Below are 58480 nucleotides of genomic sequence, written 5' to 3' on the forward strand. Positions count from 1 at the left end.
GGACACCACCTTGATTTTTCCTACTTATAGTTTCCAAGAGCATTACATTTAGCGATCAGGATGTTGGTACTTGTTCTCTATGCGAAAGTTAAGGGATAGATGAGAGTGCTTTCTTCAAAGGAAATTTAATTCATCTCTTTTCCCGTACATGAATGAAAGAGCTTTTTTCTCTGTTATTTGCAAGTATTCCATACTCTTGCAGACAGCTACAACGCTCAGTTGGGTTGAAGTTTTCTTTTTGTTTTTAAACAAAAGTGGATTTGATTTATAGGGATACAACAAGTTAAACTTGCATGCTGAGGATACACAAGGAATTTTCTTCATTTATTCTTGATCAAGCATCTATAAGAAGAGTACAGAGCACTGCAGCTTGTACTGTAAAGGACAGCTACTGGAAAGTTTGTTTTCCACCTGGGGTCTGGACTGATACCTTCCTTTCCATTTGGAGTTTGACATTCTCACCACTGATACAGCAAAAGTGTGTGGTTTTCAGAGACCCTCTGTGAGCTGAAGGAGATGGCCATCCTTGAAAAATCAGATGTATTTGTAGGTGGGAAGTGCACTGGGTATGCCAGTGTGGATGATGAGCCTCCTGGATGCTCATAACCTACTTATGACTGCTTATCTATTAATGAATAAGGCCTCAGGAAGTCAGGTTTAAAACAACAACAAAATTGATAGCTAGGAGAAATGAAAAAGAAAGTGAATTTTCAAAAGCACTTAGCATTGACTTCTAATGAATACATTGATTTCCAACACCATTTCCAGTTAAATAGCTCTGATATATGAAATAGGCCATAAATATAGAGAAGCTCTAAAACTAAGTCATAAGTACATCATACCCCAGTCTTTAGACCAAGGCTGGAGCATGTGAGTAAGTATTTGGAAAACCTTTTTTAGGATTCAGCTTGAGGCACTTCATGTTTTCTCACAATTTGGCAGCTGAGGGAGCCAGAAATGCTGGCTCTTTAAAGTTTGCAGACACATCAGAAAAATCCTGGTGTTCAAATAAAACTGCCAGAGAAGGCTGGCCATCCTAGATGGCAAAAAGCAGGAAGCTGGAAGGCAAAAATGGCAACATGCAGAAAACAAAGTCAGTAAGTAATGAAATAATTTTAAAAGGTCAATGGTGTAGGAAGCAGACATTGAAAGGGAGAAAGAAATCTAAATAAATGTAAATCCATTCAGTCCTGCCTCCTACAAGTCATTAAATATTTCCCAGCAGTGCTGTGCTAGCTGCTCTGTGTACCTGGGCTCCGAGGAGCATTTCTGCCTGCTCACACCACCGTGGGAAGGCAAATGGCCCTGAGCCAGGGATTTCCAAACAGCAGCATCTTGCCAGCCTCTCACAGTGCTGCCAACCACTGCTTTTTTGCCCCCAGCTAAACTAGAGTGGTGGTTTAGGCTGGTTTTTTTCCCCAGTGTCCCTTGGCTCTGAAATTAATCCCTTCGGGATTTGAAAGTGCCAAGATGCACTGACCTCTAGCTTCCACTCTCCGCTTGGGTTGTTTTTGTGGTGTGTTGCCAAGGTGATGCCTAGAAAGGCTCAGGATGGCCCAGAGCAAGGAGTTCAGGCTAATTTTAGGGAGGGGGGAATTGTATCAGTTGGATGGGTTTGTGTTTTCAGGGCATTAGCCTAATTTTAAACATTTAAGGTATCTGTTAGGCACCTGAACCATCAAGACTGGGCTAAAAGCACCTACCTAAGGCTACACCATTGCCAAGGGCAGATAGAAACAAAGGTTGTGGTGGGAGCTCACCATTCTTAGAGGCTGTGTGTGGGGACAGGGCATACAGGACACAGTGCAGGGGAGCCTGCTCCAAAATTCACCTCTGACAGCATCCACACTCCCAGTGTGGGGGGCTTTGGTGGCCAACTTACTCTTGCTTCCGTGGGTTTTTCTTTCATGCAGATACTGATGGGAGGGATGTTTAAAATTGTCAGAAAATGAATAAATTAATAAATATGTGACTTTTTCTGAAACAATTTTGTTCAGCATTTTCAGGCTTCACCTAACAGCTGGAAGAGGTAGTTTATCTCTTCTCCTTGATTTATGTATCTTTACTTCAGTAGCATGTGGAGGAGAACGAAATGTGGAGAAAACAGTGAACAGTGTACTGGTTTTTGCTGGGAGTTAGTTTCCTTCACAGTAGCTGGTGTGGGGCTGTGTTTTAGGTTAGTGCTGGAAGCAGTGTTGGTAGCACAGGAATGTTTTTGTTATTCCTGAGCAGAGCTTGAACAGAGTTCTATTTCCTGCTCTTCACCCCACGCCAGCAGCGAGGGGGCTGGGGGTGCACAAGGAGCTGGGAGGGGACACAGCTGGGACAGCTGACCCCAAGTGACCCAAGGGATATCCCATACCCAATGGTGTCACTGTTAGCACATAAAGTGAAGGAAAGAAGGAGTGGCAATGGGACATTTGGAGTGATGACATTTGTCTACCCAAGTAACCTTTACATGTGATGGATCCCTGCTTTCCTGGCCATGGCTGAACTTCCAGTGAGAAGTGGTGAATGAGTTCCTTGTTTTGCCTTCCTTGCATGAGCAGCTTTTGCTTTCCCTATTAAACTGTCTTTAGCACAACCCACAAATTCTCTCACTTTTACACATCCAACTCTCTCCCTGATCCCAACGTGGGTTTGCAGTGAGCGAGCAGCTGTGTGGGGCTTAGTTACCAGCTGGGGTTAAACCACAACAAAGACATGGGGGTTTTGGGGGGCCACACAGTAGAAGATGCTGATAATCAAGCTAGAGGATGATGTTGCTTTCTGCCTTCAAACTGTCCCCAGTATCTGCTCAGCTAGTTAGCCAGGTTTTTCTTTCAGGAAAAAAGTTCTGCTTTTGTGGCTGGGGCTGGACCACTTTCATGAAACATCTGCAAAAAACACACCATGCTCCTATGCAAAAATCTCCCAGGAAAATTGGGAAAAGAATAGATGTTTTCTATCCTTTCAGGCAAAGACTGAAATAAAAAATAATAAAGAAATAGCAGCAGCAGCTACACTGAACAGCTTTCCCTAGTCATCTTTATCTATTAGAGGAGCTCTGAGGGTGGTTGATCCCCCATGGGTGCTGTCGCTGTGTCAGATGCTCTGCTGGAGCAATATGCATATAGCATCCATATATGGATCCATATAGCATCCATATGTGCTTTGGAGGGCCACAGGACAGCCTCTAGGAGAGATCTGCGTGGGACAGAGAAAACGGGGCCAGGTAACAAGTCATGGTGTGAATTCAGCTGTTGCCCATGAAAAGTGTGGCTGAAAATCTAATTCTAGGTGCTGCTCTGCAACACTGGTAAAATATCTCTTCTTTTGATGAAAGCAAGCAGCCTCTCTGGGACGACAGAGGCCACCCCACACATTACAGATTTACCCAGACAAGGAGACCAGGTCAGCACCAGCACAGCAGGAGCAGCTATGGGGAAAGGAGCCCACACACCTCCTTGGCGGCCAAAGTAGCTTCTGGCAGGTTAATTGTTAGCCACGGTGTATACTCATGTTGGGCACACAGGGCCCCTCCTGCTATTTACCACCCTCGGCAAGCAAACACACCCTGCACCAAATCCATCCCCAGAGCGTGGAGCTGCACCAGAGTGGAGCAGGACCTGGCCATGGAAAGGTGTTTTTAAGAGGATGCTGAAGCTGAATGCAGCGTGTTAAAGAGGAAGAGCAGAGTCGGGGAGGCCAAAAGCCAGGGAAGGAGGCTGCAATTGCTCTGTTGAGGCCACGTCAGCGAGGCAGAGGAGCATAAACAGCCGGGAAGGAAAATGAAGGCAGAGCATTTAAAGGCGGTGTGCATTTCCGAGGCAGAGCGAGAGACATCTACCGGCTCCCGCATCGCCGCCGCCGGGGCTCCCTCCCACTAATTACGGCAAGGCTCCCTCTCCTTTCAGCTGACAGCCGGGGAGCGCAATTAGCGTCTAATAAAACCCCGAAAAGTCAGCAATGCAAAAGCGGGCTAAACAATAAACACCGGGGGCTGAGGCGGGGCGGCAGCGTGACGGCAGGGTAATGCCTTGGCTAAACGGTGCGCGCAGTGCCACTGTCACCGCCGCCAGCCCCGAGCGCGCCGCCAGCCCGCCGCAGACAGACAGCTCGAATTAATCCCAGGAGGCGAGCGTGACAGGCGAGCCAGGCAGACAATTAGAGTGAAGGAGGAAATTGGAAATGGCAAAGGTGTGAACATATGTCAAATTACAACTAAATGATAAATTACAATTCTGTCATTGAAATAAGCGGTAATTAAGAAAGATTTCAGCTAGCCCTCTTGGAGGGAAGAGAGGAGGAAGAGGAGCAAGCAGATTTTTCTTCTCCCCCCCCCTCTTTTTTTTTTTTTTTTAATAATATAGTTTGGGTGTGCTGGCTGTATTGTTTCCATCCATCGCATACATTGGGGCTGGTCCGTCCTCTTTCTTTCTGACTGCGTTCGTGTACTTAAAATATAATACCTTGCTTCCCCCTCCCCCCTCCCCATCCCCCTGCCTGGCAGAGTGATGGTGTCAGAAATGAGCAGGGAGCTGATAGCAACTGATAAAAACCCATATGGAGGGATTTAAAAAAAAAAAATCCACCCCGACCCTCCCCGGTCTGTTTAAGCCGCTGCACTCTAATTATTTTAAACAAGCCTGGCGCAGCACAGCTGACAATTAGGAAACCCTGCTTGCAGGCCCGGGGGATTCATGTGAGCTCTCATCATCATTGCCGGCTCCACGTCCTTCCCATTTTGGCACCGCGACGGATGAAGGCAGGCGGGGCTGCCTGCCCTTGCAGCCCGCTCTGCTGAGATTTGAGCCAGTCGGGGAATCGCGGCTTTGCAAGGCAGAATCCCAGCCCAATTCAGGGGCCGTGGTACCTGAGGTCCCTCTGGCCCCTGGGCACATCCACAGTGAATTTTTTTTCAGGAATGGGATTTCTCTGGTACACGACCGCTATTCCCCAGCCGCTGTTATCTGCAGAGAGCCTGTGCCAGTAGTTGACACTGCTTCTCCCCACAGAGGGAGAAAGCGTGCCCGGGTAATGATGAATGTTTAGCTTCATGGTAGCACATTTGTCATGCGAAATTAAAATAGTATTGTGTAAACAGCACCTTTCGGCTAAGGAGCTGGAAGTGCTGTGCAAATACAAATGGGGGTGGGGGGGGTTGGATATCACCTATATACATAGGTAGACTTTGTACCTCAGCAGGACCTGTTTCTACATAGAAGAGTTATAGCAGAAATTTATCAATTGGCAATAATTGTTTAAAATGCACTCAAGCCGGTTTAGCGTACAAATCAATATTAAATCTCTACAAAGCGATCGGCTCCCTTTGCGTTTCATTACATCTATTAGGTTTAATTAATCTGCAAATGGAGTGACATAAAGATTTTTTTTTAAAAAAAGCAAGACAGGCTAATTACAGGTCAAAGGGTGGTTTTTTTATGCACCTTTATCCTTCCTTATGCATATCTGTCCATTATACACAAACGGGTAAGGGATGGCCTATGGATACATTTGCACACTGACGAGCTGGTTTTCAAATGCAAGGTTTTGCACCAGACCTCCCCACTTAAACAGGAGAGGAGAAGGAATAAAATAATTGAAAGAGTTAAATGCTTCAGCGTGCTTTCCTGACAGTGAGGTTGGCACTAGTGACCATCATTGGGGGATAAATAATTTTCCAGCCACTGCAGCCAGAAAGTGAAGTTCAGATCCTGGAGAGCTTAATTAGGAAGCATGTTAAAAGTGAAAGGGTGAGAGTCATGTTAATTATGTGGGGTTCCTCTTGGAGCAAACCCAGGCAGCAACTGTGCTGTAAGGCTAACGGAGCATCATGTTGCTCCCTGCATTCATCAACCCACGTTACTGCTATGACACAATTGCTTATACAAAACCCATCCAAATGCAGTTGCAAATTGCAGGTGGAAGCTTGGGTTTGATTGTACTTGATTACTGTGACGTAACCGTATGTTTTTGGAGCAGCTCCATGCTCCAAGGAGTATTTCAGACACCAAGTGGGGTGTTACAAGAGCTCTCCTGTGCTGGCATGAATATGCAGCCTTAAGGCTTTGACCAGACTCTGTGGATTGTTGGGATTTTTTTCTACCGTTGAAAAGGTCTGTGAAATTGAAGTCTCTTGGTTATCACATGCAAGAGAACTTTTGATATGAGGGTCCCAAAGGCTTTATAGATTAGCAACCCAGTAAATTTTTCTGCTTTCTCCTCTTGATGAGGGCTTAAATCGTGTAAAAATCCTAATTGTGGGGTACATACACATAATGTCTACAATTCCTGTCTCGAAATTAATGATGATGATGATGATAATAATAATAAAGTTTCGCTTGAGTAATCCCTTAGTGATGATAATTAGGATAATGGTGAAACCTAAGCTGTGAAGACGTAGCTGCTGCTCTCTGAAGCCCTTCAGCTCCCCCACTTCAGCCCTCTGGAATCACCCCTGCCCTCAAGAAAACCTGAATTTCTGGAATACTCTGTGTCAGGATGACCTATTTCCAGACATTTGCCCCCAAACATGTGTGATCTGCCAGCAATTTTTCCTTTGGGAAGCCATCCAGCAGACTACCAGGAGAGAGCATAGACTAGTTTCCCAACAGGACCCCTCTCTGGGGTTCAAAGGGGTGCAGTTCCCCCTTACAGGTGTTTCCTTGTTCAGACAATCTTGTGCTCAGGCAGCAAGTGGAGAGTTTTGAACGTGGTGGTTTTTTCTATAGTGGTGGAGAAACCAATACCAGCACCTGTAATAGCCCTGGATGTGTGCTTGTCAAATCTCTGACAAATCTCTGCTAGTGACAAAGATCACAACTAAAAGTTTTTCCTACACACTCTTGATTCAGGAAAAAAAATAGGGTTTTTTTTCACTCCTCTGTGGACTTGTTCTCCCCCCCCCCCATCCTATTACTATTAGTTACTGCTCAAAAATTTTCATAAATCACAGTTTTCAGCTGTGATATTGGTCTATCAAAATCTGAGGTGCAATCAATAAAGTTTTACTAAGCAGTCCTTATAAATGATGTATTAGAGTAGTTCACAAAGGAGGTTTGAAATACCTCATATTTTCCATAATATTAAATGTAAAAGAAAACAGAGAAACCAGGGATATCAGCAGGGAAATGGTTGATTTGACTGGTGAGCAGTCCTGCTCTCTTGCTCTGTCTTTCTCCATCCACTCACCCCTGTACGACTGAAGCATAAGAAGGGCAGCCCGTATTTGTATTTCAAAAATACCACATGGAAACTGCCATACAGCTGATGCTATTTCCAATATTTTCACTTAGGTTATGTTTTACAGGATTCAAAATCCCAAATTCTGCTGAGAGACCTCAATCCACTGGGAATGCCTGAAGTAGGTATCCATGGACATTTCCACAAGAAACGAATTCTCCCAATGGGGTTCTGCCTTAACCCCACCAACATCTGACATTGTGTCACTGATCTTAAGATAAAAAAAATAAAAATGCAGCTCTACCTTTGCCTACCTTCTGTTTGATGTGGGAGAAAGAATAGCAAGCAGGAAGCTTATCCATGTACCAGCCTGGTAGACATATTAAAATGCTTCATCACCATCATCAGCTGTCATTAGCCACTCCAAGCACTGAGTTATGGCAGGGAAAGCAGAGATTATATGTGCAACAAGGGGGAAAACAGCATTTAAGGCCAGGAATATATTTGGCACTGACAGTACTCTGAAATCATTTGGCATGAGAATGTCACCCATTACATGGATGTGTCGAGTGTGTTGTTCAACACTTTTGCTGCTGTAGGTCTGTGACTGGCTGTGATTATCACACATGGAAAATGGATTTGCAGGAAAGATGGCCTGTGACAAATATTAGATAATCATTGACCATTTGAGGCAGTTCCTTGTAGATTCAAAGAAACAAAGATAAGAGCGACACACTAATAATTCAGGCTATTTTGAGAATCACTGAAGATATATTCCAAAATTAACTGCATATAAGGTAAAAAAGAAACTGCAGCAAGAGGCAGATGAGCTATGGCTTGCATTGTATTTTTCCCATGGTTTAAAAAGAAAAATAAATTCTCATTATTAATACTTTAGCTTTACAATCTGGGACACCATTACCAAAGATTTTCTACCCTGACAAGAGCCCAACATTACAGCCTTCAAGAATCTTCTATTAGACCACAGCTGGTTTTAGCATTTTAGAAAACCAAGTTTAGCTTCCATTTGAGATTAAAAGCATATAAAACTAGTAGTTTTACTCCTGCCATGCACATTAAATCATGTTCTAATAAAAAACAGCTGACTGCAATAAACAAAGTGGATTCGGACAACTACAACCTCCTTCATGCTGAGTTTATTTTAGAGATTGGAAACAGGCAGGAGCATATCAAGTTTGTAAATGTCAGGCTCTGCATATATGTTTGAATTCATGAAACTGACAGGCTAACCTGGAATATTGTTTTATGGATTAATTTCCTCCCTGTCCTTCCCCATCCCTGGGCACCTTCAGCAAACCTCCTGTGATAGCAGCCCCCTAACTTTTACTGTGTCTCTCCACTCAAACTGTTCTGGCTCTGAGTCAGATCGCTGTCTGCAGCAGCTGAAAATTGATTTATCTCCCCACCGGGGCTGCAGATGATGACCAAAACATCAGAGTAATTTCGGATTTGTGGTCATCTGTATAACCTGATTCCTTCCCCCCCACCTTGTTCTACAAGCCAAAGTTATGCTTCAGTCTGTATTCTTCCCACCAGTGTTCTTTGAACTTCATTTCATAACCATAATGCTATGGTAGCAAAAACATCTGAAATGGATACAGCAATTCACAGCAAATTAAAAAAGTATGTCCCAGAGTCTGTGCAAAAATTTATAGTCAGCAAATGAGTACAGAGAATAATAGACAAATCATAATCTTGATTCAGCAAATATTTGGCAGGTATTTTGACATGCCCCACAAGCCCAGAATAAAATAGAATGGAGAAAAAAGCTGAAGGAGGAGCTAAGAGAAGAGCTGTGGTGTTGGGGAGGAAGCAAGGGCATTTTGCACCATTTTTCCAAGAGGGAAGGCAGGTGCTGCAGACCAGCAGTGTCCTGCTGTGTGTCCATCACTGCAGTTCTTATCACCAACAGCATCTCCAGCCCTGCTCTCCCCTCACACCCCAAAGGGAGCTCTGCAGCCAAGCTTTGGGCCCAAAGCTGTTGCATGGGACCTGAGGACACCTCTAGGCATACCCATGTCCTTCCCTCAGGCTCCATTCAGAAATTACACTGGGACACAGAGATAGACACAGAGAGGGTAGCACAAGCCCTGCTGGCAGGCAAGAGTGGGACCTGAGCTTTGCCTTCAGGCACCCTGCTCTGCTCCAGCTGGGTCACCTCCACCAGGGAGACTGGCACGGACCTGCAGAGCATGGAGAAATTCCTGCTGGGACAGCTGCATCAGCGTCAGCTGGTGGGCAAAAGTGATGGGACATCCCGAGGGACCCCCCTCACTGTGGCTCCAAGCTCATTGCTCCAGCCCTGGGGACATGTTCCCAACGCCCCTGGAAGCCCTGAAGGGCTCCTGGTTTGGGTCCTTCAGGGCCACACACAGAGCCCAGCACATTGCCACAGCCTTTCCCTCCCTCGAGCCTGCAGGCACTGCACCAACACAGACACCAAGGGCTGATGAAAGCATCCAGAGTACCCGGCTCATCCATGACATTAGCACTTCTCAAACTCACAGGCAAAAGGGACTATCATTATCCTCTCTTAACGAGGCCCTTAATGATGATCCTGTTGCTCAGTGACTGGCGCATTACCAAGAGGTGCACATAACAACACACAGCCAGAGCTGCTTATGAATCCGTGACCTATTCTAACATACTTGCTGAGGACCTGACCCAAAATATTTATTCCCTCGTGGAAAACAGATACTTCAGGTCTCCTAATGGTCTCCAATGCTCCTGGCTGACCCAGTTTGGTGCGTGAGCTACACTCAGCCCTATTTCAGCACTGAACTAGTTCCATCAGAAATGGTTTCCTTTAAAACTGCTTCCACCAAATGACACACTATGAAAATGTTTAGGGTTTTTTTGAGAAAGAGAGAAAGAGAAAGCGAGTGGAACTAATCAGAAAATATATACTGGGCAAGCTGAAATGGGCATTATGTAACATCAATAGAGTTCCTAATTAATTCAGATTCATTCAGATTTTACAGCCCTTTTCAGAATCAACATTTTTGTTCAGACAGAGGGGAGGAAACTATAAGATAATGCAAAAATACATGTGACCACAGCTCCTGAGCATATTAATGAAGAGAAATGTAGAAAAGGCAGGATTTTTTCGGAAGAGCAGAATAGCATCTACAGTGATAGATGCAGGGTACAGCAAAATAGGTCAGTAAAAGGAAATATGTGTAATGAATTATATAAAGCTGTATCTATAAAAATGGATGTATTGATGAAAAGTGATTTCGAAATGAAGGCTCAGATACAAATCATTAGTCCCATGGCCAAGACTAATATGTATTCTGCGGTAATAAGCGATGTCATTACAAGTGAATAACAATGCTGTAATGGGCAAGGAGCCTTGCTGGGGGAGGGGACTGATTATCAAGCAGTTAGGAAACCTTTTCTCAATTGTACACGTAGCTTTGGTCGCCTCAGGTGCTGGCAGGGACAATTTCCAAAACGGGGTGGCAATGCTGAGGAAGACAAGGAGGAAATTCAAAATTTGGAGTGGTGATGGGGATGCCTCGGCAGGGACTCCATCAGGGCCTGGCCCACTGAAACCTCAGGGAGATGTTACTGCGTTGGGTGAGCTTGGGAAGCAAAACAAATCACCCTGCTCTTAGCTGGGCTACTCAAAAGGACTGCTGAGCACTTGAGGACAGAGCGAGTGGGCAAATCTCCAGCTGCATCCCCCTCTGCACTCCCCACAGCCTCACCCCTTGCGTGTGCTGCCAAAGCGTGGGCTGCCCACACCATCAGCCTCCCCTGCTTTTCTCACCTCTAATGCATGATTAGCAGCTGGGCATCACACACAGGCCCTCCCACTCCCCCTCTGCTCCATTTCCCAAGGTGCTGGCACCCTCCAGCCTGGACAGCATCGCCACCCAGGAGTGACAGAGCCCAGGGTGTGCTGTCCTGCTGAATCGGCGTCTGCGCAGCCACGGGGGGATGGATGTGCCGTGCTGAGCTGATACCAGCTGAGCAATATAATGCAGTGCCGTCAGGAGCATTACTCATAGCTGATGAACACATACCTTTCCCAGTGAAACACATACATTCCAGAAAGAAATGCATAAATCATTTGCTGAAGCACATTTATTATAGCGAAATGTGTACCTCAACTAATGAAACGCATAGATCATATAGTAAAATGATTATGCTCACATCTAGCAGGCTCAACCATTTATTTATTTTTAACCAACTTATTTTGGTTAGGAGGCTGAGCGTGGCCCTCCCCCTCCCAGGGATTAGCAGCCCAAACCCCATTTTTTCTTCCAAAGTGTATTTATTTTCCCATCATACAAACCCAGGTTTCCATCCCAAGCTCACTGAAAAATAAATTAGTGTGGAGCTCTCTCTTACAGGAGCTGAGCATCAGAGCTGAATACACTTTTGCTATTGAAGATGGATTTTACTACTGAGTATTAGTGGATAATATATCTGGTGTGCCTGCTAATTAAAAATTATGTCTATGTACTACAAAACATTTTAGGCATTCTCCCTTAAACATTAGTTTTGCTGCCCACCTGAGACACCTTCTGCATCCTTATTAGCATCTTCAGCCAGAAATAGGTTGAGCCAGTGCCCCTCCAGGGTCAGCCATAAACCAGCCATTCCCAGTACATAAATTCAGTTGGCTCCAGCTCGTGCTTGCCCTGAGGAATGAAACAGGTCAAACACTTTGTTTACGACTAAGGAATCCCCTGGTATACATGCACCACCCATAACCCCAGCTCTGCAGTGCTGGGAATGGATGTAAATCCCGGAGTCATGCTATAGGACTGACATCACTGACACACTGACCGACTGGGAAAAAAACTCCAACACCCTGACTCGTTCTGTTACACGGGATGCCAGCAGCAGCCAAAGGACAGCCAGACTCTCTCACAATGGCTGGCTTGATTACAACAAAGCTGTATTTTGAAAAAAATAAATGACGAGTTTCTATTTTAGAAATAGAACTGGCCTTTCCTCTGCTGAATTGTATCTGTTTGAGCAGCCAACCTAGGGGAGGGGGCAAAAAAGCAAATTGCTTTTTTGGAGACAGCAAGCAAGGGAAAATAGACCAATAAAAGCAAAAAGCGGCAGAAGATCAGGTATGAAATGACTGCACTCAATATCCTTTTCCCATTTCTTCCCCTGAACACCACTGGTTTCCAATTGTAGAGAATATTGATTTGAATTTTTTTTCATGCTAACTTTTAATTGCCTTGCTGCAGCTGCCAGGCAGTGCCTTGCTGATCCCATTTCCAGCCACCATCCCGAGCACCCCACCATCCCCAGCACCCCGCGCTCTCCATCAATAGGAAATCAAGCAGCTGCTCACAGAATAACTCTTCCTACTTTTCGCACTTAGCAGCAAAGCTTTTTCAGCTCGCTCGCATGTCACCAACCTTCCGAGCAGCTTCGCCGTCCAACTATCAGCCCAGCTGGAGACTTTTTATCTTCCTTACAAACTTATCTTTCGAACATGCTTTTTAATGTGTAATCGTTGTTTGCGTCGGCGGGGGAGACTTCCTCGGGGCTTATTGTGCTTAACTGGCCCTATTGTTGTGAGCCTTCCCGATAGAAGATGTTGTCGAAATACATGGAGGTCGGGCTGGATATTTGCGTTTCCATTTGATGGAGATAACAACATTTTCCTTAAGTTATATGAGTCCCATTTCATTATTCCATGAACCTCTCGGTGAACCTCGGGCTTCACTGTGTAATTTATGGTCCCTGATACAACCCAACGGTGTAATCTCATGATTTATGTGCTTCATTTATAATTTGATCATTTCGGTATAATACGTGTTTTCCTAGATGATTTATGTACTTTCACCTGTAACGCATGTGTTTCATGCCATGATATCCGTATTCATCAGCCGCTCGCTCTGCCCCTGATGGCACTTTCCCAGGGAGGAAGGTGGGACACCCCAGCCCGAGGCCAAGTCCCGGGGTTAATTGCAATCAATTCACCTTCCATGCAATTACACTTTCATCTGCACGCGCCTGTGAAGTGAGCATGCTTAGCGCCGTATCAGCGGGAAAGCAAATGTGCCTCTTTTCCCCTTAGAGCCAATAAAGCCAGCCGTGGCACAGGATTACAGGGGGGCAGCGGGGACAGCTTAGCCCTCCTTTCGAACATTTCCATTGAGAAGGTGCTGAGAATAATTAATTACGTCCCCGTTGTGCTGATTAACGCAGGTCTCGTTCCGGCGAGTATCCCGAATGCTGACGAGGCAGCAGCAGCCTGCTCTGATTTCAGGAGAGCATCCCCGTGCGGGCACAAAGCCCAGGAAAACAAAACCACACCTCCTCCCTAACTCCCCCCCTCTGAAGCGAGGGCTGGAAGGAGCCAGAGGGACCACCCTGTCTGCTCACTTGTGGGATCAGCTGTGCCCAAACTTTTCCCTGCAGCGGCAAGCCCACCGCCCTCCAGGTCACACACTTCTTCCCAGCGCTTTGCACCTTTACCACCAATCTCACTTATTTTCAACCTCCTGGTCCCTTCCTACTATGCAGCCTGAGCTCCTGTCCATCTTGCCCCCACCTTCCTGCACCTATCATTTGAGGATCCTCAGTCTAAATAAATCCTGCTCTTTCCACCCTCCTGTGCAGGACATGCTCCCCACAGCACACACCACCCTCTGATCTCAGGTGAGCTCTTGCCAATTAATCCATTTTTTTTCTCCAACAACAGTGCTCAGACTGGGAGAGACAATGCCAGCTGAGCCCTTGCTAGCACTGGGTGGTGCAGAAAGTCTTTCTCACCCGAGATTCACCCCTTGTTTCACCCAGTGAGGCATCTGCTTTTCCACAGCTGTGTTTTGTGTCCAGCTTGTGATGCTCTCCAGCCCCAGCAATCCTTTTTGCCTGCTGATCTGCTGTTTTGCCAAAGGTTCCTGATCTGCTGTTTTACACCATTTATTCCTGCATAAACCCAGTCCTTTGCACTTGTCCTTCTTGAAGCACCTCACCTTTTCTCCACCTCTTCCTATTGCCATGCATCCCACCCAGGGATGGGGCACAGAGGTGATGGTTTATTGTCAGTGGTTTTTTCCCACTCCATGGTCTGCATCCCTGTGGCATCTACGGGACAGTGTGGCTTGAGACAGTGTCAGAAGCCTTGCTGAGTGGAGATATATGATATTCATTGCCTCTCCACATAGATTATTGCCCTGTCATAGGAGGAAATAAGGTGAGTTTGACATGATTTGTTCTTGACAAATCCCTGTTGGCTGTTACTTATCCCCATGCTATATTCTAGAGGCTCATAAATAATTTGCTTGATTATTTCTCCCAGCATTTTTCCATGCACTAAGTAGGCTGACTGGTCTATGGCTCCTTGGTCCCCTTTCTTTGCCTTTTTCAAAGATGGACATTTCTGTTGTCCTCTCCCAGGCTTCAGAAACCTCCACTGGCTGCTACCAGTTCTAAAAAAATAAAATCACCAACAGCTAAATGACTGCTTCTGTGAGCTCCCTCAGGTGAAGTCTCGTGGAAAATATCCTGCTGCCTTCTTCTTCCACCCTAAATTCGACCTCCTTGTTGCTGAGATGAACACTGTAAACCTAAAAAATGTTCATTGGTGATTACATGAGTAAAGCTGGAGGAAAAATAAGAAAGATATGGAGTGCTTTTGACTTCTTGACATCACCTATTGCTGGCGTTCCCACCTCATTTAACAGTGGGGCACCCTTTCCTGGTCATCATGAGAAATAAGATACCTGTGGAACATATCTGCATCGGAATGAGATGTTTCCTTGTCCTCTCTTAGAACGTATATATATGGATGTATATAAATGTATATAAAAATGTAAAAAATATAAAAATATGGGTATAAAACAAGCTGGTGCTTTGATACCAGAAGGGGTGTGATGTCCATGTGGACAGGGCACTCCCCCAGCACCAATGCTGCTCATTTTCAAATATCCCAGCCTGCGAGGTAGCTTGCCAAAAGAAATACCACCAAGCTGCAGCTTTTTACCACATGATGAGACAAAAGCCCAGAACAAACTTAGCGTGTTAAAACTCAGCTGTATAAACAGCAGGAAGCTGGCGTGTGTGCAGCCTTTTAAGTGTGAGCCAGATGTGAATCCAGCCGTGGTGCATCCCTTCCAAAGGCAGGGTGTGAGGAGCAGGGACTTACACAGCCCAGCCTGCCCTGCTGCCTGCTCTCCTCCTCAGCACAGAAACCAGGGCTGCTGCATTCGTGTCGACCAACACTGGTGTGCATTAAGAAGAAGCATCTCTACATTATCCTAAGAATTTGAAATTAAAAACCAGTTTGAGGGATTTTGATAGTATTTGCTGGGGAATCGCTCTTCAAGAGGGAGGAATTGCAAACAGAGACTACTTCTTAGAAAAATGTTTTGTTTAATTGGGAATGATGCAAACAGTATTCTGCACTATAAAAATGAAAAATGCAAAAATAAAACCCTCAAACCCCACCAAACTCCAACAAAAAGCATGCAGCCCCTCAAAGACCTGAGCTGTGACCTGACTGGTTTTGTTGGATAATATTGGCCATCCCTGACAATTAAAAGCATCTTTCAGGAATGTGGTGCTTAAGAGATCTTATCTATATGTCAGAAAAGCTTAGGCCTCTTGTGTCTGAGATCAATTACAGTACTGGATAGGAAATAAATGTTGCCTCAGTGCAAGTGTGGATGGAATTTTGTCCATCTTAGTTGAAACTGGTCACCCAAGAACTGGTCTAAGGAAGCAGCCATCACACTCCCAGCACATCAGAAAAGGTAAAGAAGGATTTATTAATTCTTGCCTTGCTGGGACAAGACCTCTGAGAGCATAAGGTTAGTTTGCATCCCCCAATTATAGCCCTTTTTCTTGGCCTTGCTTTCCAAAGGGCAGTGCCACATCTGGTCCCCGTTTTGTGCCGTCAGGGCCTGGGACACCTTCCACTAGACCAGGTTGATCAAAGCCCCATCCAACCTGGCCTTGAATCCAGCAGTTCTGGCTCTTTTGGTGATTTATCAGCCCCCCTTGCAGAACTGGCTGCACCAGCACACACCAAAGCCAGTGCCTGCCTCTGACCCACCCGCTGTGCAGACAGCAGCGACACAACAAGCACAAACACCAGCCAGGCTGCCCAGCTGCTCTCCAGACACCCTGTGTGCACCCAGCCTTCCCATCCTGCTTGGACCTCAGCAGTCTCTTTTCCTTGGCAGGCTTCAATTCCCAAACAGCATCTGACAATGGGTCTGACCACAGGTTTGCTCATCACTGACAAGGATCCATTCCCAGCTACAGCAGCAGGAGCTTCCTGACCATACCCATCACCATCGGTCTTTAGCTTCCACCATCACTCCTGAGGCACCTCTCCAGGTGTGCTGCCAGTTCAAGAGCAGCCTCAGGGAAGTATTGCAGAGGACTTGTGCCATCAGAGAGGCAGAAAGCTTCCAGCAGATCAGACAGCTGCCACCCTCAAGGATTTGTGTGGTTCTTGCTAAGGAGCCACAAAGAATGCTCCAGGGGAGCATCAAGGCAGGAGGATAAAGCATGGAGTCTGTCAGCTACAATGTAGGAACAAAGCCATTTCCTCCAGACACAGAAGGAAACAGGGCACTTGTGTGGAAGGGACTGGCCAAGGGCCAGCAATGACCTCACCTCAATGTATTGGGTGTGTTTGCCACTGAGATGGAGATCCTCAAATATGAACAAAGGAAAAAAAATCAAAATCTGAGGGGGAAAAGGTCCCAAGCTTTCAGTAGCAATCTTGTTTGAGCAGTGAGTGCTGCACTAGAATCCTGGGTAAACCAAAAAGTGCAGCCAACTTGAGGTGGCCTATAAACCTAAAATATGATTTTCTGTTCAGTGTCATTATTGATAGGTATCAAGCTCTTGTTGCTGTAAAGCCCCCTGTTCCTAAATAGCTTTGCATCAGGCATCCTTTCCCTTGTATTTTTCAGGTCAACAAATAAGGGGTTTTTTCACCCATAATTAATTTTAACTTAATTTAAAGTATCCAGTAGTGAACAACAGAGGATAAACCCCAGTCTTTTATCTCGACAAAAATAGTTACGGGTTTGTAAATACTTTATTTGACAAGTGAGGTCCTTGGCAAGACCTGCATTGTGCCCAAACATTGAGTTCATACTCAGACAAAGAATTTGTGGGTGGGACTTGGCTCCAGGCAGCTGCTCAATTGAATAACCTCACCAGCAGTGCAGATGTAACATGGACCTAGCATTTTTCAAATGTCAAAGGACTGGGTTGGATGTAGACAGTTCCCACCAAACTCTTCTGCAAAATGCCAGCATTTGGCTCAACCAAGCACAAGTCATGAGAAATGCTGAGTTTTATGGAATGGGAGGCTGAAAGCTGTGAGGAGACCTCTTTTCTGTACAGCACTTCAGTGTTTTACTAGAGCCACAGCAAAGCAATCATTAATGCCCCCAAAGCTCCCACCAGAAGGTGATGAACTGCAATTGGCCACCATCAGCAGCCCACGAAGTCTGTGGGTGGGAAGATGTGCCCCATATTCCCTAAGAAGCATTGGCATCAGCTTAAGCCCTAGTCTGGGATCACTGCAACAGTGATGTGACACACTATCCAGAGCCTTGGGAAAGCAGCCCCAGGTTTATAACCTGACAATTAAGCAGACAACCTTCTTGGTCTTGTACAGACCTGACCATTGGCGTAATTTTTTTAAGGCTCACCTTTAGAACAGGTAGGTGCATTAGCAGCAGCACAGCGTAGGTAACTGAGAGCCTGGGGCCACCCAGGGCCACCCCACCTGCCCCAGCATGGCTGAGGACAGCAGAGACCCCATCCCCAAGCATGGTGAGCCAGTTTTCTCCTCTTGTTTCCCCCAAGCTTCTTCCACAGAACCTGTTGCAGGCTTGTGGGTTTCCTCTCTCATGGCAACTCGACTGCTGCTTCATTGTCTGAGGTAGAGGGGAGGAACCTCTGGCAGGGAAACCATCATTCAGAGAGCTGAAAAGTGAAAAAAAAGACAATTCATGTCTCTCAGGCAGTTCTCACAGCCTCTCCCAGCCCAAGTAGAACACCTCAATGACTTGAGGGACAACAGAAGTGTCAAAAGCTGCTCCTCCCTTTAATTCTGCAAATTAGAAAAGACTCAAATTATTTTTTGCCTCCTGGGCAGGAAGTGACCCATACTCATCCTGCAGCATCTGGAACTAGGAGGTTGGGGTCTGGGTGGGTGGGTGACTCTCATTGCCCCATGCCAGGACTGGGGACACTAAAAGCAGTGGATCCACATCTCATGCAGCTTTTAGGAATGACTTCCCTGCCAGAGACAGGTGGGTTTGATAAGTATGGGACTATTGATTGTTTATTGGGAAGAACTGAGAACTTTTCTTTAAATTTAAAAAAAAAAAAACAAAGGAAAAAAATTGAAGTCAGTGTGTTCTCTCGCCTGCAAGATGCCTGTGAGCTTTTGTGTCTGTTTAGCTGCAATCTCCTGGTTTCTTTGTTGTCGGAACGCATTTCACTCTCGTGTCAAAGTGTGTCAACTCTAACCTTTCCCTCTGCAATGCTGGCACCCCTCCAGCCCCTGACCCTGCTGCCTCAGCCAGCCACAACACCCCCTGCACGGCGAGCAGGCACCTCCTCCCCATCAGCACAGGCAGAAAGGTAATTAAAACTGTTTAGGTATTTTTGTTGTTGTTGTTGCTGCTGCTTTCTGAGGCTCAACAGCGTAAATGTGACTTCTGCTCAATTAAGCTCTGGGATAAAAATAAAAGAAAAGAAGGTCTTGGAGTGGTTCTTTATTTCTGCACATTAAAACTGGAGCCTGAGATTTACTGAGACCCCCTCCCACCACTCCCATTGAAGGAAACCCGCAAATAAAGATGTCTCCATCCAAAATGACCATTATTAGCCACAAGCAGGCACATATTTATATATATACACACACATATATATAAATGCATATAGACACATGCACACATACCTATATATAAACCCAAATCTGTTCGTGTCTATTCCTGCTAATGCTAAGGGTACATTCCTCCCCATTACAACAGCATTTGCACATTTATAGGAGGAATAAAGAAGGAAAAGAAAAAAGATGCATGATACATGCGGAGGAGCCTTTCCTCTGCCATCCAGAGAAAGAAGAACTAAAAGGATTATAAAAGTTCAGATTAAAATGATATAAAATCTAGCATTTGGCTCCAACACTAGTGCCTTGGTCCTCTGTAGCTAATCTGTATGCACTCTGTGACCTCCTCGCAGCGAACCCTGCTAAATATATTATTCCCACGGGGGCTTTCACTGCTGCTTGGTGTCAGAAATCAATATGTATGAGGCGCGTGGATGGGAATTTCTAATAGATCTGCCTGGCCCTGTGCTGCTTTTCAATATCTGCCTTGGACTATTAGTGCCGGCTCGGTGCCTGTGAAATAACCGAGATAATCTTTTAAGGTGCACTGTTAAGGTGGAACCTAAATGTTGCCGTTTCAATTAAAACAAAATATATATATATATATTCATAAATCAGTCAGCACTGTGTGTAACCTTGTGTGTAGCTTGATTATAAACAATGATGGGGATTAAAGTATTAGGGCGAGTATGCTAATGTCTAGATTTCTGAGGAAGAGCTTTAGTTTCTTTCTTATTTTTTTATTAACGGAAAATTGCATAGATTCACGGGCGGAGGGGGGAGGAATTAAAAGTGGAGGGAATGAGGGATGGCACATTGTCTGTGCAATCGCCTCCATGCCGGCGGAGCCGCGGAGGTGAAAGAGCGAGATCACTGTATTACTGCAGATAATGCACCCATTTTACCTAAGCGACACCAGACCGTGGCTCTGCACTGCTCTCCATTTTAGACTGGTTTGTGTACAGTGGAGTCATTGCCTGAGGGATCCTGAGTGGGTTTTGTGGGGGCTTGCTGGGTTCCTTCGATGGTGGGGAGCAGCCTTTTTTAGTTATTGCAATATTGCCACCCGTTGCTGTTTCCCCTGCTGTTCTGGCAGTGCTGAAGGTGGGCAGGAGGGCAGGTTGATGGGTGCTCCATGCAGCCCCCACAGCCAGGGCCCCCCAGGCAGGCAGGCAGGCAGCAGAGCGAGGCTCAGGTCTGGGAGCAGGCTGAGGGGAAGGCAGCGTCCTGCTCTTTCATTCTCCTTCTCACTCTTTGTTTTCAGTTGAATGCACAGAGGAAGCTGTCTCAGCTCAGTGCACAGAGGTGCAGCTATAAAAGCAATAACTTGCTAAAGGACCTCTCGCTCTCCCTTTTTTTTCCCTTTTTATTAGTGGAAAGGTAATCACTAATCCATGCATCTGCTTCCCCAGCTTTCCAGGCGGCCAGGCTAAGTTCAGCCCTGAGCTGGAGATGACAAGTGGAGAGTCACCACCCCAGAGGATCCATTTTAGTCATGTTTAGCTCCGCTGCCCTTGCGAGGTTGTCACCCTACCAGAGGTTGAAGAACTGGCACACAGCCCCGGTATTTTTCTTTCCCCCTCTCTCCTCCTTGCACACTTCACTTAGCACGGCCCAATCCACCTGACAACTCTCCAGAGTGCCCTCCACTGCTTCTCTGGCCCGAGCTGGAGGCAGTGGGGGGCAGGGAAGCAGCCCACCATTAAGGATGTGGGGCTGGGGAGAAGCACAGGGAGAAATCTCTAACCTAGGAGTGCTCACACTGTGTCAGGCCTGTCCATCAGGACAAAAGCAAAAGGCTCCAAAAGGAGGTTTTATGCATTCGAATTTCACAGCAACCCCTTGAAATGAGAGGAAGATGGAATGGGATCGGTTTCGTTCTGTTTTATGTAATAACTGTGCTTTTCTCCACAGGTGCCACAACCTTGCAGGATGCAGCCCTGCTCCCAGAAACAGAAACCCATCAGTGTTGCCTGAGAAATATGAACATGGCTTTTCATACACTTTTCTGGGTCTGCTTCAGCTTCTGGCATTAGCGTGGTGCACAGACATAAAGTAAAAAAAACAAAATTAAAAAAATACTCAGGGTGGTTTTTGGAGATTATGGTTTTGTTTGTTTTCTTTTCTTATGCTCAGCCATATATAAGGCACAAATCTCTCTAGTCCCTGAAAAATTTCACCTGAGTGCCCTTCTGCACCACACACTGTATATAAATAGATCAGAGCAGCAAAGTTCAATTCTAGATTTAAAAATCCACCTGCAAAGATTGCAGGTATTTACACCCAGGGAGTGGCTTTCCAGCACCTCCTCTGGAAGACAGGACCAGGCAGGGATGTGTGCACATCTCAGCTCTGCTGCCTAAGGTCCCAGTCTGGCATGGAGGCAACACTTTTGACAGCAACAGAACTAAATTCCAGGTGTGCAGTTCGGATTAGCTATCCCTTACATCTGGGAAAATGCAAATGTTTATCAAGGGCTTCACCATCACCAGTGGTTTTGTCCCAGATGCTGAGAGCCAGCTCACTCACTGCCTTGGCTTCTCTCAGTATTTATAATACAAACACTTCTAATCTAAGGAACACAATTCCCAACAGTTTAATAGGGCTGAAGTTCCCTTCCCGCCTCCCCTTTCTCAACCCATCAATTAGGTAGGTGTATGTGAAAACAAACAACCTATGTGTTTTCTGCATCTCCAAGGAGGTGTAATGGTGCCAAGTGCTGGCTATGTGCGTTTACTGATGGGAAAAGAGGAGCAGAGTGGGTCTTTGCAAACTGCAGGTTTGGTTTTTCCATGAATGCTGAAAAAGAGCAGCTTTCAGCAGCACAGGCAGGGCTGGAGAAGGGAAGAGCAGGGGAAGGGCTTGCATGCATGCCACAGCTTTGCAGAGTGTCCATGATGTTGCCAGCAGCAGGAGTGGTGGGAATGAGACCCAGAACCTAACCCTGATGCCCCAGATGGGGCAGGCATCAGGCTGTAGCCCAGAAAAATTCCCCTCCCTGGGTGTGGAAATCCCTCACCTTTGTTCTCGTGATCCATTAAGTCTCCTGTCTTTGCATTTGTGGCAGCAGAGTAGGTCATGGGAGTCCCTTATGGCCCACAGCTGATGGTCACTTCTAGTTTGCATTGCTTTGGTCTGTGCTCACCACCAGAGCTCAACCACAGACCTGAGTCCACATTTAAACAGAAGGATTTCTTTAATCCATTTTAAAATCCACACACCTGTACTTCAGAGGGGCTGCACACCTCAAGTTCTGAAATAGGCCTCCAAAGCAGCAAAAATCTGTGTGGGACTCCATCAATCCAGTGAGTGACACATGAAGCATCCCTTGGTCTTCCGAACAGCTCTTGTGGTGTAAAATACCACCAACGTGTAAAATCCCGTGTGCACATATCAAAACAGTGTGTGAGGCATTACTGACAAAACCACCTGAGCTGTTAGGGGGAGCAGCCTGCAGAAGGTGGCCCAGCTGCTCCTCACGCTAAGCCACCATCCCGTGCCATGCTCATGCCATTGCAGCACCCGGGCAAACACCCGCCGAGGCACAGAGCTGCTGTGTCTGACCTTTTGCCATGACCTCTGCCTCATTGCCTCACAGCCCACATTTGCAAAGATGGGATTTGACAAGAAGTGTCACGTCCCTTCCATCCTAAAGGCAAATAAATGTCCCTTTCGATCACGGCTGTCACACGCCGCTCATGGCTGAGTGACACCCCAGCCCAGCAAATTACTCCTACCCTAGTTGCTGCCAGCGTCAGAAACGCAGTTGATTTGGACACAGTCGTGGATAAAGGCAGAACCAGAAGTGAACCCAGACTACAGGTCCACCCTGCAATCCCATCAGCACCCAAATAAAAAATCATTTTTGCAGGAAGCATGACCTTTTCGAAGGTGGGCATTATACAGCCAAATTGTGAAGGGAAACCTGGTTAAATCGATTCAGTAGAAAGCAGCTGGTGCCTGTGAGGGAAGCCACACTGGTGCAGGCACACCAGCCCACTTGTGCTCTCTCTCCACACAGGCTGATAGTTCGACACTGGGACTGGTTTGTGGCCCCATCCCCTGAATGGGGGCCACAGGCACATTGTCACCCTCAGCTTGGCTGACAACCACAGCAGCCAGTGCCCAGGGATTGGGGAATGGAGTAGGAGAGGCATGCTGGTCTGGGACAGTGGCCTGTGCAAAGACAGCAATACCTGTCTGGATCAATGTCTGGCAGTGAAGCTGGAAGTCAAGGCCATGTTGCAGAAGAAGCAGCAGCACAGGAGGAAGCAACCACCCAGAACAGCCCTCATTTATTGTAGCACAGCTTTGGGCTTTCCTTGCATGTCCTGAGGAAAAAAAGCTGCCACTGCCTGGTGGGCATGAGGCCCTTTATTCAACCCTGTTCAGGGAAGTCCCCACCACACTGCTTGAACACCATTGCAGCTCCCTGAATTCCTCCTCTGGTGTCCCAGCTAGGTGTTGCCTACACCCTGTGGGCCAAGGAAGAGCCAGAGTAAAAATGGGCTTGGAAGCTGGTTGTGGCAGGTGTCCATTAGAGCACAAATGAAGCAAAAATGTCATCCAAACCTGAAACAGAGAGCCCAGAGCACACCAGATAGTGCAGAGTGTTGGGGTCAGCCAGGATCCCAGGTATACCTACAGGGTCCTGGCCATGCACCCAGCACCCCATGCTTTCTTCCTCTCTACACACCCAGACAGCACCTGCTGGGCTTTCTTCATCTCCTATTTCCTCTCCTTGCAGTGCTGCCACCTTCCCCCAGTGAAGGGGTGTGGGACTGACTGACAGCACACTTCCCAGCACAGCAACTGATGCATGCATTTGATTAGGGCTGCACTCAGGGCTTTTTTAATACCTGGCTGCCCGTCCAGCTGTGGCAGGGATGGAGAGCTTTTGGTGAGGGTGTGTTAGCCAGAGAAGTGCTGGAACATCGCTTAAAACATGCAGCCCCACAAATAAAGGTGCCACAGCTCTGCTTACTGCCCTGGCAGCGCTCGCAATCCTCACCCGAAGCTGGGTTCTCCACGAAAAACCTCCTGGGAGCAGCTCTTCCCAGGGAAGGGGGCGGAAGGAGCCGCAGGCACCGCTGGGCTGGGCTGGGCTGGGCTCCCCCTGCACCTGGGCCTCTCGGGAGGCAAAGCAATTCATCTCAGCCCTTCTCGGCAAATTACTGCTGTGACCACACAACGCGAGCCGGCCATTCAGGCTGAACCCTGGCCGTGTATTATCCAGACGGCGAATCCCGCTGAGCCTGGCAGCTCAGCCCCGCTCCCGCAGCTCGCCCAGCCTCCCAGAAGGCAGCCAGCTCCCAAGAGCTGCTACTGTGGCAAACGCAAAACTCCATCCAGTGGAAAGCAGGAAAAATTTTACCTCTCCCGGCTCCCCCACAAAAATAATGAGTGCAGGTGTTGCCACATTTGCATTCACTCCCAGCTGCTCCAGCTGCAAGCTGGAGGTGCCAGCTGAAATAGCCCAGGAAGGGGCTTTCTGTCTTGCTACAATATTGGGGCATGGGTTTCCAGGGAGAGCCAGGCCAGACCTGATGGAATCACTCAAACTGAACTAATCAAGGTCTGTCTTCCTTCTTTTTCTCCTCATAAGGATGTGGGGGTTATGGAGCCATTCAGTGGCAAGAGCAGGAAGGGATGGGGAAGGAGGGAAGAGAAAGAGGAGTGGGATCAGAGCCAAATTGCACAGCTATCTTTTAAGAAGTAAAAAGTAGAGTTAGAGTAACAAACCTAATCTGCAGCCCAGTGCTGCCTGTTTACACTCAAGTGTCACACAGACGACAAGCAAACACACATGCTCCAGGACATGGTGGCAGCGATGGGTGCAACAGCAGAGATGGTCTGTGGGCTGTGCCTGGTGTGCTCAGGCTGGCTGTGATGCAGGCACAGAGGAAGCCAAACCTGCAATCGTGTGCAGCAAAATGTGCCCACACTTCTGCCCCTGCTCCTCTGCCTGGAGGTGTCCCTGGCTCCAAGCTCCAGTAGCAGAGAAGCCCCGTCTGTACAGACCAGGACAGCCTGGCATGGCAGCTTCTGCCCTTCCCAAGCAAGCCAGGAGCCAGCCAGCTGCATTTGGTGACCCCGTGAGGCAATCCTCCCTGGCATGTTTCAGGCCAGAGGGACAGTTCCTCCTTTCAGCCCCATGGGCTGCAGTGGGGATGCTCAGCTACAGGGGTTACCTCAGGTGAATGCAAGATTAACAACCCCAGCGGCTCTTTCCCTGCCTCCTCCCCAGTTACTGGGAGAGGTTTTGGGCAGCCCACTTAGGACACAGCCTTGAGCAGCCTGCTACCTTTTCCATTGCTATTGGCATCTCTGGCATGCAGCTCGGCCGTGATCTATGTGAATATAGCAGTGTGGCATTAGGCACAGGCATGTCCCTGGTAGGCTCAGATGGGGAATGGCTTTGCCCCCTGAAACAGTCCTCTCCTACAAAAGTGGCAAATATACAAGTGGTAACAAAAGTGTTTGAGGGACAGGTATGGCAAAAAGGGAATGCAGAAGACAAGCTTCATGTTCTGGGCTAGAAAGAGCCAAATAAAAAGCATTTGCCAGTGCAAGTTTCCCATTCCAATTTTCCTGTAGTTGAAGTCTGCCGCTCCCCAGCCGCCTCCCCACTCATTTGCAGGCAGAAGCAGAGGAAAGCAAGCAACACTCTGCATTTAGAGTTATCTAACAAAAATGCCAACCTGCCACAGCCTGACAAGATTGCTTTTGCATGGCTCTGGATTCCAGACTGTGCCACTTGGATGCTTAGAGCCTGAAGGACCACTGAGGCTTGGCAAGCTCAGTGCACCCAGTGCAGCAAGCAGAAATGCTCGTCCAGCAGCAACAGCCAAACACAGCTTCCCCAGGTGCCAAAAGCCACAAGTTTTGTTTCCTGGAGCTGCAGAGGGGTGGGAGCAGACCCCAATTCCACAGGTGTGGTAATGGCAGCAGAAGGCACTTGGCCCCCCAAAAAATAATGTGGAGGAAGAACAAGGAAAAAATTCTCTCTTTAGTTGAACAGACAGTGGGGACTCCAATGCCCACTTTGTTTAAGGGAAAGATATTTGAAGGAGGAGCAACAACCCACAGGAGGAAGAACCACAGTGCTGTACATCCCACATCTTGTGCAGACTGCTGCCAAATTGGTGGGAAGGTGTCACGTCGCAGGGAGAATAACAATTTAAAAATAATAATTAATGAATTATTACTGACAATTGGAAAAAAAATTCCCAGTCACTTACACAAATGAACATTGGCTTCTGGAGTTTCTAGCGATAATAAATATTTAAACACCTCCCTTGTTTTAACATAAAGCAGAAGAGAAATGCAGCAGCTGCGGTGGGAGCGGCAAAGTGTCAGAAGAGCAGCGTGGAGCGCCGTGGATCAAAACACAGCAGAGCCTCACACCCCATCAGCAGGGAGTGGGGAGGGCACAGCCCCCCCGGAATGGCACTGCTGGGACATTGCTGGCTCTCCCTATTAACAGCACATTCCTGGTAACAACCACCCTGGATGTGACCTGCCTCTGTGCACAGCACACCAGGGCAGGAAGGTGATGAACTGGGTTGCTGGTTCTTTTCAGAGGAGCCAGAGACAGAAACTGTAGCCCTCATGGTTCATATGCCAGCAGAGCATCTCTTCTGCCTGCTCCCTGGGGCACAGTTTGGCAGCTCTAGAAAGCATTTTGGCTGGGGCTGTCTCAACCATCCGCTTTCCTTGCCCAGCTTTTCCTTGCCACCATACAAGTGGTATTTTATGCTAAGGGGATGCCCATCCAAAAAGCACTGATCCACCCTGGCTGCCTCCAGCCTTGCTGGTAGAGAACCAGTCTGAGTCTCCCCACACAGTGCTGCACAATTAACGCCCTTCTCGCTCCCTCCTTTAATCCTAGCAAAGCTGGTGGCAACATCTGCAGTTCACATCACCTAAAGTGCCTATTACAAGGTCCCATCTTTGGCAGTTCATAGCTTTACTCAGACCTTTAATCCTGCAGGCTGAAACCTTTCAGGCAAGGCATCTGTCTTGAGCTCGGTGTGCTTTCAAATTCCTAGCAAAACCAGCTCAGCTGTTTCCAAGAAAATAATTAGGGGAAAAAAGAAAAGCTAAGACCTGGCTTACTTTAACCTCTTTTCCAGAACCCCAGTCATGGCTGGAAAAAGTTTAGGACACACCAGTGATGGATCAAGAACATGTCTTAATCTCTGCACCTTAGAAGTGCCCCTAGATTTTCTCAGCACCAGCATTTTAGGGCACAAGTAACCTACACATTCACTGCTATCACTGCAATCTGCATCAGTTTCCTGACCCTGCGATGCTGGGGATGTAAAAGGTTTAACATTGACTGTTTCAGCCTAGTATCTGCCACCATTTCCCCATGGAATCCACTGGCACAAGCAGAAGAGCAGCAGCCCACACACTTGCTGGGGCACCACTCCACACATCAAGCACCTACCTACCTTGCAGGTGCTCCAGCCTCCAGGAGCTCAGCCCTCTGTGCAGCTGCAGCCCCATCACCTTCCCAGGACACCAAACAAAGAGCTGGGGACTGCTGGCAGGAGCCACAACATCTGCCATATCTGCCTTCCTCTAGGGAAGAGAAGAGTTAAAGGAAGGAAATACAGGGGAAAGGGGAACAAAGAATGAGAAAGAAAGAGTGAGCAAATAAGCTTTTTCCCCTGCCTGGCTGGGGGAGCTGCAGTTTCCCCTAGCTGCTGCTATTCTAGTTTATGTTATTGAAGTAAGATGTGCTGGGTCACAACAGGAAAAAAAATGATCAGCTAATAATCTTGCTTGTGCCTCATCTCTATGGTGAGACTGCCTCAGGATCATCCCCATCTTGTAAAAGCCACTCTTTCCAGCAGAGCTAGGAAAGGCAGGGGCCAGTGCAGTGGTCCCCAAGGATCCCTGTCTAGGATGGCTGTGCCACTGGCAGGGTCACTCTACATGGAGGCTGGGTCCTGTCTAGTCCAGTTGCCCCATTCAGTGATACTTGATCTCACTGCTTCCATTCAAGGCCTGAAAGCTGATAAAACATTAGCTCTCCCTCTGCTCTTAAATTCCCATCTGCTCTTCAGTGAGATTAAGCTTACCTGTGTGACCTGGGCTTCCAGTGGACTGAAAAATACAATTTTTACGCATAACATTTGCGACACACTTCAGATGGAAAGGATGATGACTTCTTTACATAAGAGGACTGACTACATGCAGTTGTGTGCAGGCATCAGGCCAAACTATTTTAGCTTAGCTGCCTCTCCCTGCAGAAAGTGCCATTTCATCCCAGTGGCCTCCTTGAAGAGACCATGTAAAGAGTTATCAATTACTGCCAGCTCCCTCATCTACTGAGATGCCTTAAACAGCTATGACATGAGAATTCAGGTTCCTTCTGTTTACTACACTTGGTATTTCCGAGCTGTCCGAGTTTGAACCAACCACCTAAGAAAGAAAATTCTCCACCACCTGCCGAGTCCTTTCTGACCAGACATTTGCCAGGCACGGCAGGTCAGGGAGCATGAGACCCCAGGAGCGTGAGAAGATGCTGGCCCTGGCCCTGTGTCTGCTGAGAGGTCGCCTGGCCGCGTGTGCTCCAGCTGTGCCTGCGCGACACACAGCCTGCCATGAGCATCACCGCCGCAGCCGCCAGCCTCACTGGAGGCAAACGCTCTGCTTAATTGGTCTCAGCTGGAAGCTGCCCTGTGCATGTCAGCGTGTTTAAGAAAGCAGGTCTACAGGAGAGGAGACACCAGAGTAACCAATTAAAGAAAAAAACCCCGATTTCCCTTCCCCCTCTTTCCCAGCCCTAAGCCCCGGAAGTTTGTTTTGTTTTTAAGGAGGAGTGTTTCTGTCAGTGAAATCAACTTGAGGATAAGGTTTTGCTATTAGTATTTCCAAGTTCAGTACTGACAGCATTTGTGGAGATAGTTACAGATACCTGGTTAAATCAGGTCAAGGTTTGCACCTTTATTTCTCCTTTTTTGTTGTGGTTTTATTTTCCTTAAAAAGAGGAAAGAAGTGACACCAGGAAACTCTTCATCCAGTTCAAATCCAAGTTTATTAGCCTGTAAAAGTCTGTTTCCACACAATAATCATAAGAAATGAATGAATGTTTATGGAGCATAGCATAAAAATATACGGAGTCAGCCATAGGTTGGAGTTTATGATTGCTCACAAAAATTAATCAGCAGATCACATGGCATTGCATGAGAAAGGCAAATCAGTCCTAGGAATGCAAACAATCAGGATAAAAAAGCAAAACAAGTAAGAGCAGAGTATCAGAAAGCAATAATTAGTTCACAATTCCTAATGTGGGTGACAAATTTTGCTAGCTCAGGTTATTTACCCACTAATTCTCCCAAAACAGATTGAAAGCCAGTTGCAATAATTTGGCATTAAACTATACATTCTCAGTCAACATATCAGCTGCTCAAATTCACTATCAGTCTCTAGGTATGACCATAAAAATGTAGGCACATAAGAGACTAGGTATACTCAATAGCCCAGCCCCTCCTACAGCCTGGTGGACACCAACACTCACAGCTAGAAATCAAAAGCTAATGCAAGACAAGTGGGTCAAGATGTTCTAGTCCCTGTCTGGACATGTAATAACCTTCTCTCTGCTTAATAACCTCCAGCATGCTACAGGCTCCTCAGATCTGGGAGTTTCACCTCTGTGCTGGGCACAGCAAACCTAACCCCCAGCATGGGAAGGGCTGTTGGATATCTGGCATAAACTTGTGTGTGTCACAAGTCCCAGGGAAAGGGCAGTAGGAACATCCCCCACTGGGTCCTGTTTGCTTTGGTGTTGATGCTCTGTTGGGTTGTGTCTTATTGCCAAGCTGATGTATGGACTTTGCTCATAAGCTACATCCAATGCAGGGAAGACCCCTCTCAAGAGATTTGGGCAAGCACCAAAAGTTTCTGACATAGACTAACTCTTCTCACTCTTTCCAAAGGAAAAGGTCTAGCCAAAAAGAGATGTATTTCTTCTAATGCTTTGGGCTTTCCAGAAAAAGTGCAGAGCGTTAGTGTTACTGCCTCTGTAAAGAGAGCTGCCTTAAAGGAGCAAGGGGAGAAAGGTGCTTTCTTCCCAAATGTAAGATGCTTATACACATCATAAACCAAGCTGGGGAGAACTGCACTGAATAATTAATCCAGGCTCTGGCTGACATCATGACACCTGCAGATCTTCCCACCAGAATTCTGCTGAATTATTTCCTATCAAAGATCCTTGACTCTGCAAGTCAAGGCCCTACACAGGCCAATGAACCCACAGCCACAGCATCTTCTGTTATGGGGAAGTCATGTTATGCCAAGGAGTACCTTCATAGTTTATTGGGAAATTAACCCATTAAGGCTAAAACCCGTTTTTCAGGAATGAGTGGTAGCATGACAAATTATTCCTACTTATTACATTAATGTGACAATCCTCTAATAACATCTGAGAACTCAGAAGAGTACTGAAAAACAGAACATCACAGCTTCTTTAGGCACTCTAGATCCTTGTCTTGCAAGATTAATGTTTTGATACCTGCATTTCCATCATTCTGCCTTCCTTGGGCAAAATTGCTCCTCTGAAAGACCTAGTGGCCCAGCCAAGAGTGTCCATCCTAAAAACCAAATGGCAAACCAAGACAGACCTACAGTGGGAGCAGTTCCTGACATCTTTGCTTACACAAAACTTCATCTTTCTTTCCTCAGATCGTTCCAGTGGTCTCAAACGTCATTGTATGTTCTGCAGTTATTACTAAGAAGAAGCATTTCTTTCCTTTATAGATTTCGGGGCCATCTATCCATGCTCAGTGCACACCAGTGGCTCAGTAGATCCTTACAGAGAAGCAAGATCAAACTTAGTTATAAATCACCTACATAACATCCTCCAATTCCGCGAGCTATCTGCTAAAGCCCCTGGGAATGTGGGGAGGACTGGAGCCTCCCAGAAGGCACACTGCCCTGTATCACTAAACCACTCGTAATTTCAGACTTGTTCCTTGGAAATATATAAGAGAGCACTGAAATGGCTAGTGGCAAAACCAAATTGAGCCCAACACAGCCTAGAAGAATTGAGCTTCCACACAAAAGGGTATTTTCCTTCCTTTAATAGGCTCAATAATAAGTTTGTCAGTTTTGGCTTTGAAGAATTACCTGCTTCTGGTCCGGGCTTTTGTCTTTAGTTGCTTGGTTTTGTTTGTTGGGGTTTTTTAATTAAAAAATAAAAACTATAAAAAGCTAGAGGTAGTTTTTAACTGCAAGGTTCATATCTGGGGCGAGTATTTCTCTGGAGCTGAGGGACGTTTTTCATTCAGACTAGTATAAAACAATACTTGAGGGGAAAAATGTTGAAAGAGAAAGCATTAAAAGAATAGGAACTCAGAGACCTCTTCCTGCTTCCAAATCGACCGTCTCATGAAATGAGTGTATTTCCTCCCTGTGAATTCTATATTTAATCCAGAGAGATCACTGAGTATGCCTGAGCAACCTGGCAGCCCTTTTCCTCCTCTTCAAACAGACCTCAAGATTCACTCTTGTCTAATGAGCGGTCTACGTCTCCCAAGAACATATATCCTTATGGATTTCGATAACAGCAGACAGGATCAGTGGAAAATCCACTTCTGTTCCTTTATCTTTTGTTGCTTTCTTTAAAAAACAAAAGGATACACCAAGGCTCCCCCTGGAAAATCAGCTGGCATTAAAGGAATCTCACAGACTAAAGGACCTCCCTCATTTTTCAAACTCATTCAAAATTCTGTTTTGGCAGCTGAGAGCAGACTTTCTGTTGATTAAAGGAATATTCGCAGAAAAATGACATTCCAAATTTCACCAAAATCAGATGATGTGCTGCCTGCACTGTCACGAACTTTCCCACCTATCTGAAGTTGCTTCAATGCCAACAAGTAGTACAGGAAAACAAAATGTCAAGAGGAAACCATCTCCTTAGCTATGTATAGTTTTTGAGACAGGTAGAGAGCTGAACTTTGAACTGAGAAGCAGTAAAACAAACAGGAAGATAATATTGTCATTCTCTCACAAACCATATTCATACTTCCAAATACTCCAACAGCAACAGGATGATCTATTCTCAGGACTATTGTTTGTTGCAAGAGCTACAGATGAGATTTCACCTTTGCATGCTTCTCCCTACAGAGCTAACTGCTAATTTATCACACCACCCTTACTAGTCCACTCTTTTTATACAACACAGGTCCGCATTAATGGGTTTAAGGCTGTTCTGTAATCAGTTTTGCTCCTACTTCTCTAATCTTTCACAGCCTCAAAATCTCAAAGTAACATTCCTAGTCGAAAAAAGGCAGTATTTTTTTCTGCTGTTCTAAAAAAGCCAGAGTACGATGTTACCTGCAGTAATACAACTTATGGGGTTTCCATCAATTGCCAATTGAGAAGGAATTAGCTCTGTGGCTATTGTACCATCACTTCATAAGCATTCATTCCCATATGCAAGACTGAGGTCAGCGTTTGGACCTTCTCGCTCATTTTGAGGGTTCTTTCATAAAAGAGGTTTTCTTTGTTTAAGATCCCACAAACAGGACCTGTTTATGGAAAAAGAGAGATATTTTGAATACTAAAGTCCTTTATTCAACAACACAGAAATATCACAAAAACAACTTTACTGGGCAAATTGAATGTTTTTATACAGTTTTGTACATGCCCCATAAGTGATTATTTTTTCATAAATACACTGTTTTCCAAAACTGTTTTTTTTCCATAATTGCACAAGCATACATACACCTTACACAAATATCTATTAGAAAATTTAATAGATAACTGCACAGTTCAGAAATAGGAGAACACTGTGAAAGGAGTACATTTCTGTGGCCCATGTTTCTGAAAATACCCTCCTAGTTCCCTGCAATTGTGAAAATGGAGTACTTTCTAACATAGGAGCTGTCTTTTGTTCACTAAGAATACAGTAGAGCTCAGCGTGAAACTGCCAAATTTAATAAAAACAAAATCTGAAACATTTAGCTGTTACATGAGAACCCACTGTTTGATATCACTATGCATCTAACCATGATCAAAGACCCACTACTGCTTTTTGCTGAATGCATTCGACCCTGAATGGTATGTTCATTTAACTACTTTCTTTCTTCATTATTTGATTACAGATATAGCCCATTTAAAGACTTTACATTCTTCAACATTAATTGTAGGACTTACATACCAGGGGGTCTGTACAAAAGGGAGTATTTTCCCTCATAGGGAGTGTCTGTTATTAATTGACAGAATGGGTACGTGTGCCTCCCTTTCAAGCTTACCATTTTTCATAAGTTTATCTGGGGAATGCCAAAAATGCTTCCATTAAGCTTAGCGCTCACACCTAGAAGACGGAAAGAGTTCTCTTTTTTTTGCCCACACCTTTTTATTTTTACTTTTTACTGTGAGACTGAAGAACTGAGAAGAATACAAATTTTCACACTGGAAAACGGTATTGGACCTTCTGAAAAGCACAAATTTGGTAATTAAGACTTGACAATAATCTGATTGACAAATATGTATATAAATGGGGAGGGGTGGGGAGGGCAGTGGGGAGAGACAGGCCAGAAAATGGATTTCCTTCTTCAAACATCACTAATTAAAATGATCTATGCACACTACATCATATAAATACTGTTTCAGCAGAATCTAAAAACCTGATGGTGCAAAGGAACAACATCCGAAATGAAAACCATGTGGATAAATCAAAGAAAAGTCACCTCTCATTCATTTTCAATAATGAACAGGTATGCTTGTTTGTGTGTTTAACAATTTTGAATTGACAAGTAAACCACCACAATTACAATATACAGATCCATCAGTTCTTTAAAACAAAACAACAAAACAAAAAAAGGAACCACAACAAGACATGCAACATTAGGGTATTAGACAGTAAGTACATTGCTATGAGTATCTTTGTTGTACACCTAATGTAGCCTGAACTTAACTTTGCCTCTGCCTCTGTAAGAACAATGACCATTTTCCAAAGAGCAAGGCAAGCTTACCAGCCAGATGTGCAAATAAGGCTTCAGTTTGTAAATCAATTAGGACTTTGGTAGAGAAGACCTTGCAGAGCTCATATTGGTCTAGTGATCAGTAACAGAGGCCCCTAACCAAAAAGTCTCCAACACAAAAAAATCCATACACAGCTGCCATACAAACAGACACAAAGCTCATTGAATGGGCATTGAATGAGTATTCAACTGAGGATCCCTTATGAACTGCAAGAGGGGCACCATGATAGAAGCATTTTAAGTGTGACATTCCACCTCTGAAGCCATGTATGTGACGTCACACGATGCAAGGACACAGACACATGCACTGACCCTAAGCTGAGGATGCAGGTGTAAGCCCAGCCCAACCACACCCCTGCAGCTACTCTGGGTCACCCACACTCTGCCCGGTCCTGTTGACATACGCATGTGGCCTCAGGAGGTTTGTCCTCCTCCAGCCCTTGGTCTTCAATTTCTGGGCTGTTCCCAACACTTGCCAGCCATGGGGGCTCCCTCACGTGCCAAAGCTGGCATCTGCCCTGCCTGCAGGGGTCCCACACTGCAGCATTCTCAACCCATCCCTCATGCTTCACCAAGGAGTGTGACCAAGGGCCAAAAGGGGTGATGTACTTAGCAAAAAATTGAGAAAGTGCTGAAACAGTAAGAGATTTGCATGTGCTGTGCAACATTAACTGCTTATTTCCATGCCCAGCACCTTTTCTGTGAAACTGCTGGTAGTCCTATCTTGTATAAAATTATAAATCTATCAAACACATGGCACAACAGCATTCACTTACTTTGATGGCATGGCCTTCTCACTCGTGAGCAGTATGACAAAGCCAAGCAATAAAAAGTGATGATCAACTGATAATAAGTATGCCTAAGTAAAGAATCCTCCATATTTTTTACGGCATGTTAGCCATATCCCTCTGTGTGCTGCCTTTCCGTGGAGCAGACATTTCTTCCATGCAGCTAGAACAGGAAGAAGAATGGCAAAGCATTTGTGTGGGGGCCTGAGGGACCAGTCATTCAGTAAAGCCGAGATCAGTGGACCACGAAACGTGTGGGGAGAAGTGGTCTTTTTTTAAAAGCATTTAAAAAAAAAAAATCATTTTTATACTGCAAAAATATCCAGGCTCTCAAATGAGCACAAGTGCAAGTGAGACCCAAACCAGTCCAACTGTCAAAACTCACTTAACTGTGAAGAGCTCCACTTGAACCAAAAATATGGCATTGCACTTTATAAAATATTTACTCCATTGACTGAAAATGTTACATAAGATCTCGTAGGTGAAGGGTAATTAAGCTGAGTCATCATTTTTCCTAAGGTCTCATACTCTGTTTTGCATCCTAGAACAACCTTTATTTAGATGACTGGTTTTGCACATCTGCTTATGCTGGGCACTCCAGCTCAAAGCACAGTGAAAAACGAGTCAGACACCAGACAGCATTTTTTGGAGAGATACCCCTCTGTAAAGCTCCTTTGGAAGCAATGCAAGTGCACAAACCACTACTCTAATATAGTGCTTGAAAGATTAATTTTAAGTGTTACGTCTTCCCTTCTCACAACACCACAACGGAAGGTAATTGCTAGATGCGTCACAATCTTTTTATCTTGGAAAACTTGGCATCAAGTCTCTACGGAAGGATGCATGGTAAAACAGTGCTGCTGTTGCTGCTGCTGCTGCTAAACAACTAGCAAAATAATAGTTAAAGCTAGAATTTATTGCTCCGGATTTAATTTGCAGAACCACACTGTTGTGTACAAACCGTTTATCTCCATTGATGCTCAGACATGATTGTCTCCTTGTGTCTAAACACACAAAATACAAGCGGCTATCTGTACAGTTTACAGTACTGAAACACATATATTTGAAAATGAAGTATAGATATGTTACTTTTCAAAGATACATGACTTTATAGCAGGGGTTTACCCAAACTTTTTTTTTTTACAGCCACTTTAAAAATAGACAACAACTTCACTAGTATAGCTAAGTTACATCAAAGAAAGAATTGGTGTACTGAATGTGAAGAAGCTGGCCAATTCCCCAGGCTCCCAGATTTTTGTCTTTTGCTTTTGAGGAAACCCCTATACATAAATGAAAATAGTATCTGAGTATATTCTTCAATGGTGGACTAAGCAGTTTCTTAAAACAAGGCTTTAGCTTGCCATTCACTTCGGACTGCCTCGAAAATAAGATACACTACTGCTTAAAAGAACCATCGGAATGCTTCAGCGCTGGGAACAGGTGCTCTCTAAAAAAAAAGCAAGAAAACAAGTTAAGCTTTCTTTTGTGGCATTGGCATAGTTGAGTTCTAGTTGTTCTTTTCCTTTACATTTTAGGCATACTTTCAGTTATCTAGGAATAACAAGATGCCTCCCATTGCTTGACAATTAATAGAAACATCCTTCTTCAAACACACACGCAATACATTGTACCCATTATGTAACACACCTAACATGCTGTCTTCTCCTTAGTTAGTTAACAAGGTAGTCATGAAAATGTAAACATTGCTAGAAAAAAAATCTCGAAAGCAGACAATGCTTTTAGAATAACCACACAGTTGTGCAATGGTTTCTGGCTTTCCCTGGCATTCTGGGCGTGCAGTTACAGCTCTGTGGGTTTGTGGGTTAAACACACACTTTGGCAAGACCACGTTTATGACAGGGGAATAGCAAAGGCACTGATCTGTCACTTGGAAAGTGGGCTGTGTCTTCAGACACCTTAGGAGTAGAGGTTGGCATTTTCAAACTTCAGGCCAGTCACCTTGTTCCATGTTTAGGCTGCAATGCAGAAAGAACTTAATGCACATCCATGACTTCATTCCAGTGAGGGAATCACCCTACTGACTTGGGGGTGCTGCCCAGACTGCCCCCATCCTTTCTTTCACACACATGCTGGACCTTGGCTTACACAGAAACAGCCCACTTGTAGAGAGGCTACCCTCCTCCTTCCCTCACCTGTTGCACCCTGAAAATGACATCCACTTGCATCCAGGTGCCTCCACACACATCTGAGTACCAGCAAATTCCCTTCACAGCTTTTTAAAGTACAACCTACATGAGAGGCTGAGAGGCTGAGCCTGCAAGGGCTGTGTCATTTCCATTAGGTACTTGCTGCCCTCAATTTCCTTCAGTCAAAAGTTGATGAAATCACCCTTGAACCCATGCATCTTGACCTGCATGTCTCCCCTCCAGAACTAATGTCTGCACTGTCCAGGGAGGGGAGAGTGAGCCCTAACATGACTCTATCAGTCTGTCCCAGCTCACAAGTACTAGTTTCATTAAGAACTACCAACAAAACAGTAGTGTTATAGCTAAAAAAAGTTCTCCTAAAAGCAATATGATGGAAATTTGCAAACAAATACTTGTAACAAAGAAGTTCTCATGAATGTTGCTGGTGTCACATTAAAGTACCATGCCTCTTTTTGAAAGAATTCTTTCATTTTTGTTTCATGTTAGACCTTTTTAATGTTTTCCTGTTTTTTCCATAAAAATCCAACAAACCTTGGACCCTGCAGTGTACAATGTGCATTGTACTTGGTGTCAGAATATTACTTTCTGAATTCCAGGGAGCTGCTCATTAATAAGGCAAGTATTTTTTGTTGAATAATTAGCCCAGTTTGTGATAATCAGGCTCAAGGCCTACAGAGCTTCTCTTTTTGTAAAAGCCATATGAAGGGGGAGCTGTTATTGTTATGTTTATTGCTTGTGCACATGGAAGTACCAGAGATCAAAATAACTCTGCTGTGTTATCAGAACTCTGACCTGTTGTCAATTCACTATCCACTCCCCCTCCTCAAATGTTGCGCTTTAATAAATCATCCGAAAATTAACTTCCAAGGACAATGAGCTGGTGTGTTGAATACAATCACCCTGCCTAGTGTGAGCTCTCTTTGTGTTGGTGGTCCAAAAGCAGGAATTGCTCACACCCATCTTTACCAGTCCCTGCTCTGCCCGGTTATGTGAGGTGAGCATGAGCACAAGTAGAGACAGAGCACAGCAGCCCTTGCACCCAGGTACGCCGAGGAGAGCTAATGCAATTGCTAGACCATCCACACTGGTCTGTGTGGGCTGTAAGATGGCTGCTGAGAGCGAGGGATACAGATTTATAATTTATAAAGAGCTTGGCTGCAGAAGAGGCTGGAGTTCAGAATAGCAGGAAACAATCGTATGACTAAATTGACCTCAAAAGAACAGTCAAACAGGCAAACATACTAAACTCAATAGTTTGTCTTCACTTGAAAACTAAATGTAATATTCCGCTGTGGGTCCATCTGTCTGAACACAAAACCACAGCTAGACAGAGAGATTTAAAGACATAGTGACTGAGATGGCCTTTATTTATTTTCTTGCCGCATCAGGTTGAGTTACTGTCAGACGTTGTCATATCAGCTGGAAGGAAAGGTGTAGCGTCTGATTAAAAGGTCATTCAGACCTTTAAATACACAGAATAGTATTTTTGAAGGGCAAAGCTACAGTTTAATATGTGTGCTTTTGAAAAACTGCAAGATAAGGAATTTTTGCATCCATGTACCAAGTTCTAATTAAAGATATACATTTACAATTAAATATCCATCGCGCTAACTACCAATTTGGGAACAAATTATTAATCCACCCTTAAACAAAAAAAAAAAAAAAGAAAGAAATCTTTTAAAATTGAATAGCTGGATCAAGTTCAATCTAAACCAATATATGCAATGAAATCCACAGATTTCACCACTCCAAAAATCAAGGTTATTTCCAAACAAAGAGAGAGACCCTTCAGCCCATTTAGAGGTTCAGCACACCAACACACAAGTTTAAGCACAATGACCATCTACTGCCTGGCTGTATAAATCCAGCAGTCCCAGCTGGGGAATCAAACTCTCAGCAAGATTACAGCGCATTTCTGGATCTCTGTGCTGCCGGTGGGGAATCATTATCCTGAGTGACAGGAAAGACAGATCCCCTGGAAGCCTAGGGAGGGGTGGTGAGGAGCAGAACCAGAGTTGATCAGCGTGGTTTTGCTGTAAAAGCCTTCACTACTTGTGCTGGTGCAAATGTTGACAAACGGCAGGCTTGCTCTCAGGAGGATGCTCAGAAACCTGCAGCCCTGGCTTCTTTGAGTAGGTAATGCCATAAAGCATGGCACCTGAGAGAACTGATCCCTTCACAAACCCGGGATGAAATGCCCTCCACACTGTCAAACTTTCTATGCTGCTCCCTATGTGCCAGCTTTCACTGCAAAAGAAGGAGCTTAAATATTTGAAATTTGAAAATTTAATTATTGCCTTGAAATATCAGCTTCATATAGGGAACCAGGCATGTTACATTTTTGGAGGAGGAGGTAAAAAACAGGCAACAAAAACCAACAGAATATCTCCTCAATTAAGCAGTAATGGAAAAATGATACCTACGTATCTGTCCTGGATGCCCCACAGGGAAATGTAAAAGCAGACCCTTGCTATATGCAACACATGAAAACAGCATGCTGGCTGGAGCGGTAAATTCCTCACCAAAGTCTGTTTCTACACCTGTATTTTCGCAGCAAAAGCACTCACTAGAGAATGATGCCTCCCACTGCCCTCTGAGGTCACTGACTGACAGAGCAAGGCATGGCATGCCAGACAGTGGGATTTGCTCATCCAAGGCCTGCCTGCTTGCCCAGCCCAGACCCATCCCTTGGTGAGCTCAAGCCTAGCAAGCCTGCCAGAGAAGCCTCTCTCCTTGGCTCTCTGTCTCACAGCCACCTGAAATATGTGATACAGAGACAAGGAATCAGGGAAGTTGGCTGCTGCTGCTTGGGATGCTGCTGCTGCTTAGGGTGCAAGAAAAATTCAGAGCTACCGAACCAAGACTCACTGTAAATCACCTGTATTACTATTTTCTGCAAGGCTAGAGAATCATTTGAGTTGAGGTGAACCACTCTCAGAAATAAAATAGAATAATAAAATATATCAGAGCACTACATGATTATGACCTAATACTTTACCAATGTTAAAGGATGTTGCATTATGTAAGAATCCTTTGATGTTTGATCCATGAGCAGAAGTCCTGCTCTCATTGAAGTAAACTCACATGTTGGCTACAGCAAATTATTAGCCAGATGTGGCACTCCTCATTTCTCCTGAGGAGCCCTGGAAACAATTTAGCTCAACAGAGGCCCTTTGGGAAGTATGTGGCAACTGAGGTATGTCCAACAAAATCTGGGCTACCTGGTGGTCTTTACAGAGACCAACACAACCACAGAAATAGACAGTGCCTTAAATTAATCTCCAATTCACATGGCAAATGAAATGGAATAGGTGGATTTCCCAAAGAAGTGGAATGGGTGCTAGCAACACAAGGAAAACTGACTTTACTAAGACCTGCAGAGAACCCAACATGAGCCTCTCAAGCTGGAGGACAATCCCTTCTTGAAATGGCTTCCACAAGAGGAGCAGTTTTGTCTGCTAAGTTGAATACGTACATATATATGTGTCTGTGTATATCTCAATATATCTATGTATATTGAGAGAGAGATATATGATCAGATACAGAGAAATCTGGTGCTCTGTGGTGGCCAAAGCTATTCAGCTGTAAAGTCCTGGCCCCTGCATTAAATGCAATTTGAATCAATCAGCAGCCCAGCCCAGCAAAACTGACCACCACTGGCCATAAACCAATGCCAGTATGCTTTTCTTACACTGTGTGAATACAGGCTATGCACCTCACCAGTCTCACAGAGCCCACATCCCCACCAGCAAGAAAGCAAACTGGTCTTTACTTCACATCACACCTTGTATTTCTAGTGCCACAAGCTAATTCAGGTGTCAGACAGTCACCCTGGAAATGACATCAGCATTGCTCATACATAAACAGTGCAGACTCTGGTGCAAATTCAAAACTCATTTCCCATCCCCGATTGCCCCCTCTGGAAAGCACAGTGGTACAGATGCAGTCTTGTTGCTGGAGTGGAGCTGTGTGTCACACTGTGATGCACTAAAGCCCAGCAGAGGGATGCGATCTCCTGACCTGCAGAGCCCTGTAAGATCATAGAATGATTTGGATTGGAAGAGCCCTTACAGATCATCTTCAACTCACCTGCCATGGGCAGGTGGGACACCACCCTTGACACCAGGTTGCTCAGATCCCCATCCAACTTGGCCTTGAACACTGTCAAGGATGGGGTATCCACAGCTTCTCTGGGCAGCCTGCTCCAGTGCCTCACCATCCTCAGTACAAGGCATTTCTTCCTAATATCTAATCTAAACTTACCTTCTTTCAGTTTAAAGCCACTTCTCCTTGTCCTACCACTACATGCCCCAGTAAAATGTCCCTCTCCAGCTTTGCTGTAGGCTCCCTCTAGGTACTAGAAGGATCACCATCTCCTGAACCACAGAGTATCAGCATCTCCTGACACACAGGAAGGTGGGTGGAAGATGCCATCTGTCCTGCACCAGCCTGCTCTGCCACTGATGAACGCAGTCAGGACAGCATCTCCACTCCTTACTTGCCTAAATACTAAGCCACCCCAAGAGCAAAGCAGCCTTTCAAAGTATCTGCAGCCCACTTTGTTCTGCTCATAAATATACATTACCTACAGCAGTGACTTTGGGGAAAACCTCACGATGCTCAGATTCAGCTCACACAGTCTCCTTGAATGTTTTTCTTCAGGCAAGGAGGCTTGGGGGCAAGAAACTAGCGTGTGAACTGCATCCCCTGGAAATGGAGAAGGAAAAGGGAGAACCCGGCACGTGGCACGTTTCTCCCAGCTGCTCCGCTGCCTGTCCTGGAGGTATGCCAAGAGACCCACCACACTGACCCAGCACAGGGGGGCCAGCTGTGGCTGCAGGAGGATGAGTGGATGAGGCTTCGGCACACGTGCACACCAACTGGCACAGGAGAGCTCTGTGCAGGAGCAGCCCTCGCCTCAAACTCCTGGCATCCTCCCACCCAGCCGCAGGCCCACGGGAGGGATGTGCTGCCCCAGCTCTGGACGAGGTGTGAAACAGTCCACGAAGCTGCCGCTCCCCACAGCTGCCAAAATCCCTGGCTGCCCACCAACGCTGTGCTCCTGCTCGCTGTACATGTTATCAGGCAGTAACAGATGTCCTCTAATAACAAGCTTATTATTGGACTTAGCAGATAAAAAGGGACACGTACGCTGGGTCAGAAGCTTGGTGGTGAGCTTTCCTCCACAGCCCACCTTAAAATATCTCTCCCCATACCTGAGCTACAGGCCTGTCTTCATACCAAGCATGAGATTTAACATTTATTTTAAAAGTCAGCTTTATTTGCTCTGAGAGGACACGCATCTGCATGCTGGCAGTTATTTTTCCACTTGCGCTGCATATCTCTCAGGCTGTATTTGAGACAAACCAGACTTAGAACATACCAGATTAGGAAAACTCATTTGACTTTCTCTGCCGCCAGCTCCACCGAGTGAAAAGTAAACCTTTGCCACAGGACATTGCAAGTAGAAATTTTAAAAATGTATTCCTAAGTCAGGGTCATGGTTTGAAAACCCAGCTCTTCTAAAACAGCTCAGAGGTAACCTCAGGAGATTTCAGTGGAGTCAGCTGGGGAATAAAGAATTTATGCCAACAGCCACAGAGACCTGCCACTGTACAGCCGGATCCTGCCACTTGGACTTGACATCAGCAGCAGGCCATAGCTCTCCAGCCAAATCAATAGGATTAGTCAGAGGAGTAATGTGTTTCTCCACGGGAGAAAAAAGGAGCAAAGGTGTCCCTCATTTACATTCACTGCACACCGCAGTTTATTTTATATATTAATTTTTTTTCACTTTATAGATGAGATTAAATTTGGGGGAATGGGGTCTTGATCTGAAAAAATGCATAATGCCATTGGGGAAAACAGATGGCAACTACAGATCAGAAATCATAAGGAATCCAGACTAATGCTGTCAAAGAAAAAGCAGCTCAGTCCCAGGAAATGCTAGTGATGGAGCCCCCGGAGCCCCTCTCTGTGCCGGTGAGCATCACCCACAGCTGTGAGCAGAGCAGCTCACATCGCCTGAACACCCCCGGGGTCAGCTTGAGTCACTCAGCACCGCAAAGGTGCGCACAGGGGACCGGCACAAGGATGCAGGCAGAGCCCTGGAAAGGAACACATCTCCTCTGCCCATTCCCTCCCAGGCTGGGAGTAACTGGCTGTGGAAGCCTTCCAGCACACTCCCTCCTTGTGCCAGCGCAGCCCTTTTGGCCAGCGAGCCGAGGGACGGAGCCAAGTCTCCACCTCTGCCGTCTCGCCCGCTGCCGCGGGGAGCAGCCGGCTTGGCCGCCAGCTTCCCTGCGCCTGGCACCCTGGCATCCTGGGGCTGGCAGCGCCGGGCCAGCCGGGGTCGGGAACTCGTCCTGCCATCTGCCACCCTGCAGCTGAGCTCCAGCTGGCCACACTCCGGCCTCAGGCGGCAGCTCCTAATGGCTTTCTGGCAAAGGCGGCAGGGAAGATAGCAGAGGGTTGGCTTTTGGGGTTAGAGGTCTCCCACATCTCACTGCCAAAGGGATTCACGTTTCTTTCCCTATTTCTACATCTCTCTCGAGCAGCTCGTGCAGTTCCTTCGGTTTTTCACCTACCCCTGTACCTGAAGGTGGAGCTGCTAAGTCTGCTGGAGTGCCTACTCAGCTTATGTGACTATTTTGCGTTTTTTAAAATTTATTATTTGCATTCCAGCAGCATATGAACGCCTCAGGCAGGATGAGGGATTGTTTCTGTTGGTTCTGCCTGTCTGGCCTCTCAACCAGTAGGTCTGGCCTGTCTCCCACTTCTTCAGGAACCAGGAAGGGCTCATACAAGCTTTAAGAGTGTTACTTCAGAGCCAAAAATGATACTAAGCAGGTCAGAAAAGGTGTCATTCAGTGCTCCCATACTGACTGTGGGAATTATTATCAAATATAGTCAAATGTTTTATTAATGGAAAGCAGAAAGCTCTGTTACTGACTAAAATTTTACAGAGAAATTCTTGGATACAGGTTTGTTACCACCATGCAACACAAAACCTAAGACCCTACAATGCACAAGATACTAAAAATGAAACATCCACACCAGTGCTAAGCTTCTGCTTTTGCCTAGGACCTGCCTGGTTACTTCTGCTGACTCCTCTGTCAGACATTATCAACTAGAAGTGTTCCTGCCTTCTGCAATGGATGTACCATGTGCATACACCTCCCCCTCTCTCACACACACACACTGCCATTCACTTTCTCCCTAATCAAATCTCTGTTGAAGACCATCCATCAGCCCCTATCATTTATCCTTCCCACACACACCAGCTCACAAAACAGAATTATTCTTGTTAACATTCATTCCATTAATGAGAAATCCCTGCTGGTTCATCATCCAGTGGTACAAGTCTTTGCACTCACAGGCTGACATCTCTATCATCATCCTCCAAAGTGCTGCCCTGGGGTACAGTAATCTCTTACAGACTGGTCTCCAAGCAGAAGAGAGGCACGTTTCTCAGTACCAAACCTAAATTTAAATCTCTTTCCCCTTGAGCTGCTGGGGCTTCAGTATCTTTTTCTCCTGTACGGAACCTAAAATCAGCTATGATGCCTCATTGGTTAGCTAACTGCTTCTGTCCTTTGGGATTTTTCATATGCTGTTGATAAAAGAGCCAGTGAAAAATATATCCATTAAATTCCATTAAATTCTTGGTCTCTGCTTGCTTGTTTCTTTTTCTGCAAAGCTTGCAAAAAAAAAAGAAAAAAAAAAAAAAGGAAGGAGAAATACAGAAATACATCACTCAAGCACAGCACTTGATATTTGGGCTGAGGGAGTATAATCAGCCAATGCCTGAGACTCATCATAGGTGCCAGTTTGGCTCTCTTGCAGCCAAGCATCAAGGTGAACACCATGGATTGGCTGACTCGATGCAGGAAGAGGAGCAGCAACACACTCTTATACAATGGGTCACCACAAATCCTGACTGGTGAGGAAAACATTAATAGATTGTAAATGATTCTGAACCCTATTCATTCCCGAGTGTGTCTTCTGAAATATTCAAGGATGACAATTAAGACACATCTCAGTAATTATTTTCATGACACTGTGACCTCCACTGGACTTTGACCTCCCATTTACTCTACATCAGCTTCCAAGCAAGCAGCCAACCCTTTCACCACCTCCCAGAGATCAGATGAACTGATGATTTAGAGGGACCAAGTTTCACATCATTACTAAGATGGTGTCATCAAGTCCTCTCGCTGCCCTCCCCTGAGTGGGTCATACCCACAACCTGTTTTGTTTGCTCTAAAACCAAAAGCCTTTTTTTTCACTAATACTACTTGCTTTGGAGGTCACATATTTAAGAATGTATATTCCTTGCCTCTCCTTTTCTGTTTCAAACATCTTCAATTGCCCCACAATAATCATGTTCTCCCTCCTTGTACCTTCTACACAGACTCCTAGAGCTCATCAGCTCTCTTCCAAGCCTGTACCTGCCAAGGTTGCTGCACCCAATCTCCAATCCCACACTGCAGTCAGGATGTGCAGAAGGACAGATGTTACTGAACTGCAGTTGTTTTGAGGCATTTTTTTCATGACAATGGCAAATTCTTTGTGTTAACATAGTGCAGACTGACGTGTTGTCAGTATGCTCCAGCTTTCTTAAGACACACAGTACACACCACCAAAGAAACCTCTAACACCAAGAAATCCTCGTACAACAAGTCAACATTTTCAGCCTTTCATTTGCAAGCTTTCCCTCTCTCTTTCACATCTGTTGGCTTTTCTGTATGTACACCTTTATCATTTCCTTACCCCCTGAACAACCAGTTTGGATCATGAGACTCCACCCATACCAAATGCTCACTCTGATATCCAAATTCTCTCCACAAATTCTAGTCAATTTAAAAAAAATAATTAAAGAAACTCGTTTATGATATCAACAAGGGCATGTGGAAAGCCCTGCTTACCCTCATCAAGGTCCCTGTCAGCTCTGTGAAATCTTGCCCTTACCCTGTAGAAGTTTTGGGAGGATGGTTACTGGTGAGCTCTTCAGTTGCCTCAACCTGAATACTAATTTATTACTCATAGCAGAACATACATCCCGTGCTCCTTGCCAGGGGAGATGTCACTGCATCTTCAGCCCTACCACTGCATCCTTCAGTGCTCAGTCAGTCTGTCCCAGGGTAACTGAGTCACCCCTATGGAGGAGCAGGCACTCCCTCACTGAAGCTTCACACATTATAACCAACCTGCAGCCAATTTGGAATCCTACTCTGTTTGAGCACTCTGCAGGTCTTTTTTCCTCCTCCTCTGCCCTCATCTTAAGTGATAACCATCCTGAACTCCCTTGGATTTCCCCCATTTTCCAGTATTTATTAAGTTCTTCCCTCCACCTCAAGTTTTAATACTGCTTCTCCACTTCCTAAACCAGTGAATAACCTCTCTCATCTCTGTACAAATAACTTCTAGTCAAGGGAAGTCTGACACCAGCTACTGGGGATCGGATGTAGAAGTACCACAGACATCATGACCACAGCATTCTGGAAATGAAACACTGTCCTGAGAAGGGAGAGGTGCAAAGTTTTGAAATGCCCAGCACTTCAGAGACTGAGATAAAGAAAAATACTGAGTAGAGCAGGGAAAAAATAAGATCCTATGGTAAGAGAAAGGCACTTGATGATTATGCTGGCTGACAAGAACACAGTATCCTGCATGACCCAGGCTGCTTTTATTCCTTTTACATTCTCATATCTCACTTGGCACCAGAGTGTCTGCTTAAAAAAGAAGGAACGGAGAAACTCTGGAAATCTGCAAAAAAATTAAACAGGCTTCACACATACCTGGCTATGGATTTTTACAGTGTTAATTAAGAGGATGCCTAAGAGTTCCAGGGAGGAGAAAATATTTCCCATAATGTCTGAGAGTAGAAGTTAACAAGCCTGCTGGGATCTTTTTAGCCCCTGCAGAGCTAAGGCTTCAACATTATTAAATGGCTGTCGCATCTAAAGTATGGTGCAACATAACTCAACACACAACAGAAAGCACAGGATGCTGAAATGGGGGATGACTTTAGATTACACCGCAGAGTAATTCAATTTCAGGACAGGTGTTTGCATGCGACTGAACAAGATACGACTGTAGAAAACAATAAAGGTACCCAAAAGAAGAGAGAAGACAGACACACAGCCAGGGTTCTCAAACAGCAAAAAAAAAGTGTCAAAGGAAACCGCGTGCTTCAAGACATTGTGGTTCAGTACGATCATCCAAGCAGGTGAGCTATCAAAAATACAGACACTACAGAAGCAGAGAAACGCTTTCCCTGGGTGGAGGTACTCCTCAGGAGACATGGTGTCTGCTGCCAGTTTTTAAGCACATAGTTGGTGTCTTAGGAATTGTTAGCCACCAAGGCTACAGTGACACGAGTTACTTATTGCTCCCAACTCACTTGGGCACATCCACAAAGCTTATCTTAAAGCCTTTCCCTATGCAATCAGCAGCCATTTCCCGTTGCAACCAGCGATCAAAAGGATTATGCTGTGTTTGATGAGTCTTTAAGGTGTACATTCTAGGTTTGCCTGCTTAGAATTATTTCACCAAGCCTAACCCTTAAAATATATGTATGTTAAGAGTTGGAAGACTACTAGTCTTCTTTTTCACAATACAAATTTTTAGGATATTTGGAAAATATCTGAGTCATTGTCATGCATAAATGCATGACACAGCATACAGAAATTAATATCAACCATTTTTTTAACTCTCTAGGGCACTTTTAAAACCCAAAAAGCAGTACCAGGATGCTTCTTTCTGACCAAAAAAAAAAAAAAAGGAAAAAAGTCTCTGTGCCTTTTCTTTCCCTGGTACCAAGAGATGGCTTGCTGTCATCCTAATCCATTGTCCAAGTGAGTAAGGTCTCCCCTGACTTCAATAAATGTGTTAGGTGTGTACTTAACAAACACAATTGCATGGAAAGTGACCCCAAAATCCTATAACACACATGAACAAGCAGACAAAAATTGAGACTGTTCCTTACTGTTATCCATCCCTAATAAGTGATATATAACAAGACATTCACATATCTACCAACTTAAACAAAGTCTCCCTATATGAATCAGGCATCATGTGTATAGTCTACAACAATTTGTACAAACACAGAATAGGAAAAGATTTTCCAAACATCCTGTAGTTGGCAGAGGACTCCAAGTCATGATAGTTTTATGCACCTCTAACTGAAATATCTAGTTCAAAGTGACCTAGATGATTTGGGGGAAAAAATAGAAAAGAAAAAAAAAAGACACTTATTATGCTAATTACTGCTCAAAAGAGCCCCAAACCACCCTCATTCATCATCTTTCTCATGACACATGCAGCTTGCCCAGCCTAAACAATACATAGAAATTTCATTATGTCAGCTTAAAAAAATAGACTAACCAGTCACAACACTGAAATCTAGAGTCTGGCACAGAATCTCGATGCTCCAAGTGCATAACCTAACCTATTAGAAAACCATGCAAAGAACTACTCAGTGCAATCAAAATTCAGAACCACCACAACCAGTTAACCTCTCTTACCATAGAGACAATTTCACTAGCAAACAATCATAGTTCAATGATTTAAAGCAAGCAATTTTCAATGCAAGTAGAAAGCAGTGTTTGTGTGAAAGAGGCTGTTAAAACCCTGACTGGCCCACAATTTTGCGGAATTTCTTGAAATTCTCTTCAGTACCAAATCCCACCACTAAGAGATTTTCTTAGGCAGGAGACACTTCATTTTTATCCCCCTTTAACAAACTACAGTATATCAAGCAGCCATTTGTACTCTAAACTGAACAGTAATGTCATGGGGTTTGGGCATTTTCTCAGCTTTGCAGGTATCACAGGAGGAAAGGGAAACAACCATATATGAAATGGTAAACTGGGCACCATCCAACTCCATTTCAGAAGAAATCACTTGCAGTGATCTGCCAGGACTGTAAGGAGACCAAAAGTTTGTCTCCTCTGGGGTCTAAACATCTTCCTCCACTCCATGTCTCCTGCCAACTGCAGGAGAACCTAACGTGAACCTAACACAGAAGGTCAACTACCTTCAAGATTTCTGAGCAGCAGAGATCAGGCACTGGTGAGCAAAAAAGTAGCTGGCTCTGGTCTCTGCTGGAGGTGGCAGTAGGAGGCCTGGTGCTGTCTCCAAGAACCTCCAGAGGTCAAAAGGAAAATCCATCATTGAACATATGTTTATCCCAGACATGCAGTATCTGAATGAAAGTGATAAAACCTAGTGGCAAAACCTCCAACAAAGGTCAGATCTTGCTCTACCTCTCACTTCCTCCCCTCCCTGCTCACACTGTCATGGCAGGATCATGCACCATGTTGGAAGCCCCAAGCAAGAGCATCACAGTCACCCAGCAAGGGCTCTCTTATGGTGCTAACAGCCAGTTCCGGCACTGGGCACACTCCCTGAAGGCTCAGGCCTGGGAACAGAAGAAAAAGAGAACCCTGGCAGAGCACCAGGGGCACAAATGAGGAGGAAAGAGGGCGAAAAGCAGCACTCAGGGATGATCAGGGCTTTGCAGCCAATAGCAATGTAAATTGTGCTCAGGGCAGACTGCAGCTCTTGCTCCAGCTGTAAACGCCGAGGAACAAGGACTGCTTTTTCTCCCTTTTGCACAGCTTTTAACACATGCACACAGGGAGCCTCAGCCAGATGGAGGGCTACGAGGCAGTGGCAGGCAGGAGAGACAGCCTGTCATACAGCAACACTGCTGATGTTTAGTGATGAATGGCAACGCGAGCTACAAGGTGGTCTTTCTTTCCACCTTCCAGCTAGCCCGTTGGATCGCGTTAGCCGCCTGCTTCTTATCAGACTTTACAGTTCCCCCTCACCACTACTCAATTCCATCATGCCGTCACTTAACTTGTGCATGTAATTTAAAGCCAGATAGACGGCGGGGAAATTGCTTCCTCTGAGGCCCCTACTAATTGACCCCTATCCAGAGAGCTCAGCAGTCTTCCCTTAACAGCGCTCGCACGCGCCACCGCAACACGAAGTGCAAGTTCCGAGGTTGCCAGCGCAGCCTCTCTCCCCCGTGGCAATGCCATATGGTGTTAAGACTTTCAGGATCAGACGCCGTTCCTGCTGAAATCAATCATCACAACCTATCCCTGGAGAAGGCCATCTCAAAATCCCACTGGCTCGAAATGCAACTCAGCGAGGTGCCTCGGATTTGGAGGCTGGTATTGACTCAATCAGGTTGGTATGCAAATGTTCACTTTAATAGCGCACATATCAATTAGCTGGGCTGTTACAAAGGAAGCAAGCGGTGCCCGCTACAATGACAGCATGCCTAAACAGCTGATAGTCCACATTTGGCAGGACCCTTCAGCCCCTACCAATGCAAGTCAGCCTCTCTACCTGAACTTGCTGTCATGCTAATGAAAATGAGGATGGGGGCAACTGAGATTTGTACACTGAATGGAGTTCACTTCAAAGAGAGGATGTAAACTATCATCAGGCACCTAATCTTCATAACCTGCAGCAGAAGTTACAGACATGTACACCAATCAGAGAGAAATAAGTAGTCTCTATGGGTAAATAAAGATTATGTCTCTTTAAACCGATTGTAAATCTGAATGAACACAGAATATACATACACAAGTAGGCAGCGTGCAACGTGACGTCAATCTGATTTTTATAGATTTATTATTGTCGTACATAAAATTTCCTAGTAATAATAACATTCTATGAAAAATACTAGAGCATTGGGACACTTTTAATGTGAAAATAGTACAAGAAAAGTAGGAAAAAATAATTCAAGTGTTTTAAAAAAAAAAGCTGGGTGAGAAGCATTTCATTAAAAATGCAAGGGTCAGGAAATGGAAAGCACTCACATGAATCTGTCTTAAAATCCATGTACTAACTTTGAGAGTTATATTCTATGCCTTCCTTGTACCAGTAGAAGAGATTTAAAGAAAAAAGAGAGAAATGGTTTCTGTGGGTTCAGCCAGTTTACTGTTTATTGGCATTTCTCTAATTCTCTGTTTGTTTTTTAACATGGTTCCACCCCTGCCGTAAATCACCCCTGCAACTCGCAGCCACTGTCAAGCACAATTCACGAATCTTACAAGTGTGTAGTCGAATGTGAGCCCCTCGATCCTTGCTGCATTTCCATGGGATTGTGCCTACTGAGGTGCCAGGGGATCCTCCATGCAGAGCAGTGGATTCCCCAGGAGCACAGCCAGATGAGTTGCTCCAGCCACTCACTCCGCAGGAAGGCTGCCCTCGCCCACCCCCAACACCAACGCTGCTGCCGCAGTGCCCTTGCGTAGGCCCTGCCACCCTCAGACACCCTTCCAGCTGGTGGCTCTACAGCCAGCACTGCTGCTGCACTTTGTGCTGTAGGCAGCCCTTCTGTCACTTTATTAGGTAAATTTTTTTATAAAGAAGAAAGAAGACATAAGGAAAACAACCATATATGTTATTCTTCCTCCCCTACTGACAAACCACATTTCTGTAAAGAAATGAGCCACCTCCCGTGACTAAACTTTGTGATGGGCCATGACCTGCAGAGAAGTGATGCTTTACTGACATCTCCACAGCTGGAAAGAGAAACCTGTTTCCTTCGAGTCACAGTACAGCAGCAGAGGAGCATTTGTGTCTACGTATCTGATGGTGCACAAACAGAAGAGAGTGGGGAAAGAGGGAATGAAGAAAAGAAGTGAAGGCAGGTGAGAGCACACAAGTGGCTAATTAAACCATGGGTTTTACTAGTCACAGTGGTTAAATAATTGTAATGGGAGGCATTCTCATAGCATGCCTGAGAAGTTTTTAGCATTGTTGAACACCTTTTTCAAGAGCAAGGAAGTTCTGGAAATGTGCTCAGAGATGCACACAAACCCATAGGAAGATCTGATAATGTACAAATTTGTTTCTTCCAGAGATAGCTCACTTTCTGCACAAATCGATAAGCCATCAGAATCTATCATTTATCACAAACATTAAATCTAAGCAGCACCCTGGTTTGCAAACCTAATGAGGGAACCTGGCACACAAAGGCACTCTCAGTGCTGGGTCGTGTGGGAGGGATTCTCCACGCCTCTGGTTCAGGGAGTCTCTTTTAGGCTGTACTCAGCATTAACAGACCGGGGCATGAACGATCCTTGTTGCAAACTTGCTACAAAACCAGCATATTACTGAGATAAACAAGAGCTGAAAACCCAATCTAGTTTCTAACCTCTGGGAAGTCCATCCTGGTTCTCACATTAGTGATGCTGGGTCACTGTTCACAAAAAAAGAGGTGAAAGGATGCAGAGCCTCAAATTAAACTTTCAGCAAGGACAGTTCACTCTTGCAAGTAGGAATTAATTAGTTGTTTTGATGAGGCTGGTTAGGAAAGAGTTAATGCTATCAGCCAAATGTCAGTTAACCCCCAAATGTTGCTTTTGTCCCACGGCAGTGTCAATACCAACACTATTATCTAAATTTATTTAACACAGAACAAATTAATTGGCTCTAAGTGTTGCTTTTTCCCTGGAATCGCTCATCCCATTTCTTCTTGGAGGGAGCTCCTGCAAGCAATGAGCAAGGGAATAAACTGCTATGCAAACATGCACAGGCATACACACACACACAGAGGGAAGTTGCAATTTCTCACTTAGTTGCTGATTTCTGTGACTACAAATCTTGGTGTCACCCGCCATACACTACTCCTCTGTAGTAAATCCATCATCCTCGACACCTTCAGACACATCCAAGATGCGTGTCGAACCAGCAACACTATAATTTTAATAATGACAAGGGATTAAGTATGATTACTAGTCTTTTCTCTCATTTGTTTCCTTCCCCTAACGATACCATCCAATTGCCATTTTCCTCATGGTTGTGTATTTTGGTTCCCATTGTCTGTCGTACCCAGAACAATAACTGAAATGTCTGCGACACGGGATCTGCCTGTCTCTTGTACGTCTAGCAAAACTGAAAACCTGTTGTTACAGCTTTGGGGAACACAATACATTGTCAGTTCTGAGGAAACGTTATAAAAATAACCATACGTACAGTTCAGGCAGAAATCAGTTCAGTCATACCTGTGCTATTCTTCCATTGTGTTTAATACACCACAAACAGGTTATTTCAAAAAAAGACATTGCCAAAGAGATCACTTGGGTGTGTTTCACCTACTACTGGGCTCCATGGCCCGTTGTCTGTCTGGGACAAACTGCTACCAGCCAACCTGGAGATGAACTTGCCATTGCTTTTCCCTGAACTTCTGACAGCGAGAGCCTGGTGTTCAGCTAAAACTTTCCCTTTCCCACCTCCCCGTTTCTACAAACCGCCCTGAACCATCATGATTGCCATTAATTAAAAAAGGGGGGGAAAATGAGAGAAATAAAAAGAAAATAAGAACAAAAAATATAAAGGAACCAGAGAGCCAGCAGTCTTATGGAAACAGCACGGCAGGTAAACCAGGTTAGCATCGTTCCGTAACGGCCACGAGCTGGCGGGGCGGGGGCGGCGCCCCCCGGCCGTCCCTCCTCGGCCCGGGGCCGGGGGCCAGCGGCCGGGGCCCGGCTCGGCGGGGCGCCGCGGGAGGCGGCGTTTCTCTTCCCTGCGGGGCGGAGACGGGCGGGCGGCGGGGCCGCGCCGCGGGGAGCCGCGCCCGCGGCGGGGGCTCCCTCAGAGCCTGAAGGAGGCCTCGGAGAAGGGATGCTGCATCTTGAAGCTAGACAAGAAGCACTGGAGGGGCGGGGGCAGGGGGTTGAGGAGGGACGGCGGGAGGCTGGGGAAAAAGAAATCATCTCCTCTGACCTCTAGCGAAGTGCCCGGTTTTTTCTTAAGCTCTTCACATTTCCTAAATTTGCAGATCTGGTGTCCCGTTTTGCGGTTCCTGCAACTGCTGCAGACTCCACAGTTGATGAGCCGCTTGCAGGGCACGCACACCCCGCAGCGTTTCCGCTTCTTCTTGGCGGGGTTGCTCGCCCCGGCCCCGGCCCCGCCGCCGGTGCCGCCGGCCCCCCCTCCGCCTCCGCCGCCACCGCCGCCGCCTCCGCCGCCCCCCGCGCCGGCGGCGGCGCCCAGGGCGGAGGCGGGCGAGGCCGAGGCGTGGCTCTGCGGGCAGTCCGCCAGGTTGGCGATCTGGAAGGCGCTGTCTGTCACGGCGGCCGAGGCCGCGGCGGGGGAGTGCAGGGCCGTCATGACGATGACCCCGGGGGGCAGGGAGAGGCCGCCCAGCGCCGGGATGGCCGAGAAGGTGCCGACGCGGTCGGGGAGGTTCATGATCTCGGCTTCGGCGGCGCCGCACTTGAGCTTGTTCATGCACTCGCCGGCCAGCGGCCGGCAGTGCTCGGGGGCGAGGGTGGAGAGGAAGTTGCCGTTGGCCATGGGCAGGGCGGGCTGCTCGGCCGGCGGGCAGCCGGGCTTGCCCAGCCGCTGCGAGTCGCTCCGGTGGTGCATGCCGCCCCTGCCGGCGTGCAGCGAGGAGGCGGCGGCGGCGGCCGCGGAGGCGGCGGCGGCGGCGGAGGAGGAGGAGGAGGAGGGTTTCCTCGCACCGCCCGCCGCGCCGCCGCCGCCGCCGCTGCCCCAGAGCATGGCGGTGGCGGCGGCGGCCGTGGCGGTGTCGCAGTTCCAGGGGGACATGCCGATGCGGGCGGCGGCGGCGGCGGCCGCGCTGGGGAAGATGGGGGTGGTGATGCGGGCGATCTTGGCCGCCTGGGGGAAGGCGCCGCCGTTGGTCTTGTAGAAGGTGGCGAAGGAGCGGTACCTCTCCATCTCCGAGTTGTAATCCACAAGGCTGTTGAGGGCCCCCTCGGGCAGGTGGCTGTCCTTGGGCAGCCCCGGCGCCTCGGGGTTGGGGCCGCTCTCCACGCACACGTTGGTGTTCATGGTGGCCAGGGCGGAGGGGCGGCGGGAGGGGACGGGACGGGGGTCTGGGGGCCGGGGGGAGAGGGACGGGGCGGGGGGGGGAAAGTCGCTTAATCCTCCTCCTCCTCCGGACGCATCCCAGCGGTCGGTGTTTGGCCGGGCAGCCGTTCCTCCGGCATCCTCACGGGAGCTGCCGCAGCTGAAACACAAAAAGTCATTTCCGAGGGGGTGCGCGCGCGCGGGGGGCGCTCACGGCCGCCCACGGCCACCCCGGGGGAGGGGGGAGCACACAGGGGTGGGGGGACACGCCGCCGTACCCGCGGGCTCGGGGCTCGAAGCGCCGGCCCGGCTGGAGCAAGCCCGGTCCCGGGACAAGGTGGGGGCGGGGGACACGACACGAGAACCGGGAGCTGGCCACCTACCAGCACCGGGAAAAATGAAAAGGCAGGGAAAAAGGGCGGGGGGAAAAATAAATAAAAGGAATTAGAAAAAAAAAAAAAGAAGAAAAAAGAGGGAGGTGGGGGATGGAGCCGCCAGCTGCCACGGTGTCCTTCTGAGCCCGGCGGTCATTAGCTGCCTGCCGGCACAGCTGGCTCCGCCGGGCGCTGGTTGCGGCGGCACCGGCTCCCCCGGCCCCCCCTCCGCCGCCTCCGGGCACGGGGGGGCTGCCTGCGGGCGGCGGGGGGCACGGGGCTAGGTTAAAAAAAAAATACTTAAGCAATTTCACAGCCTGTGATCCCGGTGCCTGCAGCTGTACTAACGACGGAGTATTTATACCAGCCTCTCGGGGAGGATTCCCCGCCACCGCCGCCGGGGGCTGCGCAGGGAGGGCTGGGGACACACACACCGAGACGGGGACAGCCCCTCTGCGGGCGCCGCGGGGCAGGGGGCTTCGCCGAGAGACAGCCCGGGAACGCTCGGCAGGGCACGTCGCTGTACCTGCTGAGCTAGCCCCCATAGGGGAAAGATGGCTTTCTACTTCAGGCTGGGAAAGTTTAGGAGGGGGCTAAGGACACGGCGTCCGTTTTATTTCCCACCGCCCCCTCTCTCCCCCCGGGAGGTGAAGGGGGCTATTTTCGTTCACGGCAATGAGGAAGGTATATTATGGCAGCCTGCGCGAACTAAAGCAAAACATAAGCATAACTTAAAAAGCCCTCAGTTTATGAACACTGCCTCTTTGTTTTCCAGATGCTCTACCTGAATAGTTTAGATATTTCCAGCATCTTTTCTGATGTAGGGCTATCGATCAGAAACGCTCACTCGGGAGGCACTCGTAGGGCTACGTCTAGTTTCCAGACTCCGGTATGTTTAGTTCAAAATGGTTATCAATTACGGTAATTACGAACATAATTAGATTAATGAACCGTTTGCAGCCCAACCTACCGAGTGCAAAAACTTCGTCTTCTCCCAACGTCGTGCACTGAAAGCGGGCTTTATGTAAACAAATCCAGATGAAGGGAGCGTAAATCTACAGAAGGAACCTCACCCCCGGCTGCACTGGGGACTGGCGGGCGTCTTTCCGTCGGAAAAAGGAAAAAAAAAAAAAAAAGACCCCGAGCTCGCAGGAGCCACCTCTGTGTTTCCACGTCAGGGAAAAACCCAGACTCTCGCTGCCTTCAGAGGTCTAGTGGCAATACAAAGGCTGCCCCGGAAAGCTCTAGGCTAAGCGTCGTCTTGTGGAGGGATGCGAAGGATTTGCATACAGCAAAAGAAAAAAAACCTCTCCCGTTTCCAGAAAGGAAAACCTAGCTGCATGTCCTCGATAACAACTACTCAATAAAACTAGTTTTGCCAGCCATGTGTGCGAAAGCCACGCATCTGGTAAGGAACAAAATGTTAGCGTTCAGCCTTTTATGCCAGAAGTCATGCATTTTCTTGCCCTATTCCCCCCAGCATTAAACTGGCTTCTCTCCACAAAACCTTCCCTCGCTGGCTACCTTTTCTCTCTCTGCGATCCCCTCTCAGGCTTTATTGCCACCAGCAGCGAGAAAATGATGGTGCCCACCAACCGGGTCATTATTGTTTAATCGATGCATCTCCGGAGCATGAAAAGGGTACCCGAGACGTAGTTATTGATTTCCCTCCCCCTCTAACTATCGCCCTCTTTTCCACGAATGAAATAAATAAATAGAAATTGCTAGCCGGGCTTTGCGATTCTGTCCCTGCTTCAGCTAAATGTGACCGTACATGTTCAATATTGCATGTCTGCTCTGCCAAAGACAGAGAGATCAAAGGTCATATTTAACATTCAGGAGGAGGGGCGGGTGCAGATTAATTAATAAATTAATATAGCGACGCCTTTTATTGCCCAAGTCTAGCATTAATCTACTTTTATGATCCCAGAGGACAAGAACAACAGGAAAAAAAAAAAAGCCCCCGACAAACCCAGAAAATAAAAAAAATAAAAAGAAAACCCACCCCCCTAAAAAAACCCCACAACTAAAACCCCAAAACATACACACACACAAAAACCAAAAAAAAAAACAAACCCAAAACCAAAGGAAAAAAAATTAAAACACCCCGCGAAGAATAAGAGGGGAAAAGATGAGGGGGGGGAAAGCAAACCAGTCACTTACCAGGTTCTTTATTTGGGGGGGCTTGAGTGTGCAGACGCTACCAGCCTGTCTGCCTTTAATTAGTTGCACATCAGTCCCTAACACAAAGAAGAAGAAGAAGAAGAAAAATATCCAGATGTGCCTTGGCAGCTCCTCAATTACAACTTTGATACTTGTAAACAAACTGCGAGGGGCGGTGGGGAAGGTGGGGGGGGCGGGGGGGATAAATTAAGCCGCCGATCCACTAAACAAATACCTGTAAGTGGCTTTTTTCCCCCCTCTCCCTCTCTCGCTCGTTGCAGAGAAAGGAGGAGGAGGGGGGAAGAGGGGAGGCGGCGGGGGGCGAGGAAGGAGCAGGCACAGAGGGAGGGCGGGCGGGAGGGAGTGTGCGTGTGTGTGTGCCTGTGTGTGTGTGTGCGTGTGCGCGGTGGTCTCCTCTGCCGGCGCGCCGCTCGCCGCCCGTCTCCCGGCGCCCGCCCTCGCATACAGCGCCGGGAGTGCGTGTGCGTGTGGCGGTGCGGGGGAGGGGAGGGCGGGGGCGGGCGGGAGGCGATCGCCGCCGAGGTGAGGGAGCGCGCCGGGAGGACGCAGGGATGCGGACACCCGCCGCCGCCGAGCGCTGGCGGGGCCGCCGCCGAGCGGCGCGCACGGGCCGCGGCGCAGCGCGGGGGGCGCGCCCTCCCTCCGCCCCCTGCGCTCCCCTCCCGCGGCGGGGGCGCTGCGGCCGCGGCCGCCCGGTGCGGGGCTGCCGGCGGGGCGGGGCCGCGCCGCGCCGCAGAGGGGAGGGGAGGGGGCGGCGGGGAGGGCGCGCCCCCCGCGCTGCGCCCCGTCACCCTCCCCGCGGGCGGGCGGGGAACTGCCGGCAAACTTTGTGCCCCGGCAAGTTTGCGGAGGGGAGCGGCGGTCCCCCCGCCCGGCCCGCTCAGCGCACGGCCGCGCAGCCCGTCGTTTTTCACGCGCGTTCGCGTGTCTCTAATGACTACCGCCCCCCGCGCACGCTATAATTCTTTTTCAGACGCGTGAGGTGCTGCAGATTTCAGGCATATTTAGGCGGAATGGAGCCAGCTGAACCGTGGATGTCACACAAGTGTCTCTGCACTCACCAGAAGTGCTTGCCCAACGTTTGCCC

General features: G+C 46.9%; 1 protein-coding gene and 1 long non-coding RNA gene across 5 annotated transcripts; one reads left to right on the plus strand and one right to left on the minus strand.

Moving 5' to 3' along the window:
- Nucleotides 1-29062: 29062 nt before the first annotated feature.
- CXXC4 (CXXC finger protein 4) lies at nucleotides 29063-57859 on the minus strand. Of its 4 annotated transcripts, none has more exons than XM_085058314.1 (3): nucleotides 55219-55754; nucleotides 53744-54995; nucleotides 29063-36267 (listed from the first exon to the last, which is right to left on the minus strand). In XM_085058314.1, exons 1-3 carry the CDS (start codon nucleotides 55752-55754, stop codon nucleotides 36223-36225), a joined length of 1833 nt encoding a protein of 610 aa, XP_084914440.1. In that variant the 3' UTR covers nucleotides 29063-36222. The 4 variants fall into 4 exon arrangements, with proteins under 4 accessions (XP_084914440.1, XP_084914442.1, XP_084914441.1 ...); XM_085058316.1 differs by lacking the exons at nucleotides 29063-36267; nucleotides 55219-55754 and adding exons at nucleotides 57373-57449; nucleotides 57608-57859 and having other exon boundaries at nucleotides 50619-54995; XM_085058315.1 differs by lacking the exons at nucleotides 29063-36267; nucleotides 55219-55754 and adding an exon at nucleotides 56180-56311 and having other exon boundaries at nucleotides 50619-54995.
- Nucleotides 54087-56292, plus strand: LOC146438059 (uncharacterized). Its single transcript, XR_014851654.1, has 3 exons — nucleotides 54087-54185; nucleotides 55985-56098; nucleotides 56170-56292. It is a non-coding gene; the product is annotated as an uncharacterized LOC146438059 (long non-coding RNA).
- Nucleotides 57860-58480: the final 621 nt, after the last annotated feature.

Source organism: Lichenostomus cassidix, chromosome 4, assembly GCF_008360975.1.
Source record: "Lichenostomus cassidix isolate B80296 chromosome 4, HeHo_3.0, whole genome shotgun sequence".
Classification (NCBI taxonomy): domain Eukaryota; kingdom Metazoa; phylum Chordata; class Aves; order Passeriformes; family Meliphagidae; genus Lichenostomus; species Lichenostomus cassidix.

Coding starts and splice junctions, on each gene's coding strand:
- CXXC4 (XM_085058313.1), bottom strand. CDS start 55,754: ATGGGGGCTAGCTCAGCAGGTACAGCGACGTGCCCTGCCGAGCGTTCC. Junction 54,996..55,218: donor TTTCATTTTTCCCGGTGCTG/GTAGGTGGCCAG, acceptor TTTGTGTTTCAG/CTGCGGCAGCTCCCGTGAGG.